The sequence below is a fragment of the Tursiops truncatus genome, chromosome 6, assembly GCF_011762595.2.
Source record: "Tursiops truncatus isolate mTurTru1 chromosome 6, mTurTru1.mat.Y, whole genome shotgun sequence".
Classification (NCBI taxonomy): Eukaryota; Metazoa; Chordata; class Mammalia; order Artiodactyla; family Delphinidae; genus Tursiops; species Tursiops truncatus.
Genome location: NC_047039.1, coordinates 73,906,095 through 73,978,183, shown reverse-complemented (window position 1 = coordinate 73,978,183; position 72,089 = coordinate 73,906,095).

Below are 72,089 nucleotides of genomic sequence, written 5' to 3'. Positions count from 1 at the left end.
TGAAGAGGTCAAGAACATTTTTATAAGCATACTAAAATGTTATTTGCCTTGTTCATAATGTTGACATTTGCACAGATGGTACAAAAGTGGCTGGCATTTCAGCATAAATCAAGGCTTGTACTCAGTCAAAAGGCGGGCAGGGAGGTAGGGGGAGTACATAGGTTCACTTAAGAATCCTTGATGAAGCAGTAAAAAATTATTTTTATTAAATCTCAACTCTTGAGTACACATCTTTAATAGTCTATGTGACAAAATGGGAAGTATACAAGTACTTCTGCTGCATGCCCAAGTGTGATGGTTAGCTCAAAGAAGAGCACATGTGCACAATATTTTTACTTAAAAATTTTTTTAAAATCACTAGCCAATGATAACATTTGAACTTTCAGATGAAAAATAGAATTTTGGAGAATATGTATATACCACCATGAGCTTATTAACAGCTTCCCAATACTTAAAGACTTCTGATCAAATCAGTGATGATATTAATGAATGTGACTTTTTTCCTTTCTGTATGATGAACTGTGTCAACATTTGGAAGGTCTGTATAACTCAGTAAACCAAACGAACAATGCATAATGTTCCAAAATCATGCACAGGGAAAAGTTTCATTCAAAGTGAAAGACAGACTAATGGATTTTAATGTAACCGAATAATAAAATTTCATTAATACGATTTCAGTCAGATTCCACACAATTAACTTTAAAGAAACTACCATTTTTCAAGTTTCGATATAGCGTCCAAAATTAATATCCATAGTTTCCTGAAAATGCTTTAAAATATCTCCCCCTTTTCCAACTACATATCTGTGTGAGGCCTCCTTTTTTTCATATATTTCAACAAAAACAACATAGAGCCACACATTCAATGCAGAAGCAGATATGAGAATCCAGCCATCTTCTATTAAGCCAGACATGAAAGACATTTCCAAAGGTGTAAAATGATGCCATTCTTCTTTATTTTTATTTTGGAAGATATATTTATACTGCATGAAGTATATGTTATATTAAAATGTGATGAGTAAATTATTGTTTTTTTAATGAACTAAAATTTCTTTTCAGTTTCTCAGTTTTAATTTCTAATATGGTTAATATCACAGTGAGGAAATCTTGACATATACAGGTTATTAATTCAGCAAATACTGAGTACCTACGTTTTAGAACCTCTGGGGATACAAAACAAATATAACATGGTTTTTACCATTAAATGACTTGCCCAAGCTCGTGTGCCAATTTTTATATACAGATATGCAATCAGAGAGAGGGACATATAAATGCCTGGGACATACCTCAGAACTGAGAGGCTAGATAAAATTAGATAAAGAACATTTAACTTGAGACTAAAAATCTGTTTTCAAGATATAATTCAGTTTTTATATTTCAGAGCCTCAGTTTCTCCAGTCCATAAAATGGGGCTAGTACCTACTTCCTAGAGTTGATGTGAAGATCAAATGTAGCATTTTTGAAACTTTAAAGTGAGACACAACTATAACTGTTATTATCTATGTTATTACCATCATTCTTTTTAAGAATTTCAGCAAATTGATGTGACTGAGAGAGGGGAGCAGAAATATTACACTGTTTGTTGTGCTACCATTATAAAATACAAAAACTATAAATTCTCAAACAAAGCTGCCTCCAAGGCTTTCAGAGATTGCGAACCATTTATCTTAGTTCAAATCATAATGAGACCTAGAGCAGACCCGAACACTTTTCCCCCCAAATTGGTACTGAACCATGGACCAGCCTGCACAGCCAGCTTAGAATCTACCTAACTATAGGGTCTACAGGGATCTCATGAGTGACTGCTGGACATTCCCATCATCTAGAAGCTTCCTAACCTCTATTAAAAGAAGCATTCTTTCATTAGCTTGAAACGACCAGTTCTCTAGGACCCCAAATTGGCTCACAGTAATAATCAGTTTCTCTAAGTAATCACAGATCATCTATATAAAATGTGTTTTTATCATCTGAGAAATATCTCCACAAAACTCAGCAGCCCATGCTTATCTAATTTGAAAAATCAACAGTATTTAATATATTCCATTGATAAATGTGTATTAAGCACATCAGTGTGTGGCACTTTGCTAGGCAAGGTAAAATGAACGTGGTTCTTATGCTCTCAGGTCTGACAGTCTGGCAGGGAAAATAGAAAAGGAAAAAAAATTTTCCTTGCAACAGCAAGGAAATATTATAAAGTGTAACAATATATGCTTATACGGACAAGCTCCATGCTCTAGAAGTACATTTTAAAAGCATTCAGTGGATACCATAGAAAGATGAAGTGTAGAGAGTCATCATGGAGGACTTCCTGGAAGAAGACTGTTAGCCAAGACCTGAAGGATGAGTGGGGATCAGCCAGATGAAGAGAAAGGGGAACAGTCTTTTAGGCGAAGGGCACAGCTATTAACATCTTCTCTCCCTCCCGCTGTGACCTAAAGATTTCATCCCCCTCTGAAAAAAAAATCCAAGAGACATTTTTTAGTCTCTATTTTTCTTGCCCACTAGTGCATATTTGGCAAACCCTCTTTCTTGACACCCTGGTGTCCCTTAGCTTCTGTGACATCACAATACACTACTTGTCCCCTTACTACTCTGACTTTTAGCGCTTTTTGTCATTTCACTCTCTCCTTCTCCATTAAATCTTGACTTTCCTTAAGGCTTGGCCCTGTGCCCTCTCTTCTTCGCACTCCATGTTCTCTCCCAAAGTAACTGCATCAAAGTTCACGGCTTCACGTATTAATTGTGCACGCTGTCCTCCAAGCGTTCGTCTCTAGCCTTGACCTCCCCCTCTGAGCTCCAGAACACTGACCCTTACTGCCCTCTGACCTCGTTTGACCTCTCCACTTGCCCAGCTCGGAGACGCCTCAGACACTGTCCACCAAACTCGTGAACCAATCTGGCCTTCTTCTACCTCCTCCTCTACCGGACTGTCTCCACTGCCATTCAGTGACCCAGTCTGATACCCGGGAGTGTTCTGTGACAGGCCCTTCTTTCTCACACCTCCTGTTTCATCCACCCCGGAGTCCTACCAACTTTGCCTCTGAAATCTCAAAACAGCCCCCTACTCCCCACGTCACCCGCAGCCACCCTAATCCACACCAGGGTATCGGCTGCCTGAATCACTCCAACTGCCCGCCCCCTGCACATGCATTCCCCACATCCTGTCAGCCTCCCTCTCCCAATTCACTCTGCAGACAAAAGCATCCTGTCCAGATGTTTTATCCTGCTGCCCCTGCTTGAAATGCTTCAGTGGCTCTCAACTACCTTTAGCACAAAGACAAATACTCCTTTTCGAAGTCTACAAAGCTGAGCACAATCTGACCCAGCCCTGCCCTTTCCAGCCACGCTGACTTCCTGTCTGTTCATCATCACTACGGGATCCCTTGCTGAACAGGGCTTTGTAAATCCTGTTCCTTCCTATGCTGGGGATCGCTTCCTTCCTCTTCTTCCCCTGTTTAATGCCTATTCACCCTCATCGCTTTACCAGGGAAGCCTTCGACCTGGCTGACACCATCTCTCTCCTTAACCCTGTCATAATGTTATAGTTTGATTATTTAATAGTTATTTGAGTAATTACCATCGTCCCTCATAAAGACCACAACTCTTTCTGTTTTTATTCTCCTTTATATCCCCCAGCACCTAACACAGGGCCAGGCTCAGCAAATATATTTTTGAATAAGTTAATATAACACATGCAAAGACTCAGAGAAAATTACACATACTTGAGAAGCTGGGGAGTAAGGCTGGAACCTCCAGAGGAGGGAGGGGATGGCAGAGGATGGTGAGGATGGAGAGAGTCAACCCTGGAAAGACTGATGAGGGGCAGGGCAAACAGCCACAAGAAATGGTGAAATGAGAGTCCCAGCAGCAGTCTTGACAAAGGAGTGACAGGATCAAATCTGTATCACTCTGGTGTCCCTGCAAAGACTACACAGGAAAAGCAACCATCTCTAGAGACAGAGAGAGGGCTTCAGCTCTTCAGTGATCTGGGAGGTGAACGGCCGACTGGGAAACAGAGACTAACAGTAGCGACAGGCAGACTGGAGAAAATTGCGCTGATCTGCAAAATGAGGAGGACTCAACAAGACTACGGCCCCTTGTCTTCCATATGATGCCACAATCACTTACTAATTGCATAATCCTGGACTTTGTCTGCTCTGGCCCCAGAGACCTGAACTGATTGAAAGCAGCCAGACCCTCTCTTACAATCTTTTTTTTTTTTTTTTTTTTGCGGTACGCGGGCCTCTCCCTGTTGTGGCCTCTCCCGCCGCCGAGCTCAGGCTCCGGACGCGCAGGCTCAGCGGCCATGGCTCACGGGCCCAGCCGCTCCGCGGCATGTGGGGTCTTCCCGGACCGGGGCGCCACCAGGGAAGCCTCATCTCTCTTGTAATCTTGTATATCGTCTTGACTCTGTGGGTCTTTGTAGACCATGCTCCCTGATACAGTACACAGAAGCAAGGTTCTGGTCGTTCTGCCAGCTCCCCGCCATGGGCTAACATTATGCCATTGGTCCTAATCAATGTGTTCATCATAGCTTTTCTAAGTCCTGATTTTTTTTTTTAATTTAAGTATAGTTGATTTACAATGTTGTCTTAGTTTCTGGCATACACCAAAGTGATTCAGTTATATGTATATATATTCTTTTTCATATTCTTTTCCCTTTTGGTTTCTCACAGGGTATTGAATATAGTTCCCTATGCTATACAATAGAATCTCGTTGTTTATCCATTCTATATATAATAGTTTGCATCTGCCAGTCCCAAATTCTCAATCTATCCCTCCCCCAACCCCCTGGCAACCACAAGTCTGTTCTCTATGTCTGTGAGTCTGTTTCTGTTTCATAGATAAGTTCATTTGTGTTATGTTTTAGATCCCACAGATAAGTGATATCATATGGTATCTTTCTCTTTCTTACTTTGCTTAGTATGATAATCTCTAGGTCCACCCATGTTGCTGCAAAGGGCATTATTTCATTCTTTTTTATGGCTGAGTAATATTCCATTATATCTATCTATCTATATATAGATAGAGAGATAGAGCACATATTTTTTGTCCATTCCTTGGTCAATGGTAAGCCCTATTTTTTTTTAACTGTCTATAGCATTCTTCAAATGTCTGGACTTTTTTTTCTTACATTACAGTAAGAAATATTACTGAAGGCATGAACTCATTCTAATAGTATTCTTAAGAGTTCATACCATTACATGTATACATTTTACTGCAAATATCAACCCTTTGAAATTCACCCTGATTAAATAACCCTGATTAAATTTCACCTTTCATCTGTTGACATGACTTCCTCACACCAGAGCTCAGAAAGCATCCTTCCTTCAGTCTTGAACCACTGATTTAGCATCTGTTTTGTGCTGGACATTTTCTAGTCACTGCAGATAAAATGACCAATACTATATGGTTCCTAAACTCAGTGAGACATAGCCTAGTGAAAAAAGTAGAAATATAAAAAGGCACATTCAAATGATGTCCAATACTATACTAATGATATATAAACACACACTTCAGAAGCCCCAAGACTCTCCTGTGGGTTGGTGGGGACTGTTTTGTGTACAAGGGGAGTTTTCATCTGAATCATAAAGGATGAGTGAAGTTTGACATACAAAGAACATGTCAAAGGCACAGAAGAAGTAAGAGAACATCCCACGTAACTTCATGAGCTATTACAATAATGTTACGCGATCAGATTTGCGTTTTGGAAAATAACTCAAGCAGTCATATTGGTTTCCTTAGCCACTTCTCACTTTTCTTCCTCCTCGGTACCATTTAGGATTACACTGTGAATTTCATTTAGAATCTCTCTCTCTGGAGTAGCTTTCCCTTTTAGAGAAGAACTAGTAGAAACAACAGAGTAAAATGTATCCCATGCTTGTTTCACTACCTCAGTCTGTAGGCTTCCCCAGATGTCTCTGAACTGAGCTGGTCTGTGTAGGTGCTGGGTTGAGTCAGTAAATCTGGCACCAGGTCTTCGACAAGACAACTCTTCATTTCTGAAGAAAGACTGCTCTTTACTCACCAGTTCCTAAAATCACTTCAGGAGAAACTACAGCAGCTCTAAAGAAGCAAATGTTCTAAGAGGAATCACACATCCCCAGGTGTCATATATACCATTAGAAAAAAAAAAGTGATCTTTGGTTTTCACTACTCTTTAATTGCAGGCAAAGTCCTCCATGTTTCTCCTTACTCTTCCCCTTTCTAAAAAAAAAAAAAAAAAAAAAAAAACCCATTTATCGTTAAGCCCTAATCTAAGAAGTAACTATGACTTCCTGGCTTGAGCAGGAATCCAGGCCTTCCGACTTCAGCTAACTGAGTGCCTGTGCTTTGTGTCTGAGCAGCCGTGAATTTCTACAGCCCCCAGTCTGTGTACTCGTCAGCATTTCTCCTCCACAACCCCAAACTTCCGCTGTGGAGAAATACCCCACGCAGCAGTACTTGTTCTCCCTTCATACGCTGGGTGAGCTCTTAGCTCTCGCATCTCTAAGAAACACAGACTCGCGCCCCTGCCCCCCACCCAGCATCGGAAACCAAGGATTTCTTAAAGAACACGGGAGAAAACCCTCCTTAAGGCCAACAGCTCCTCAGCAACCGTCTCCAGGGAAACTCACAAATACGCACCTACCCCATCATCATTCTCATTAGCCACAACGGCAAAAAGAAGAACTAAGATGGAAGGGTCAACAGCACTTTTCAGCCTCTGCCAGGAAAAGACAGGTTCTTTAAAGCTTCCAAAGGTCCCTTTTGAAACTGTCATTCCCAGATTACAGCTGGCAGGACCCGGAGCAGCACAGGATCGACAGGAAATCACCAAGCCTGCTCCCACCCGGCTCCCTGGGAATGGCAGGCCGCCTGGCAGCACGCATCTCTGCCCACGGAGCAAAGCGGCTGGGCGGCTGCAGCTCACACACCTCCTGGCAGCCCCCTCTCCAGAGGCTCAGTATTATTACAGCCTGCCCTTCTGCTGGCGTGGAATTAACTTGTTCTGACACCGTGACAGTTCTGACGACTACACAGTTTGCGGCAAGAAGCCTGGTCACACACTGCTACATGCGTGGGCTGTCACTAACTGTGCCGCGAAAACCAGACAAAACCTTGTCAGGGGAAATCAACTCCTCTGCAGACAGAGGTAAGTGACTCGACTCGTGGCCCGCTTGTGAGGGGGTTGTTCAGTTCAAGAACAGGATCAGGGGACAAAGGGACCTGATGTTTTGGAAAGACACTGTCAACGCCAGCACGGGGACGGAGGCAGAGAGGCAGAAAGAGGGAAACACACGGGGACAAATGTGAGAGTGCTGAAGGAGCCGGGCTGCTAGGAGGTGACCGAAGAAGAGAGTGTCCTCACTTTTGAAAATCAATGATGTGAACTCCCAAATCACACCTACTTCACAGCCATAAACCTCCAGCAAGAAACGAAGGCAATCAACCTTGGTTTTACTAAGTACAGTATCTACTGCGTGCCTGACAGCATCCCAGGTATTATAAAGGCTACAAAAACACAGCACGATAGCACATGATCCCGAACTTTGGCACCCTTACCATTTAGCTGTTGAGATAAAAACCCGCTTCCATAAAACACATAGAATGCGCTAAACATAATCCTCTTTCCCTAGGTCTCTATGCTCTACGAGAATTTGAAGATCTAAATCAAGCACAGAGAGAGACAGGCTAAAAAAGAGGGAGGCCCAGCAGGGAGAAATCACAGAGAAGTCACTGCAAAGCCCCTCATCCCCTTGCTGGGCTGCCAAGGGTCAGGACTCCCACTGTTCTTTCCTCTGTTTCTGGCTGCGCCTGAGGGAAGGCCCCCCGGGCTCCAGGCTAAGGGTCAGCTGACTTGCTTCTCACACCATCACAGCGCTGTGCTGCTTCACGCACTCTCTCCTGGAAGTGCTCAGACCCCGGGATCCTGGTAACTCTACTAAGCCCCCAAGTGTATCCTTCTGTCTCCTCCCACCCCTACCCAATCCAAACTCATGCGTGTTAAGTGATAGGAATAATCTGAGTATCCATCCCATGGCTGCCCAAACTAAAGAGATGGCCTTTGGGGGTGTAAGTATTTATTAACTGTGTGAACTTAGTCAATTTAATCTGAGTTTCCATTTTACTTACTTGCAAGGATTGATGCTAAATAGAGAGATATTACATGGAAGTGCCTAGCACTATGTCTGGTGGTTGGTAGGTAATTAATAAAAGCTGGTTGGTTTTAATCCTCCAATAATGGCACTGAATACCTAATTAAGTGTAAATTTGTCTTTACAGTCTCTAAGTCCTTAATTAATACAGAAAATTTTCATTATTCACGGATTCCACATTACGAATTCACCTACTCACTAAAATTTACTTGTAACCCCAAAATAAATACTCATGGCACTTTTGTGGTCATTCACAGACATACATAGTGTGGAGGAAAATTTGAGTTTCCCAGCTGAGGCTGAACAAGGCAAGGCTTTGCCTTCTTTCAGCTCTCATGCTGTGAACAGCTATCCTTTTCACAGTGTCACAGTATTTAGTGTCACATCTTTTGCATTTTTGTGAACTTTTTTTTTTTGGTGATTTCACTGCTTAAAATGCCCCCCAAGCATGTTGCTGAAGTGCTTTCTAGTGTTCCTAAGGGCAGGAAGGCTGTGATATGCTTTACAGAGATATACATTTTTTAGAGAGGCTCCATTCAAGCATGAGTTATGGTACAATTGGTCATGAGTTCAATGTTAATGAACCAACACTATGTATTAAATAAGGTGTCTTTAAACAGAAACCCACACAAAACAAATGAATTGATTGGTTGACAAAAATGTGAACCAGGGGCTCACAGGAACCTAACTCTGTATTTCCTTTAGGAGCAGTAGTTCAGGATTTGCTAATTCAGTGTTTGAAGTCACTTTATAGAAAATAACTGCTAAGAACAATGAGAATCAATATATATCCTTTCCTGATTTAATTTCCACACCCATCCTTTGAGGCAAAGGGGTAATTACAAGGGCCACTAAATGCATTAAAGAAAAGGCACAACCTTGATCTGAGTATTGAAGGGGCTTAGAGTGCAAAGGATCTTGGGAGAGAAGGGAGGTAGACAGGCAGTGGGAATAGACAGGATCTGTTCATTGCAAAGGAAGGGGCTTCACTTGATGAGTACTGGGTCTTTGTGGGACATTTATACTACCAGCAGGGGGTCAGTATTTTTCATACATCATTTGGGATGACTGGATAGATTATATGCATTCTTCTTTCCCTCAAATCTCTTCTAGTGAGCTTAAGCATTTGTACGGCATTTGTCTACAATTAGCAAGATAGCAGGTGATGTACTAAATCTGGAATGAATTTCCAAAACCAGAATCTGATGATATATCAAAAACATCAGGGTTTTTTCCGTTAGTCAACCTCTCAGCTAAGTCAGGCAAGGAGGATGAAAAGATTCAGTGTGTCTCTATCTGGACATCATCTCTTCTTTGCTGTCATCTCCTACCCTGAACACATTCTCTCTTGGACAGCACAGGGATTTAAACAACTCTAAATAAAGGTCTTCTTTCAGGGAAGTTCAGAATCACTGTTCAGGGCCAGGAAAGGATCATGATAGCCATCTGTTTCAACTCCCTTTATTTCAAACGAGAACTCTGAAGCTCTGGGAGTTAATGTGACAGATTGGGAACCATAACCTATTTCTTCCAATGCCCAGTTAAGTGGACTTTCCATATCTATAGTTTTCATATCAAAGTTTCAGGAGAACTTTGATTTTGAAGATGTTTGGTCCCATCATTGCTCTAAGAGTACTTATACTTGTTAGTCTCTGGGCCCTAAATTTTGGGTCAGACAATATGGTCACCACAATTATTAAACCACACTTTTTCTAACTAACAGCTAGACTTTTCTTGGTTCTCATCCTCCCGTGGTTACTCATCCAAGCCTGTGGCTTCTATTGTCACATCTGCATGGATGACCCCCAAATCAAGTAAGAAACTCATAGAATTTTAGAACAAGAAGTAGCGTGTGGGTCATTTAGTCAATTACTTCATTTTACTGATAATGGTGAAACTGAGTCTCCAAGAGGCCAAATCAAGACCAAAATCACACAGTTAGCAAGAGATGAAGTCAGAACGTAACACACGCCTCCAACAAACGTTACAGAAGTATAAAGAGGGCTCCCCTGGTGGCGCAGTGGTTGAGAGTCCGCCTGCCGATGCAGGGGACACGGATTCGTGCCCCGGTCCGGGAAGATCCCACATGCCGTGGAGCGGCTGGGCCCGTGAGCCATGGCCGCTGAGCCTGCGCGTCCGGAGCCTGTGCTCCGCAACGGGAGAGGCCACAACAGTGAGAGGCCCACGTACCACAAAAAAAAAAAAAAAAAAAAAGGCACACTGGGTTACAAATTAGGAGGTGTCAGGCAATGGAAGAACATGGATACTATCACCCCTCCCTCCACAAAGGATGTGCTGATAACTGGGCTTTTTATCTGTTTATACAGAATGAGCTGAGTCACTGCAGCCACCTCTTCCTTGGGTTCCCTGACTCACAATTCTTGCCCTTCTAGTCCATCCTATATTCTTTGGCCAGACATTTCCGCGTGAAACATCATGTTACTCATTCCAGCCCCTGCTCAAAATCCTCGGTGACTCAGAGGAAAGCCAGAGTTAGGAAGTGTCATCTGGGACAGGACCCTATTCCTTCACTGATGGCCTAGAGTGATGGTCCAGGATCTGGGGTCACAGGAAGACAAAAACCAACTTGGAAGACATTACTATCCTAGTGCAGCCCCAAAGCCACCTGGGTTACGGGTAGGTTGACCTTATGGTTCGGCTTGCCTGGTACATCCCAGTTTGTGCCTGTTACCCCAGCTAATAGCATCCCCACCAGCTCTAACACAGGTACTAGTTTAGCTATGTTTAGAAATGTCACAATAACCCTAGGTGTGAGCATTACGATGCCACATGCCCTCCACCAACGTAAATATTTTTTTTACCAAAAGTTACAGACGTCACAAGGAACCCGTCAGTACAGCGCATCACAGTCCTCTGATCTCATCCTCCACCCAGCACCACATCATAAGCGTCAGAGTGTGGAGGAGAAGCGAGGATGGGCAGGATCAATCAGCCACGTGTTGCCAGCTTCACCCTCTATCCTGAGGCTGCATCCCCTCTTTTCCCTTTGTGCCCTCTGCACCTTGTGATTCTCCATCCAAAAACATCAAAGGATTCAGGCTTTACTAGACATCCTGATGCCACCACCTCTTGCCTATTCACATCACTAGGTTGGCAACAAATAACCAGAATTACACCAGCACCCTGTATCAGCCAGCGGACATGTTCAAGCTTTCCAAGCATAGGGAAAGGAAGTCGTCACCAGGAGACCCTGATTGATAGATAGTTTTTAAATTGTAGGTCGTAAGGTATAACCTTGCTGAATCCTGGAATATTTAAACTCCAAATCCTGATGTTTAATGAAGGACCCAGAATATTGCCCCATGTATTCCTATTGAAGTTCCTCTAACAAAACAAGAATTTTAACAGAGTCAAATTCTCTGTTTTGAAAATAGTTTGGAAATAAATATTCATAAGCCTATCATCATACAGCTATTAACATTTTGTGTTTTCCCTTCCAGTCTTTGTCGGGTGTATAACATTTTCACAGTCTGCATTATACTATACATAAAATTTTGTATCATGTTTTGATCAAAACCACTTTTCCAGGACTTCCCTGGTGGCACAGTGGTTAAGAATCCACCTGCCAATGCAAGGGTCGTTCAGGGAAGATCCCACATTCCACAGAGCAACTAAGCCCATGTGCCACAACTATTGAGCCTGCACTCTAGAGCCCGCGAGCCACAACTACTGAAGCCCGTGCTCCTAGAGCCCGTGCTCTGCGACAAGAGAAGCCATGGCAATGAGGAGCCCACGTACCGCAACGAAGAGTAGCCCCTGCTTGACGCAACTAGAGAAAGTCCATGATCAGCTACGAAGACCCAACGCAGCCAAAAATAAATTAATTAATATAAATTTAAAAAAAAACACTTTTCCAAGTTGTTACACAGAGTTATCAATTGTAATTGCAGGTGCTTCGCAATGTTTTTTTGAAATGATATAGTATTAATATAATTTAATATTTCCCTGGTTTTAATATTTTGCTAAGCCCTGGGAATAGTAAAAATAAAAAAATATAAACAAATGCTTTTACTAAGTAAAATATTTGGACACTTTTTTTTTTTTTTTTTTTGCGGTATGCAGGCCTCTCACTGTTGCGGCCTCTCCCGCTGCGGAGCACAGGCTCCGGACGCGCAGGCTCAGCGGCCATGGCTCACAGGCCCAGTCGCTCCGCGGCATGTGGGATCTTCCCGGACTGGGGCATGAACCCATGTCCTCTGCATTGGCAGGCGAACTCTCAACCACTGCGCCACCAGGGAAGCCTCCTGGACTCTTTTTGAAGACCAAATGTGAACTGCTGAAATATATTCAAATAGCTCTGGTACCTTTTTCATGTATTAGTCATAAAGTTGAAGAAAATAAAGAAAATGGGAAAAGAGAGAGAAAAGATGAGACAAGGAAGCAGAGAAGGAGGGGAAGGGAGAGGGAAAAGACAGAGCAGGGAGAAAGGGGAGGGAAGGACTTATAATTACAAGGATAAATTGAGAGTCTTACTTCTGTTCTGACATTTGCGTCACGTAAATGATGAAAATACCATACCAATTCATTTGAATACATGTCAATTCTCTCCATGAATTATAATAAATGTCAGCATCATTCTAATATTTAAAAACAAAAGCTATCTCTAATTCAGACACGACCCTTTCCCTATTGTCTACTCCATCATATAAAATCCATCGCCCAGCCTTTAAGGCCTTATAGACTCCAGCCCACATAGACAAACCGATTTTTCTCCACACAAAACTCATCTCTAATCAGAGAGCCTTACTGGGAGACAAATACAGAAGGCTGCAGTTTCAGTCATGGAGCAGTAGCCTGTATCAGAATCAGTCTCCAACAGCTAAGAATTAAAATCTCTGGACAAATTATTAAAAATAGAAAACGATCTGAAGGCCCTGGAGCATAACTACAAGTATACATAAACTGGAGGGTAGTAAACCTTTGAAAGGGAGGACGTGAACTAGGTGAGAGCATCACTTTTACAGCTTTTCTCTTAAATGAGCTCCTCGGCCCAAGGGATGCTGACAGGTACAACTCAAGCAGAACTGCAGTCTTATTGGCTTGAAGTGTCTGAGAACAGAGTCCAGGGCCTCCATAGTAGCTGGAGATTAAGAAAGGAAATCCAGAAAATGAAAGCGTCCAAGGAAGGACCCACCAAATCTGATATATACACTCCCCTCAAATCGTTGGCTGATTTTTCTACATTTGTACGGGGAGATTTCCGAACACAGCAACAGCTGGAAGGCTGAGAGAGACGAGCAGAAATATTTGATGCTGCCCACTGTAGAGCAGGAAGAGTTTGAAGTTTGAGAGTTTCCAAGTTAGAGAGTTTTGGTAAACACCCTGGGCTTTCCATTGAAACCCAAGAAGGACACATCTTAGGATTAAAGTATATATCTCTGCATTAAAGGATTCACCCTATCAATACTAAGAGCAAAATTAAACACACCCACCTTAATAAAACCAAGCCTCTCTAAGTTCAAGGGGATCAGCCAGTAACTTAACTGCCTGGAAGAACATTAACTTACTCTTCCAGGACTTCATGGACTTCCAAGCAGAATTTTTAAAAAAAATTTTAAACCACATCTGGAAACATTACAGTTAAGCAGTTGAAAACGAAAGGTAAAAAGATCATAACAGCATTCAGAAGGGAAAAGAAGACACGTTACATACAGGAAAACAATAATAAAAATGAATATTGAGTTCTCAGTGGTAACAGTGGAGGCCAGAAAACAATAGAATTTTTTTTAGCTACTGAATAAGGACAGGAGAGGGAAATCTATCAACCTAGAATTTGATATCAAGTGAAAATATTCTGTATGATATTTCATGATACTTCATGACACTGAAAACATGATAAAGACATTCATCACCAGAAATAATAAATTCTAAGAAATGGTTTTAAAGAATTATTTGGAGAGAAATGAAAGCAAATGGAAACTCAGATCTACAGGAATGAATAAAGAGTACCAAGAGTGATAAATATGGGAATAATTATGAATGGTTTTTATCTTCTCTTCATTTCCTAGTAGAGGTGTTTAACTGTGCAACCACTTAACAAGATGTTGACAGTCTCTCAAAGTTAAATGCACATCTCACCTATAAATGTGCACATCCAGCACTTCCCTGAAAACAATGAAAATGTCCACAAAAACACTTGAAAACAATGTTTATTATTCATAACTCATAATAGTTAAAAACTAAAAGTGATCCAAACATCCATCAACAGAAAAAAAAATCGTGATATATTCCAACAATGGAATACTGTTCAACAGTAAAAAAAAAAAAAAAAAGAATGAATTACTGACAAACAACACGGATAAATCTCAAAAACATTGATGAGTAAAGAAGCTAGATTCAAAAGAATACATAGTGTATGATCCCACTTATATTATTTCTAGAACAAGAAAAACTGGCTTATGGAAATGGAAATCAGAAAACTGAGTGCTATGGGAGGGCAAATGACTGGAACTGAGCAAGAGGGAAACTTTCTGAGACACGGAAATATTTTTTTCTCTCTGTAATGATGGTAGTCAGGCAAGTACATACATTTATCAAAACATCCAACTGGGGGACTTCCCTGGCGGCGCAGTGGTTGAGAGTCTGCCTGCTGATGCAGGGGATGCGGGTTCGTGCCCTGGTCCGGGAGGATCCCACATGCCGCGGAGCGGCTGGGCCCGTGAGCCGTGGCCGCTGGGCCTGCGCGTCCAGAGCCTGTGCTCCGCAACGGGAGAGGCCACAACAGTGAGAGGCCCGCATACCAAAAAAAAAAAAAAAAAATCCAACTGTACTCTTTAAGACCCGTGCAGTTCACTGTATGTAAATTTTATCAGCACTAAGAGACTCTAATCAACATGGTCCATCTTCCAGAAATATCCCTCTCTATATCTCCTTCTGGATTAGTCCATCCAGACCCTCCAGATGCTTCCCCTTCTCCAGAAAGCATTTCTTGACAGTGCAGGCTTTCATGGAGTTCTCTCCTCTCTCCAGTGGTAAATGTGTTTTAGCTTTATCTCCCCTAACAGATGGCAAGTTTCTTGAGGGCAGTGATTGTATTTTATGCACAAATGACAGTGCTAAGGGCACACAGGGAATGTGTTTTAGTTCATCCCCTGGGCAAGGCACCCTGCTGAGTGTTCTCGGGTGAGTGAGAAATTCTCAGGCAAGTGAGGCACAGATTCAGTCCTGAAAGCACACACCCTCCAGTGAACGACGCAGGCACACAAGCCATCACAATCCAAGGAAAACTGGGAAAACAAGCAAAGTGTCCCGTGAGAAGTGGGGATGAAAAATCAATTCCAACTTAGGAGATCTGGAAGTTCCCACTGAAGAGGTTTGAATTCAATTAAGTTATTAAAGGAGAAATAATAATATTTCCCACTTATTTAATGCTTATTACATGTCAGACATGGTTCTAAGTACTTATGTACTGCATGTCATTCGATCCTGCTAAAAATCCTGAGAGGTCCGTCCTGTTGTTTTCCTATATTATTAATGATGAACTTAGTCTTAAGAGGTCATGCAACAAGCCCACATGGCTCGTAAGTATCCAGTAAGTGGATTCAGACCCAAAGATGCCAAACTCTGGGACTTGAGCTCTTAGCCACTACACTACTCTATATTAACAGGGAGAATGAGAAGACAACTGAGGTATTTCACACAAAAAGACAAGCAAGTCATAGAAGAGAGTGCATGAAGTGGTACCATGGGATTAGAAAGTTGGAGACGGAGGACCTTGAGGACCAAGCTCAAATTTGGGGACTTCTTCCTCCATGCCATAAGTACACTCTGTCTGAAAGCTCTTCTGTGGTAGGTTTTGTAAGTATTAAGTCAAGGGATCATTTTCTAAGAAATACTTAATAACTACAGTTAGGAAACTTAAAACAATACAGTTGTTCTGTTGTCTGTTAGAGAGCTGACTCTTTTTCATCACATTATGACTTGTCGCGTCTTTACAAAAATGGCCTGAAGAGAGGCCTCTGCTTGCCTGAATTCATTGTGGTTGGTCTATGTCACTGAATTCTGTGGTCAAAAAAGTTAGCATTCATATCATCTATATACTATCAAAATAAGTTTAGATAAGTGAGAGAAACTCATCATTTGGAAAGCAAGAAACTCATCCACACTTCAGAGGCGTATCCTCAAGGCTAATTGGCTGTCAGTCCCTCTGAATTCAACCCTAACCAACCTCCACCCCACTACAAAGAGTGCAGAAAGCTTTCCCAAAATGAACTACCCATTACACTGGAGATAATGCCACAGGAGTCAAACATTACCAGAGTTTTATTTTCCCCTTTGAAGGTTTACAATTCAGTTCAACTAGGAGAGAGACGATAAGTTATTCTCAAGTTCAGTCAAAAAGAAAATGTTAGTTCATTAATTAAAACTGTAACAATTGATGAACTAATGCTCCGTATTAGTCGTCTGTACATCATACACAATACTAAAGTTAAAGGGTGTGCCTTACTGCATGCTTCAGACCCATCGTATCCCCCTCTCTCTTTAGACATCAGTTTGCAAAAATAATTATACTTATTTTGAATTCAAAGCTTTGGGTACTATTGTTGACTGAAGCCCTTGAAATGTGCGCTGATTGCAGTGCCAATGTAATGCACATTAGCAGAGAGCTCAAGTATTGTACAATACCCTTAAATCAGAGAGAGTTACAAGAGGCTAATAATGAAGATGAAGTAATGCTGAGAGTACTAGCCTTTTATTCTGAACTCAAGAAATGCATTACAAAATATGTTTTAAGAACAGGTCATAGAGAACATAAATGGAAAGTAGAAGAAAGGGGGAAAGCACTCTACTGGACTGGGAAAGGAGAGCTGGAGAGAAGGAGAGAGGCTGTACCTTAAAAGGATACGCAAAATTTAGAGAAAAGAGAGTGAAGAGACTCCAGGACGCAAGTACCCTCCATTTAGACAGAGTGGCAACGGTTTCCACAATACCCAGGAGGATCCTTGCTGCGGTCTCGAAGATGCAGCATTTGAATTTGAGGGCACATTTATATGAAAATCTTCAATATTGCATCCCCATACCATGCTCTAAGACTAACCCATCCTTTCCACCAACAGTTTCATTTCCGACAGCACCAAGTAACCTATCTGAAGCTATGACTCAACATTTTTTCAGTACAGCAGTGTGGAAAATACGTAAGTAATGAAATCATTTACAAGAGAAATAAGCAAAACATAAGATAAGGCACGGGGAAATATTAATCGACAAAATGTATGTCTTGTGATCTCAGTGAAATGCTGAAGGGGGACTGTAAATCTGGTACTGGCTTTACATTTTTACCAATCTCGTTAATGTCTCTTTACATTTCCAATCTTGTTAATGTCTGGCTTAATAGAAGACAGCTGGATTCTCATATGTGTTTCTACATCCAATCTGTTGTGATACCCTATGTGTGCAGCCTCTGGAAAGCTCCACCATACACTCATGAGAGAGTGGGAGTTCAAAAGTCAAATGGCATCTCTGTATTATGAAGAACATAGTTTTCACCTCCGGGACTCCTTGAATAGATCTCAGGGACCGCCACGGATCCCTGAAAGACATTTTGAGAATCACAAAGTTATATGAAAAACAGGTCCTCTTAAGACAAAAGCAAAATTGTTCAAGAGTTTTGTGGTCTTTCAAAGAGTGAGTTCTGAGAGAAAAACGTTTCCTTGAATGTTAAAGGGAGCGACATGTAACATGGTATATGACAGCTCAGCACCAACCCCTTACATGCAGTAGTGAGTGATATATGATTAGCCGTTCAGAAGGGAAAGATGCATACATTCCCTATTTCCCATAATTTATAGCTTCTGGACAAGATGTGAGTTAATGAAATCGATACTACCTGTAATTGATGTCAAGTGCATTCTGTAATTATGTTTTGTGGTCTGTGACTTTTATGAGCTTACTCCATAAAACAATTAACTCCATAAAAATAATACTTTGACATTTTTTTTCAATTAAAGCCTTCTGCTATATCCACACTGTCAAAAAAAAAGACACAATACCACTAAACTTTACGATCTTCACTCTAAATAAGAACATTATTTCTCCTACCTTCAAACTATTCTAACGTGCTTTTTATTTATAAATTCTTAATAGAAAACTTGCTTAGAAGAGAATAACTTTGGAGAAAGGCACGCCTGCATTAGAATCCCAACTCAACCCTTTATTCATTTTGTGACCTTGGACACTTTCTCTGACCTCTTGAAGCATCAATGTCCCCATATGTAAAATGACAGTAATGATAGCAGCCATCTCATTAGGTCAAGAGTAAAGGCCATACAGATAAAAATATCAGTACAGTGCTTGGCACTTAAAAAGCAGTGAAAATGTTAATTATCATTAACTACAGTTATTATAGAACCTCACCTCTCAGGATCACTCTTTTGGTTCCATGGTCAAAAGCACATTATGGACCCAAAAGGAAGGTGGGAAGTGATAGAATAATGGAGAACAAGAGAAGGGAAGGCCAGAGAAGGTACAGAGGTAAAGCAAGGAACTCGGGACTGGGGCCAGAGATGGGGGACATTCAAGCAGACCCTGAGGATTTCCATGTCTGAACACTTTCAATCCTTCCACAGGACACACAATGAATGCCAGCTACCACTGAGTCTCTGTGCCTGTGTTTCTATTTATAGTCTCTATATGATGGATGAATTGTATTGATGGACTGCTTGTGCCTTGCACATTACCACTAGATTCCCCTACTGGTCATAAGGGTTGACTCCCAACAACCCAGGGTGATTAGTTTAAGCACGATTGGTAATATTCATTCCCCTCTTCAGCAATTAGTTTAGAAAGTAGAGGGACCTCCCTGGTGGCGCAGTGGTTAAGAATCCACCTGCCAATGCAGGGGATGTGGGTTAGAGCCCTGGTCCAGGAAGATCCCACATGCCATGGAGCTACTAAGCCCATGTGCCACAACTGTTGAGCCTGCTCTCCAGAGCCCGCGAGCCACAACAACTGAGCCCGCATAGCACAACTACTGAAGCCCACGTGCCTAGAGCCTGTGCTCCGCAACAAGAGAAGCCACCTCGATGAGAAGCCCGCACACTGCAATGAAGAGTAGTCCCCGCTCGCTGCAACTAGAGAAAGCTCACACGCAGCAACGAAGACCCCATGCAGCCAAAACTAAAATGTAAATAAATAAATAAATTTATAAAGAAAGTTGAAGTCCTGGCTTAGTCCCATGAGACAAAATCAGCTTTGGGAGGAGGGAGTACAATAACATAGATTACTGCTCAGTTAATAATCACTACCCAACTCTTCCCACTGTGAGTGGAGTGTACGTCTCCATCCCATTTGTGTGGGCCTTGCCTATGGAACTTGCTTTGGCCAGTGGGATTTAGTAGACGGTGAGCCACAGGACTTAAACGTGCATACAGAGTGCAACTTGGCGCTTGCTCTCAAGATCATCCACCATCAGAAGAGATGTGTCTTTAGTAGTAGCTGTCCTTCAGTCCATGCCCCAAAACAAACACCTGTGAAGCAGACCTGAAGCCAACCCAGAGCCTAGAGCTATTCCCAGAAGGCCCTGCAGATTAAAGCAGATCTGCCCAGCCTACAAGAGCCAAACCACAGTTGCACTATGTATGAATATATATGCTTTTTCTTTACTACAAATGTTGGGATACTTTGTTACTCATTATTATTGTGGCAATAGCTGACTTACACAAATAGTTAGGCAAAGTATCTGGGAAAGAGTTTTCTAACTCCTAAAAAGAGGGATACCAGAAGAGAATGTTGGATGTGACACCTGGACCTGCTGCAGCCATCTTGCAACCATGAGGAAGCCAGCCTGACAGTAAGGAGGCCCTGTCCTCAGGATTACTGATACCAATGAGCCCACTGATGATGGAAGGCCTGTTGCGTGCCCTCCCTGTTACAAAAACTTTTTTTAATGTTCTCAATGTTTAGGCCAGTCTAAGACAGTTTTCTATTTACTGCAGGAATCTTCTGATATTTTTGGTTTGTTTAAAAAGAAAAAACAGTTACACAATGCAAAGAAAGTAAAAATATACACTGCTGGCAAGAACAGGATACAGCCATTACCTAATATCTTAGAATTCTATCCTCTAAGAGAGCTGTCTTGGGGCCTATTGATGTCAGTCAGTCTGATTCCTAATATTTTTTCCCTGTGAAGCAATTGTTATATTTTTGAAGAAGATTCTGGATTGTGTGTTCATGAGCATCTGGGAGACCAAGCTACTTTATGTAGTAAGGTTTTTCACAGGGCAGTTGTCCCTTAGAACTAAGGCATCTGATGAACGTGTGGGGTGACAGAAGGGATGGGCCTGGGCTCGTCACTGAACCTCTGTATTCTACTTTCCTCATCTATTAAATGAGGTTCCTTTTTACTAGGGTTCCTATCAGCTCTAAAACCACTATAACTGAGTCTCTCGTGGGTTTCTTGCCCTGATGTGCCCTTAAGGCCTCAGCGTAACACTCAGCAACCTCCCATAAATTCAGGCCTCCATGGGCCTCTTAGGCCCCAAGACCTCAGTACAGTTGGGCTTGCATCAAGCCACTTTGCCTGAATTTCCATGCAATCCCCACAGGTTTTTGGCTTCCTTACTCATCCTCCCATTACTGGCTTCTCTGTGTTCCCTCTTCACACTCAGCACTGCTCTCCCACTGCCACTCCCTGCAGTACAGAATGGTCTTCTCGAATCGCTGCACCATGTGATCATGACCAGGGCTGTCTGCACTTTTTCCACTCCACCCTCCTTCTGGAAATCCTCTGTCCACAGCACTCTGAAGGCACCTGGCCTCTGCCACTCCCCCTGAAGGCCTACACAAAAAAATCTGGTCTGGAGGGACAGATGTTCTTGCTGGTGTTCCCGCAAGTCTTAGAATCTGAGATAGAATGGCAGGGGAGGGGGGAGATACACTTACTGAAGGAAATACGTTGCATGACAATTTTGTTTTCAAAAGCCCCACTACCCTATTTGTGAAAGCAAACTTCAGTTCTCCACCTTACAATGACATAAGAGATGCACTCATTCAGACAAGAAAATTTGGGAAATACAGTAAAATTATAACATCCTTTGTCCCTGGGAAGCTCTTACCACTGGGAAAACAAATTGGTTTTGCCACGAGGTTTGGCCTGGAGAAGGAAAAGAAAGACTCCTGGACTGCCCCTCCCTGACTGTTCACGCCTCCTGCCAGAGCACACTCAATGTTTTCATTCCATAACTCAGTGGCCAAGGCATTCGTGGTGCCTGTCTCACTTATATTCTCTGATCTTGACGGCCATTTTCACAGCCTGAAAGACTGAAGACTGAGAAGGTAATCGGGAGATGCCACACCACCAGACAAGGACAGTACGCTGGCAGGGCGAACCCCCATCAAGCCACATAATCCCTCCCTTGTTCAGGCAGCAATTACTGCTCATGGTTTCCCAAATCCGGGTTGCTCCCTTTGTGGGGAGAGGCCAGCATGCCTGATGTTTTCTGTCCAGGTCTTCTGAGTACCGGAAACTTTTCTATCATTAACGCACACACACGTTTTCAGTGTATCAAAGGGGGCCATAATTATCTGACCAGGATCTGTCCCATTTGGGGACTCTACCAGCCCTTTCTGAAGGCTCTGAACCTGTTTCTAAGTCTTCTTTGCCTTTCCATAAACTTCTGTTCTTGGTTAAACATCCAGATTTCACCCATCTAGCCAATGTGCACTGAACTCCTACTGTGTATAAGTCATATGCCAGTTATCATATATTCTTCACTGGACCATGCAATTAGCGACAGCCGCACTAGCACGGCTGCCCGCTCCACCCTGCCACGGTCAACAACAAAGGCTTAAATACATAAAGAACATTTCTGAAACTCTGTCCTGAAGCTTAGTTTTTAATTTTCTGCAAGCACTACAGAGAAAATTGAATTGAGCTGTTAAATCACGTTTCTGTATCCAGCCATTCACTTCCTAGAACCTCCTTTTTCTCCCAGAGACACAACTGACAATCAGAAATGAAAACACCATTTCTGCCCCCAAGCTGGTCCGTTTTCTTCCTTGAACTTCAGCAACAAGAGGTCCATTTGCATCCAGAATGGGAGTATCTTTCATTCTCCCATTAATCGGGACTGAGCCATTCCAAAGGCTGCTTAAACCTTGGCAGATTTCCCACACAGCAGCCCTAGGGATCTGTGTAAAGTGTAAGTTACAAGATCATGTCACTGGTCCCTCTCTCTTTCTTAAAAGAAATCCGTATTTCTTACTTGGAATGATAAGGCCTTTACCCTCTCGAAAACTACCTCTCCTGTTTAGTCTCTTCCACATCTCCATCACATAGTTTTCTACCACTATCACTATCTGAAATGATTTTATTAATTTGTGTAATTGGCTCCCCTTAGGATGGGCAAGCTCCTTGAGGGCAGTGAGCACGTCTGCCTCATTGTCATTTGTTTAGTGCCTAGCAGAGCGCCAGGCTCATAGTAGGCACTCGGTAAGTACTGTTTATGAGTTACTTTATTAAAGAACAGATGCCTGGCTCTCCTTCATGTTTTATCAACACACTTGGGGCAGGGAGACAGCATCCTCCATTTCAGGGATTCCTGTTCTTTCCACTGGCAAGGCCCCAATAACCACTTTCCTGGTCACCCTCCTGGAACCGGTCATGGCCATCATTATCCCTGTATGCCTTTTTAGAAACCAACGCGCCCATCGAACTCGTGTGCATCATAGAGCTTTGTGACTCACCACGAAAGTGTGGCCAGGTTCGACCCAAGTTATGGCTGCTGCAATATATCTGGTTTACTGTGTGGGGTTGTTTTTCCTTTCAAGACACAAGATCCTCCATCTAAATACAAGCCAAGAAAACACCTTCACCTTCCTTTTCTCCAATAACCACAAAATACAGAACTGAACTTTTATGGATTTTTTTTTTAATGTTACCAGATCTGAGGTCTTTCCCAGTTCTTACCTAACAGCTCAATGTGTGACCAATAACTAAGAATTCTTTAATGCATTCTTTTCATCTATGAGTTCCTTAAGGATTAACTTGTAACTATGGTTAATTAACTTTAAAGTCAAAAGAACTTATTTTCTGGGGAAAGAGCAGAGTTAAATTTCCCAGATAGGCTTGCCTGAAAGATGGGGTCAAAAAGGCAACATAAAGAATGAACTAGGGGCTTCCCTGGTGGCGCAGTGGTTGAGAGTCCGCCTGCCGATGCAGGGGACACGGGTTCGTGCCCCAGTCCGGGAAGATCCCACGTGCCGCGGAGCAGCTGGGCCCGTGAGCCATGGCCGCTGAGCCTGCGCGTCCGGAGCCTGTGCTCCGCAACGGGAGAGGCCACAACAGTGAGAGGCCCGCTTACCGCAAAAAAAAAAGAATGAACTAGAGTGAGGGGTGGTAGCAGCTGTCATTACAGTCCGAGTTGCTCCTCTAAGTGTGGGGCAGCTCGGCATCCCGTTCTTCCAATCAAGAGTGACAAACAGATGGGGACAAACAGATGGGGGGCAAATGTACAAGCCCTAAGGCATCAGCTTGTCCACACCTCCACTATGAACTGGCCTGAACATTTTTGGCCAGGGAGGAAAATGCCCTTGGAAGGGGAAGTAACCGCAAAAAGACAGATTTCTCTTGTCACTGCCCCCGTCACAGCTGGACCTGGCAGTCTGCTTCATTACACGGAATTGCAGAGGATTCACAGACTCTCAAAGACGTGTTTGCTCTTGTTCCTTTCACTAAAAGTCATGGTGAGGTCTCAATCCAGCAAATAAACAGAAGTACAAAATCCAGTTTGTCACGGGGGATGGGAGGGCATGAGAGTGAGATAAAAGCTCTGGAATCTGTCACTGAGACAGGGAAGAAAAAAACAAAGGCAGCTGTAGAACACATGTGCCGATCCAGATCCGTGTTTTCTTCTTACTGATACCCCAGGATGTGCAATTCATTACCACTGTGAACTAAAGGGCAAGGCGAACTGGCTGAGAACACCGGTACATCTTGTGCCCGGGAGAAGACACAGGCAGTGCGATTTCAGCGCCTTTTCAGAGGCATGGATGGAATATTTCAGAAGGCTGTGTTGCCTTTGTTATTAAGAAGCTGTAGACCATCAAAGGAGGCAGTGAAAGGCTGTGTTCCCGCAGGGTCTCACCCTCCTTTCTATGCAATGCCTCAACAGGCTCGTTTATTCCCATCTTCTTCATTTCCCTCTAGCTGATACCAAGGACCCCAAGATGATCAGCTCCCAAGTTAATGCACATTTACAGCCAGGGAGTATCTTCCTTGCACTGAATTGGGAATGAGGAGTGGGGAGGGAGGAAGGTGATTTAAGTTGCTCTTTTGCTGGGAGGGAGGGAGGGAGGGGAGTAATTCCTGCTTCTGTCAGCAGCTTGCTGAGTCCCACCATCATTCCTACCCCCCTTTATTTTATTTATTTCTTTACGGCCTATCTGATAATGCTATAACCATTTCCTGTTGTATCCTGGCTGAGGACGCTTTCTCCAGGCCCAAGAGCAAATCAATAAAAGTAAACCATAGCGATTCATAAAAATAAAATTGTCATCATTATTGTTCAATTATTGCTGTGTCTGTGGAAAGAATCTCAAGACCTGAAGGTTTCTCGGCTAATATTTATAATCTGCGTTGAATGGTGCTAATGAATGAGTGGGTGTGCATTAGGCTGAAATGCAATGGTGTTTGATTTATACCGAGTCCAGGTCTGATTGCTAATGTTAAATCCATTAAAGTGTCTCCTAGATCTACCTTAATGTACTCCCCTGCATATAATAGAGCTTAAACATACCCGTTTACTTAGCTTTTCATTATTGGTTGAATATTTGTCTTTATTACATTATCCCCATGATAAATTTGACTTACGATAGTTTAAAAAACAGCACTTCGGGAAAGCTGGGCTTTTAAGAAGCTACAGAAGTAACTCCAGATTCCCCAGCCTTCCCACAGATAAAAAAAGCAGACTATCCCAAATAATTATTTTTAAACGTTCAAACTGTGAAATCCGAGCATGTCCCAGATCACAAAATCCAGACACTCGGGGGGGAAAAAGAAATATTTTATCCTGGAAAGAAAATAACAAACAGAGGCATGAAAGCTATCTGCCTAAGCTGCCACCTTTGGAGGGCCTCCGGGGTGGAAAGCTTTTTGTATTTCTTTAAAACGCTTCTCCCCGAAGGAATCCATAAAGCATGCGTGTAAATAGGAACAACAGGTTAAAAACACTTCGGCATAATCATCAAGAGTCCTCTCTGAGGTCAACCATTTCACAAGGATTCTGTAAAGGACGGTGAGGATGAAATACATCTGCTGCCTACACCCCCCTGCTTTCATCTACAAGAGTTTTCCATTCGCAGCAGAGGCAGTCCCAGGCGGCAAGCGCCAAGTCAATTTGGGGTGTATTTCTGATGCCTCCCCCCTTCGGTGGTTTACTGGCTTTATTTGAAAGCTTGGCTTCCTGCTGAGTCTGTGTTTGGTGATGTGTGTCTGGATTAGGATGAGGCACAGACTTCCTGTTTATTTCTGACGACACTGCCGCTACGTCCACCCTCAGTACTCCAATCCACCCTCTTACAGCAGACCCAAGACAGAGGTGGGCACACGGCATGGAGAACAAACCCCGAGGCTCTGGATTAGATGAGGCGAATAGATAGGTGAAATAAATAAATCCCACCAATAAAGCAGCTAAACACGAACTGCAAAGTAACAGGAAGATGATTCCCTAAACACCTCCATGGTTACTTAGTTCCCACCCAGGGTGTGGACAAGATGCGCCAAACAACAGGTACTGCGTACACTCATGCTGGGCAGAATGGGAAATATAGACAATAGGCCATATAGCTCCTTCCCTCAGACAGTTTATAGTTCTGTTTCACTTTGTTGAAGAAAATGAGAAACATATTTACTAACTTGAATAACCAGGAAAAACTAAGCAATATAAAATCTCAACTACTGCCATCCTTGTGCAATTGACTCGGTATACAACAGGCTGGTCCTTGCAGGGGTTTTTAGAGAGCAAGATGGACACAAGATGGACTGTGAGGGAGAGGCTGTGTGGGAGATGAAGTGAGTGAGCTATAGCAGTAGAGAGACATGTGCACGGGAGCAGCAGAGCATAACATATTTCCACTTAAATTAGGCAGAATCATATTTTAAAACTGAAACACAAATAGATGCATGGACAAATGAAATTACTAAAATCCAAGTATTTATCACACATTTTCATTGAACCTGTACCTTTAGTACCACTAACTCTAAATACTGACATATTTGGGGTTTACATAAACAGACCTAATCCTGGCTTGGATCTCCAGTCATCTCTATTTTTGATGGCTTCAGATTTCAGGATGAAATTTTTATACTACTTACTCTAAGACAAATGCTAAAATTAAGCTTTATTAAAATGCAAAGGTAGGATTTAGATAGATATGTAGATATAAATTTAAGGTCCCTAGATTCATTTGTTTAGCATTGTTTCATGAGGTACTAGGTAAGAATGGAAAAAGAGTAACTGACGCTTACAATATGTGTTGCCAAGGAGTTGCCACGTTATCTATCTGGCAGCTGAAACTCAAGAAAGAAACACTTTCCCCATCATAAAACTTAGCTATAGAACAGAAAGGTCCTTCTTAGAAGGATGTATAGCCAAAAGGATTGTTTTAAAAACTCTGCACTGTCATTTGAAATAATGCTACAGACCCTCTTTCCATAGAAGATCCATGGGGAGGGTTCTCCTCTGTAACAGGAATAAATTCATTTTGATCCTTCCACCACCTTTCATTCCATTTTTCTTGTGTCTAATGGTGGCACAGATTTGGAAGTCGATTGACTGGATTAATGATGCAATGAATGTCCAAACAAATACAGGACAAAGTATACACAAAACAAGTACACATCTTGAATTAGAAATGCACACAGGCAGAAAAGGAAGGGAGCAACAATGGTCTGACTTACAGTCAAAACTTTTACCAATGAAACAGATCCCTGAGCTTAAAGGACTATTGGACATAATGACCCCAGCATTCCCTCCAATCTCTGACGTCCTGTGATTCTCTGACTACTGGGAGAAGGAAGGACAGGGATTCTTGGCAAGGTCAGGAAAACTGAGGGAATCGTAGACAGGGACTAATATTCGTTAAGCACCTACTATTTATCACAGAAGATGGTAAGCATTTACACACAATAACTAATTGCATCTTTCCAACATTCCTATTATGCCCATTTTACCGATGAGTAAAACAAGGCTCAGAGAGGTTACTTAACAAACATGTGGTTACACAGCTACTAGGTGGCCAAGAAAGGATTTAGCCTAGGTCAATATAACCAGTGTTGATATGCACAATATTTACCAGCCAGTATGGCATGGATATGGGTGAATCAGAGCAGATGCAGCAACCAGTCAGAAGAGATGCCATTTATGAACAACCAGCACAGGACCTGCAGGAATCAACACAGGTTTAACTCCGCACCCAGGTTCTTCCTCTTAAAGTCAAACTTGAATTCAGTCCTGAAACTGTTGCTTTGCCTCTAAATGAGTATTCTCATTTATTTATTCAGGTATGTTTTTGGTAATTTAAACACTTTAGGTAGACATCCATCAATCCACTTAAGTACCTCTTATTTTAAGAGAAGGTGGTTTTAATATAGTAAAACAAGAAAAAAAAAGTCCCTATAACATTTTATCTGCACTGGAGTACACAGGATATGTTTCAGTTATCACTAGCAAATAGTCAAATCATCATTCATTTTCTCCCAGCGCTAATACAAAGTTAATCTGAAAAACATCAAAATAAATCATTTGTTTTAAAATGTAGGGTATGTATATGCCTTGCAAAAGTGAAACCTGCATTTTTTTCTAAATTATAAGGTAATATCAAATCAAGACAAATCTACTAAGTTAGTTTAAACTTATCTCAATGGAATGTGATCCTGAAAATCTTACTTATCACTCAAAAATATAGCAACATGGAGAGAACCTACAGAGACTGACTGGCCTTTTCAGAGTCAGCATTCACCTATAACGTCAAAGATATTAATAGACACATGACAGATAGACAGAAAAACATTTTTATTTATCATGTGAAGACATCATTTCTATCATCAGACCTTTCCAAAAACTATACAGTGAACTTGCATTCACTATGTAACTCAAGTTAATCCTTGACATTGAAATTTACCACCTCGGAATGGCTGTTGGCATGGAATGTAGCTGTGGAAAAATAAATAAATAAAAGTTTTCTTTTCAGAAGATGCATGCCTTAGGACATAAATGCCTTGTAGGGAGGAAATGAAAAACTGGCAGACAAAACCTTTTTTTTTTTTTTAATTATAGCAATTGCAATAACCCCTGTGTTCTCCAGCAAAATCTGAAAAAGAGATTCTTCTTAATCAAGAGTTCTGGACTTCTTATGTAATCTACATCATTTTCCAAAGATAAATGGATTCTTGACTGAATAGGCCATAAACAAAACCTCTAGAGAAGTGTTAAATATTCCAGAAGTTTCTTCAAAGGGCATTATAACAAATATCCTGTCCTTCATGCCAGTGGGCTTCAGTGGCCATATGAGTTTGGTCAAGACACTTCTCCTGTGTGTCTCAATTTTCATCTAAAACAGGAGTATTATCTCCTGCTACCAGTATCTAGTGCTCACTGTAAGGATAAAAGGAACACATGTGTTTGCCTATCTCCAGCTGTGATACTCAAAATATTTAGCATCTGGTGTGACTTGGGCACTGAATACCAACACTACTTATCCTCTACCTCACTCAAGGCAATTGACAAAAGAAACACAATGCTCTCCCCGCAAAAAGTCATTTGTGAGTTAAAGAATTTAGGGCAAAGAAAACGTAAAGGTCAACCCTAAAATGAAGAGCACCAAATCTGGGGAGACGCTGCACACAACAGCCCTAACAAGGGGGCCTCTGAGAGACAGTAAGTTGACCCTCGACACAGCAGATTCTCGATTTCTCAGTTATGCAATCTGTCAGCCTCTACTACCGTGATATTTGGGGTTTTCTCCAAGTATTCTGTGAGAAGGAAGAAAAGTAAAGAAACATTTCTTTTATGTCTACTGTTCCCAGTATAACCGTCATCCCTATATAAACGTTATCTCATATAATCCTCCCCTCAATGCCAATGTAGATGAATCATTATCCACATTTTACGGACCACCAGAAACAGAGGTTCCACGGGGATAACTCTTAGAGCAACCCAAGTTGAAGCCTCAAATGTTTATCTGGTTTACTGCCATAGCCACGAATTCAGATGAATGAAGTGAGAACAAATACCCTTAAATAATGATTTAACAAAGAAGCCTGGACCCTGCTACAGAAATACGTCAGTGTCCCCAGCAGACACAGATGCGGGGGGCCATCTTTATGGTGATAATACAGTAAGCCATCAAAGAAAGCTGGATATGGACACAAGAGATATTTCTACTATAAAAGCTGTATTATTGACCCCAGAGAAATAGTTTCAATTAAAAAAGTTGTCAGATATTTTAATTCATTTAAAATTCATGTTATACCTTGCACCATACAATAGTTCATTCACCACATGGTTAGGGAACGCTGATTTTGCATTGAACATCATGAGAGATATTGAGAAACATAAAGGCAAACAAAATGTAGTCTCTACCCTGAAGGACCCTGCATCATTTTAATAATTATATATCTAAGTCTAACAGATAATATGTTAATCGTTATATTTTTAGTTTGCACTTGGGCCATGATTTGTCATTAAAAATAGGCTTTTGATTAGTCTAATAAAGACTGTAGAATCAGGTCTCTGAAAAACATGAGAAATAGATATTTGCTGAAAACTATTACATTCCTAGCCCTGGGTTAGGCATTATGGAGCTTGTAAACCACTGAACAAATGCAGAATATAAGCCTCCCACCATCTCCCCTTATAATTAGGCTGAGTCAGCTACTAGGACAGTTGAGTTCGCAAGACTAAACTACTTGGCACCGACACTCAAATCGGAACACCATGGGTGGTTATATTTTGACATCACAGCTAACTCTATCTAACCAACAAAGCCACTCCCCCACTACAGACAAAAGCTCTCAGTCTAACTCCCACGGAGCTTCCTTCCTCAACTCTCCCTCTGTCCATCGCTAAGCCTCAGCACCCTCCCAACTATCCTGTTACCTCCAACTTGACTCAACAACCTCTCCTTTTTGAAAATTCATGGCATCCACCCATTCTACCATCCCCTTCCTTTTTTACAGTTAGTTGCTGCCTGGCCATCCTTCCTTCCCCACTTCAGCATCTGGATCACAGTTTGTGTCTCAGTCCGTCTCCTGCCATCATCATGATCAAATTCATCATCCAAGTTCAAGCTACTTTGTCACTCCATAGTAGCCACACCTACCCTTGACCATCCTGCCTTTCTGCTTCTTCTCTCCGTAATCTCCTCCTAGGAACTCATTCATTTCCATGGCTTCAATTATTTTATTACAACTAAAGATACCCAAATCTCTATCTTTACCCTCAGATAGTCCCCAGAGCCCTAGATACACATTTCCATCTGTTGGACAGGTATGTTGGTAGATGACTTGCTATGTGCAAGTTAGTTCATCATCCTTCCTCAACAAACACCCCAGCACAGTTCTTTCCCTTCTTCTATCTCTCATAGCCCCAGTATTCTCTCCTTCTCAGGGGTTCAGATGACTGGCTTCACTTCAGCTCCTTGTGCCCACATCCAGTATGCCCACATCCGGTATGTTTCCAGGTCCTACAGACTCACCCCCAAGAAATGCTTGTCTTTACTTCCTTGCTGCTGTCATTCATTGATGTCTTCTTAACAGCAATGATAACATCATGTCATCTTTGTGTTTGTCTCAAGACATAAAACACTGCGGATGATGAACATCCATCGCTTAAATTCGATTCTACAATACGCTTTTTCACTTACCGTCAGGTATGGACCCAAGTTCAGGGTCCATGCTTACAAAATTGAAGGAAAATTCTTTTAATATTATGGGTACAAATTTAGATACAGCAGGACCTTGGAAGGAGCCTATACAATGAAGGGTCCTGAACATTAAGATTCATTGGCTTCCCTGTAATGCATACTTTACTTCATAAATACAGATACAACTTCTAATGGAGGCATATTGTAATTTTTAACTAACATTTTCTATTAAAGTGATATATTGTGTAATCAATGGCATCTTAGAATCAAAATTTCTATCTCTTGCTGGGCTTCTGTAATAGTCTTCTAAAGCTTTAATCTCATACTGCTCCAAACTTAACTTCATACAACATTGGGGCTTACCTTCCTAGTGCAGAGCTTCTAGCATGTCACGCTCCATTCAAACACTTCCCGCAACCTATGGATCTGACTACAAATCTCACCATCTGGCCTTCAAAGCCCATTATTATTAAAAACCGGAAGGATGGTAGTTTTGAGATGTTAGCTTTGAGATGTTTCCTCTGTCCCTCCCTCCAGTGAGTCAAGTCAATGTTTATTACTTTAGGAGAAGATGTGGCAGATATAAAGCAGAAAGAGCCCAACAATACACTCCTGGCCATACCTTCCAAAAGCTTGAGTTCTCAGACAAATGCGGAGGGTTCTGGGTGTAGTAAAAATATTGGGAAGAAATAGAATTTGAAAAGAGAAGTCTTTCCCCAGCTTTGAGGAAAATAGAGGAGAAAGAGATTTGGGTGCCAGAGAGAAATATTCTGAGTTCTGTTTTCCATACAGAGAGATCTCCACATCTCCAAAAACGTTTGAGAGGCCCAAGAACAGAGAGGATCTGCACTCTATCTCAGAACCCTAAGGAAAGAGGAAAATCGCAAAAACGTCCTGCTAAACTGAGACATGCAGCAGCCTTGTTGAGATCCCCATAGCACGCGGAAGTACAGAAGTAGCAAGTGGACCACGGGCTCTAAAGCAACAGCCTGTATGAATGGCTGATGGAAGACCAAGATGGGCCCTGCAAAGTCTTGACCACAACCAACCTCTGGGGCTTTGCCACAATTCTGGGCAAAAGTGGTGGGGGGCTGGGAGGACACTGGGAATCGACTGAGATAAGTTTTTTGCCATGCCAGAGTAATACCAATTATACTGAACTTCAGAAAAATGAAGAACTGTATGTTTCTTACACACTTGAGTATGCACTGAGATTCATAGCCATTCAAGTACTGATCCAGCCCTAAGATTCTAGCTACTCCTTTGCTGGAATTAAGGCCTTAATTCCAGCAAGTCATTTCAGAGCTGGCCTCCCTAGATGCCTCCATGTTCAACCTGCACAGGCACCCAGTTGCTTTCCTTTCAAAATACCTACATCTGAAAACACGGTCTGGTTAGCCTCTCTTTACTGGGAAGATGTACATCAGAGCAGTCTAGCACCTTGCCAAGAGGGCTCTTCTTTGCAAAATTCAGAGATCTGTGGGTCCCCCTAAACCACAAATCTGAAAAGCAGGAAAGGCTGACCAGCAAATAATTCTGCTAAGAAAACAGCAGCCCATTCTAGGTCAGATTTGGGTGACAGATGTGCTTACTTTCATTGCATAACCACCAATAAATAATCCTTGTGGTAATGCCCAGAAATGACTACCTTGTATAAATGTCACCCTCCTAGATTTGTACGGCACAAAAGGGGAGATTCATTAATAAGGGCAAATTAGACACAGAGGACAACCCAACAGGGAGAGATAAATGAGAAAGCAATGCCAGGCGATCTACCGCACATGAGTTACGAAGAAGAACAGGCACTTGGTTTTGAAAATATAATTTCCCTACTTATTTTTTCTCTGTTTCGCAAAATGTACCAAAGCACACTTCAGCCATAGTCCCATGTCACTAACAGAAGAAGGAAGAGTGTACGAAAGTGATGGTAATCAGGCCGGACTTTGCTTTTATCTTCATGCCTTTCATCCAAGGATCTTTCTGCCCTTAAATAATAATTGATTAAATTTCACAACATCCCTACCGAAGGTATCTTCTGATGGGCCCAGATAGAAGCAGAGAGAAGTGGAGTGGATCGGATCACCCAGGGTCAGGCCACAGGGCTCTAACAGAGTCAGAAAAAAACCAAGAGAATCACCTCCCCCATCACCACTTATCATCACCGGGAAATAGCCTGTCTCCTCATGATTGTTGGCCAGCTGACCCCCATTTTTGGAGTTAGCTATGTTTTTCATTTAATTATCCTCAGGACATCCGCCTTTGACAGCTGTTCTTCTGAGGTGGTGACTAGAGAATTGTCAAAACGCTTGCCCATAGCCTCCAAAGAGTGTCACCTCCCAGGATCACTGCGGAGAGCCTCCAGGTAGAACATATCAAGTACAGTTCAGTAAATAGGGGGCTGCTGCCGAAGTACCTTCATGCTGACTAATTAATCTCTAATAATTAGCATTCAGATGTAACAAGTGTAACATTTAAGGGCCATAACAAGAGAAAGAAAATCTGCTCTTTAGAAATGTGCTCAAGAGTTTGATTGCCTTTTTGAAGATAAATAATGGCACACATCCATCCAGGCACAAAAACTGGAGTAAGTAATTTACTTCCCAGGCCCATGCTAAGTATTGTGCAAACGTCCCTCAAATAACACCAGTAGGTCTAACTTCTTTAAAACCACTGCAAAGTCATAGAATCCTAAACTTATTAGAACTGGAGGCTCACTCCCTCTTGCGAGAGCACCGGAGTCACAACTAACTGCTGAACAATCATCTACAGAAAGACACTGGAACTCACCAAAAAAGATACCCACATCCAAAGACAAAGGAGAAGCCACAATGAGACGGGAGGGGTGCAATCACAATAAAATCAAATCTCATAACTGCTGGGTGGGTGACTCACAAACTGGAGAACACTTATACCACAGAAGTCCACCCACTGGAGTGAAGGTTCTGAGCCCTACATCAGGCTTCCCAACCTGGGGGGCCGGCAACGGGAGGAGGAATTCCTAGATCATCAGACTTGGAAGGCTAGCGGGATTTGACTGCAGGACTTCGACAGGACTGGGGGAAACAGAGACTCCACTCTTGGAGGGCACACACAAAGTAGTGTGCGCATCGGGACCCAGGGGAAGGAGCAGTGACCCCCATAGGAGACTGAACCAGACCTACCTGCTAGTGCTGGAGGGTCACCTGCAGAGGCAGGAAGGAGGTGGCTCTGTCTCACCATGAGGACAAGGACACTGGCAGCAGAAGTTCTAGGAAGTACTCCTTGGCCTGAGCCCTCCCAGAGTCCACCATTAGCCACACCAAAGAGCCTGTAGCCTCCAGGGTTGGGTCACCTCAGGCCAAACAATCAACAGGGAGGGAATCCAGCCCCACCCACCAGCAGACAAGTGGATTAAAGATTTACTGAGCTCTGCCCACCAGAACAACACCCAGCTCTACCCACCACCAGTCCCTCCCATCAGGAAACTTGCACAAGCCTCTTAGATAGCCTCATCCACCAGAAGGCAGGCAGCAGAAGCAAGAAGAACTACAAGCCTGCAGCCTGTGGAACAAAAACCACATTCAGAGCAGAATGTGCAAAACAACAGATTACACTTTCTTCTCAAGTGCACATGGAACATTCTCCAGGATAGATCACATCTTGAGTCACAAATCAAGCCTCAGTAAATTTAAGAAAACTGAAACCATATCAAGCATCTTTTCTGACCACAATGCTATGAGATAAGAAATCAATTACAGGGAAAAAAACGTAAAAAACACAAACACATGGAGGCTAAGCAATACATTACTAAATAACCAAGATATCACTGAGGAAATCAAAAAATACCTAGAGACAAATTACAACGAAAACACGATGATTCAAAACCTACGGGATGCAGCAAAAGCAGTTCTAAGAGGGAAGTTTATAGCTATACAAGCCTACCTCAAGAAACAAGAAAAATCTCAAAGAAACAATCTAACGTTACACCTAAAGGAACTAGACAAAGAAGAACAAACAAAACCCAAAGTTAGCAGAAGGAAAGAAATCATAAAGATCAGAGCAAAATAAATGAAATAGAAACAAAGAAAACAATAGCATAGATCAATAAAACTAAAAGCTGGTTCTTGGAGAAGAGAAACAAAATTGATAAACCATTAGCCAGACTCATCAAGAAAAAGAGGGAGGTGACTCAAATCAATAAAGTTAGAAATGAAAAAGGAGAAGTTACAACAGACACCTCAGAAATACACAGCATCCTTAGAGACTACTACAAGCAACTCTATGCCAATAAAATGGACAACCTGGAAGAAATGGACAAATTCTTACGAAGGTATAACCTTGCAAGGCTGAACCAGGAAGAAATAGAAAATAGGAACAGACCAATCACAAGCACTGCAACTGAAACTGTGATTAAACATCTTCCAAGAAACAAAAGTCCAGGACCAGATGGCTTCACAGGCGAATTCTATCAAACATTTAGAGAAGAGCTAACACCCATCCTTCTCAAACTTTTCTTAAAAATTGCAGCAGAAGGAACACTCCCAAACTCATTCTATGAGGCCACCATCACCCTGATACCGAAACCAGACAGAGATACTACAAAAAAAGAAAATTATAGAGCAATGTCACTGATGAAAATAGATGCAAAAACCCTCAACAAAATACTAGCAAACAGAATCCAACAACACATTAAAAGGATCATACACCATGATCAAGTGAGGTTTATCCCAGGGATGCAAGGATTCTTCAATATACACAAATCAATCAATGTGATACACCATATTAACAAATTGTAGAACAAAAACCATATGATCATCTTAATAGTTGCAGCAAAAGCTTTCAACAAAATTCAAAACCCATTTATGATAAAAACTCTCCAGAAAGTGGGCATAGAGGGAACCTACCTCAACATAATAAAGGCCATATATGACAAACTCACAGCAAACATCATTCTCAGTGTGAAAAACTGAAAGCATTTCCTCTAAGATCAGGAACAAGACAAGGATGTCCATTCTGACAACTATTATTCAACATAGTTTTGGAAGTCCTTGCCACGGCAATCAGAGAAGAAAAAGAAATAAAAGAATACAAACTGGAAAAGAAGAAGTAAAACGGCCACTGTTTGCAGATGACATGATACTATACATAAAGAATCCTAAAGATGGCACCAGAAAACTATTAGAGCTAATCAATGAATTTGGTAAAGTAGCAGGATACAAAATTAATGCACAGAAATCTCTTCCATTCCTTTACACTAATGATGAAAAATCTGAAGAGAAATTAAGGAAACACTCTCATTTACCACTGCAACAAAAAGAATAAAATATCTAGGAATAAATCTACCTAAGGAGACAAAAGACTTGTATGCAGAAAACTATAAGACACTGATGAAAGAAATTAAAGATGATACCAACAGATGGAGAGACATACCATGTTCTTGGATTGGAAGAATCAATATTGTGAAAATGACTATACTTCCCAAAGCAATCTACAGATTCAGTGCAATCCCTATCAAATTACCAATGGCATTTTTTACAGAACTAGAACAAAAAATCTTAAAATTTGTATGGAGACACAAAAGCCCCCGAATAGCCAAAGCAGTCTTGAGGGAAAAAAATGGAGCTGGAGGAATCAGGCTCCCAAACTTCAGACTATACTACAAAGCTACAGTATTCAAGACAATATGGTACTGGCACAAAAACAGAAATACAGGTCAATGGAACAGGATAGAAAGCCCAGAGATATACCCACACACATATGGTCACCTTAGTTTTGATAAAGGAGGCAAGAATATACAATGGAGAAAAGACAGCCTCTTCAATAAGTGGTGCTGGGAAAACCGGACAGCTACATGTTAAAGAATGAAATTAGAACACTCCCTAACACCATACACAAAAATAAACTCAAAATAGATTAGAGACCTAAATGTAAGACTGGACACTCTAAAACTCTTAGAGGAAAACTCAGGAAGAATGGTCTTTGACATGAATCACAGCAAGATCTTTCTGATCCACCTCCTAGAGTAATGGAAATAAAAACAAAAACAAACAAATGGGACCTAATGAAACTTAAAAGCTTTTGCACAGCAAAGGAAACCACCAAGATGAAAAGACAACCCTCAGAATGGGAAAAAATATTTTCAAATGAATTAATGGACAAAGGATTAATCTCCAAAATATATAAACAGCTCATGCAGCTCAATATCAAAAAATCAAACAACCCAATCCAAAAATGGGCAGAAGACCTAAATAGACATTTCTCCAAAGAAGATATACAGACTGCCAACAAACACATGAAAGAATGCTCAACATCATTAATCATTAGAGAAATGCAAATCAAAACTACAATGGGGCATCACCTCACACCAGTTAGAATGGGCGTCATCAGAAAATCTACAAACAGCAAATGCTGGAGAGGGTGTGGAGAAAAGGGAACCCTCTTGCACTGTTGGTGGGAATGTAAATTGATACAGCCACTATGGAGAACAGTATGAAGGTTCCTTAAAAAACTAAAAATAGAATTACCATATGACCCAGCAATCCCACTACTGGGCAGAGAAAACCATAATTCAAAAAGACACATGGACCCCAATGTTCACTGCAGCACTATTTACAATAGCCAGGTCATGGAAGCAACCTACATGCCCATCGACAGACAAATGGATTAAGAAGATGTGGTAGGCTTCCCTGGTGGCGCAGTGGTTGGGAGTCCGCCTGCCGATGCAGGGGACACGGGTTCGTGCCACAGTCTGGGAGGATCCTGCATGCCGCGGAGCGGCTGGGCCTGTGGGCCATGGCCGCTGGGCCTGCACGTCCGGAGCCTGTGCTCCGCAACGGGAGAGGCCACAGCAGTGAGAGGCCCACGTACCGCAAAAAAGAAAAAAAAAAGATGTGGTACATATATACAATGGAATATTACTCAGTCATAAAAAAGAATCTAATTGGGTCATTTGCAGAGACGTGGATGGACCTAGAGACTGTCATATAGAGTGAAGTAAGTCAGAAAAACAAATATCGTATATTAACACATATATGTGGAACCTAGAAAAATGGTACAGATGAACCAGTTTGCAGGGCAGAAATAGAGACACAGATGTAGAGAACAAATGTATGGACACCAAGGGGAGAAAGTGGTGGTGGGGGGGGATGAATTGGGAGATTGGGATTGACACGTATACACTAATATGTATAAAATTGATAACATAAGAACCTGCTGTATAAAAAATAAATAAAATAAAATTCAAGAAAAATAAAAGAATAATGCATAATCTCTCATCAGTCAAAAAAAGAACTGGAAAGAACTTTAGAAATCATCTAGCCCAACTTTTTCTTCCTGCAGATAAGGAAATTGAGGCCCAGAGAGGTGAAGTGACCTGCCCAGGACCCTGCAGCTAGTTGGGAAAAAGCTGGGACTAGAAAGTGGGTTCATCACTGAGCCTCGTGTTTCACCATGTCCCCTGTTTTCTTACATGAACAGGTTTGGACCCTGCCTATCACTGGGCATCCTCAAGAACAGCCTGTGAAAAGTAGCCCCAGCAGTAGACTCGGGGGCCGGATGCCACGAGACAGGGATGCAGTCTCTCTTTGGTGCCTCCTTCATCTCCCTCACCTTGAACCACTATCTTTGCCTTGCTGTGCTTCCACTCTCACCATCAAGCTCTTACCTATGTCTCATTCCTGGAGAACCCACTCCTAGATTGAAGGGTTATGTGATCCCCGCAATTAAAAGGCACACCCAGCTCAGGGCTATGTGTTTTCTTCTATATAACCCTGAGTCCAGAGGTTTTTATCTGCCAAAGGGACAGAGCTATGTTACACATACGTGCACACGCAGAGAGAGAGAGAAGGAGAGAGTGCACTTTCTCTGAATATCCGTACAACCATGCTAGACGGAGACAAAGATCTCTCTCCTATTAACCTTGGGAAATGATGGCGCCCATGGTGAATCATCTCCATTCATGCCTGCAACTCCCTCTCCCTTTGCTCCTTTGTCCATGCCTCTGCGTCCTTTTCCCCTCCCTGGCTCCAGATCTGATTCTCTTCCATCTCCTTATCGGAGCCAAATGATAAACCAAAGGCAGGCATTAGTCAATGAAGTTTCTCTGAAAGGGAGAACACTGGAGGCCCTGGTGTCTTCTTGCCATGGAAAGCCTTGCCCTACCCAGTATCTGAGAATGAGGAAAGGGAGTAGGCAGGATCTTGACCTCTCACAGCCTCACCTCTGAGTGGTGCTGTGCTAACTGTCCATCAGCTAGGGAAATTCAACGCCTCCTGGGCTGGCGACAGGCAAGAAGGCTTACCACCAGTACATTGTTGTCCTTTATTTCTTTGTTTTGCTTTAGCTTTTCCTTTCTGTGAGTAGAAGGGGTGAAGGCAAATAATAAACCCTTCCAGAGCTTTCCCCTCCTGTTCTCATGTCTTGCAGCCAGCTCTGCAGAAGCCAGCCCCAGCCCTGGAGACGACAGCGTGCACTGGCTGAAGCCCTGGATGGGTCCAAAAGGAGTACACCACTTCAACAACTCTTAATTCTTCTTGCCTCAGACTCCATCTGCATAATACAGGGCTTAGATTAGATGTTCTCAAAGGTTTCTTTCTGCTCTAAAATTATAGTCTTGCATTTTTTTCAGCTAGTATTCATTGAGCACCTACTTATGAAAATCGCTGTCCAAAATGCTGGAGATACAGAGGTCGGTTAAGCCTCAGTCCCTGCCCTCAAGGATCTCGTATCAAGTGGTCACATGATTTGAAAAACACGATGATAGACCATATCCAAGTGCTCTGGGCAATGGCAGTGAGGTTGTGGGTGAGGATGGGGGAGAGAACTTGGAAGCCTTCATGGAAGAGGGGACGATGGTATTGGTCATGAAAGATGAGTTGGAGTTTCCAGGTGAACAAGGCCTGAGCGGGGCGGGGGATGGAGGACGTTCCAGGTAAAAGAAACTTCATACACAAAGGCCAAGGTTAGGGAACGTCAGATAGCGTGGCACAGCTAGGGAGAGAATAATGGCATATGTGAACGCTACATCATACTAAAGAGTTTTAGACTTTGTATGTGACATGAGTTTATAAAATTGCTAACGTGTCAGCAACACCTATGAGAATAAGTCTGGTTTTTCTCATCACCAAAGTGCTGCATGGGAGTGTAAGAGGAAACTCATAAAATCTTAACATCTGCCCTTACTTCAACATATTTCTTCCTTTCTTGTGGGAAACAGGAAGCTAATAGACTAGGCCCATGGTTTTTAAGCAAGTTCCAACAAGATCCCCAAGATCCTTTCCCAAAAAGTAAGCTGCCTGTGGAAATAATGATGGGGAACAAGTAATGACTGCAAACTTTCTGGGTAAAATTCCTCCTCATCTAAAGACCACGCTTCTCTGCTTTCTGTTTCTATTATAGAAGAAAGAAATGAGCTCCCAGCATCCTGAGAGTGGTGAGAGGTAGGCTCACGATTCCTGCCGCAGGTACCACCTGCCCTTTTTTCAAATCTTTTCTTTTTTGGGGGGGCGTGGGGGAGAGGTGGGTGCAGCACCAAGTGGCTTGCGGGGATCTTAGTTCCCTGACCGGGGATTGAACCTGGGCCCTCAGTAGTGAACTTGCGGAGTCCTAACCACTGGACCGCTGGGGAATTCCCTGACCACCTGCCCCTTAACAATCTCCCTGAAAAACTCACAGAGGTTGGCTGTGGCTTGAGGGCTCCCCACTCCTTGGTCTGCCTCTCTGTTCTTTAAATCACACCAGCTTAGCAGTCCACGACTACTTGAACACATAAAGAAACACCACCTTTGGCCAAGGACTGAAAGCAGTGCAGCTAGGCATTGAGTTTATAAAAAAAAAAAAAAATGAAAGAACAACAATCCCTTGCGATTGGGCAAGAACTTTTGATGTCCTGGAAACTACTGCCCCATCACAGCAGGAAGATTTAAGCTGGAAGTAGCCCAGAGAGAGAGATAGCATCCCCCAAACCCAGGCAGATTCTGAAAATGTCTATCACGTTGTCTCGTAAAAACCTAAAGACTAAAAGAATAAAAAGCACCCCTTCAACCCTCGTCACTGGCCCCAATCCCCACCCAGCAGTTCTTGTCCACAGCGTGTAGTGTCTCCTTCAAGACCATGTTCCCCATCCCCACAAGAACTCAACTCTCCTAAGCGAAGCAAATCTTAGACTGGCTTAATAAACGTAAAACTGCAGGTCCGGTTCCAGGGCAGGGAACCAGCGCATCTCTCTGAAAGGGCCTGATAGTATATATTTTTGGCTTTATGGGCCATACAGTCCGTCGGAACCACTGACTCTGCTACTGCAGCATGAAGGTAGCTTTGGACAATCCATAAACAAGGGAACATGGCTGTGGTTCCAGCAGAGCTTTATTTACCAAAACGGGCCACAGCAGGATCTGGCCCACAGATTGCTCATCCGTGACCCAAACCACGAACCCCGTGGGCACTTACATTTTGTTTTAAAGTAGAAGAGAGGTTCTTGTGCTTGTAAAGATCCAGACGTGAGCGGAGTTTAGTTATCTGAAATAATCACAGACAACACAAGACAACACAGGTATGACCTTGGGCACAGGGATTTCAATACCCATTCAAGTTCAGACACTGGAACCTCACTGTGTTGGGGCTGGTGAAGGAGACGGACCTCGATCCTTCCGGGGACACATTTCCAGTCCTCTTAACTAAGGCCATTCACAAATGGCTTGGAAAATGTTTAGGGACTGAAGCAGTTTGGGAAACCTATGAAATGACACATCAGCTATTAGCGTCTGCCCCCCACCCCCCAAGCGAACACACCGGAAAAGAGGAGCGCGCACAAGCGTATTTTCAACGATTAATCTCACTGTTTCCCTTTGAAACCTAAAAGGGGGAGAGAAACAGAAGCATTCCCATTTCCCATTGAAAGTAATCACAGCTTTATATCCCTCGGTGTTTACATAAAGAGAGCTGTTTATTTAGAATCCTTGCTGATAAGAACACCACACGCTCATAACTTATTATATATTCCCTTTCCATTTTTTCTCTTTTTTGGAGGGGGGGCGAATTATGTATATTTTATGATAACCCAAAATGACTTATACATAAAAAACACAGACTTTAAAGATAAAAAGGATTAGTCGCAGGTAATGCATTTTCCATGAGTGGCTATAGGGCTGGCTCTCGGTTCCAAGAGGTACCGGCTGCATACAAATGAATTGATAAAAGTCTAACGCCGTGGATGGGTAGCAAGGCTCGTGCTTTGCTGGAGATGATTCTTAAAGTTACAATAAATCAGACAGACAGTGTCGGCCTTTGAGGATAAACCTGTGATGGCTTGTTGTGCCTCTCTGAATCGCCTCAGAGGCCGAGGGACTCAAAAGTGCCTAGATGTCACATTAAATCTACCGGGACGATGGAGCACTTCAAAGACGAACGCAATCAGATCTGATGGAAAATACATTTTCTGAAAGCTACTGACAAAGAAGTAATCTTTGATGTGGATGTTGAATAACAATTGATATTGTCTTCCCTGACATTTTTCATTATTGCCGTCTTATACAGCCTACTTCATGTATTAAAGCAATATTAACTGTTTGACAGGGACAAATCCTCCAACTATCACATAAGCAATTGTTTCTGAATTGTCCTAGCCCACTGCCTGTAAAACCTGTCCTGGTAACTGCTTTTAAATACGACGGTAGACTCTTTCTCCTGACTAGCTAGACAGTGTCTGAGCTCCAGCGTAGCTCAGTGGAGTCTGGGGAATATTAAAAATGGTTAGGTGGTTATGAGGTGTCATTTGATTGTAAGGGAGGCGTGGGAGTGTGTTTTGAAGGTGAGTTTTAATGAGAGAGGTTTATAAAAGTTAGTCCTTATTACTCCCCATCTTTGGTACACGTTTATACCGAGCAGACGTCCGCAAGTCTCAGATCTGCTGCAATTCTTGCCATTCAAAGGGGGAAATAAAGGAACGTACAGAAGAACTTTGTTATTTATGCAGTGAAATAAAGCCATCTCTGGCTGTGGAAGAACCTATAAAATATACTGGAATTAAGTCCCTCAATAGGCTTCTGGAAAGAAATCCAAGCAGATCTGAGAGGGAGACATGTCACTTTCAAAACCCAGGCTACCTCCTGAGGTTTGATCTCTTAACCTTCAATTGTAAATACATGTGCTTTCACTGTAGGTATTTGTAAAGCTTAAAATCTCTAATTTTCTGATGACCTTGAGCTTCTTGAGAAATGGCCAGGAGAAGTTCTACAAAAGAGCTAGAATTTTTTTTCATGAAATAGGGTTAATTGCACCCCAGAGTAAAAGACAGAAAACTAAAACCCCACAATTCAAAATCACAAAACCACAACCACCTGTGCTGTAAACTCTCAAAAGTTATCATTTGTGGCTAAGATACCTAGGGGATGTGATGTATATTCTTCACTTACATTATTATTATTTCCTCACCTTCCCTGGAGTTTCCAGCTTTCACACGCCTTGACAATATTGTAGCTCACCTGCCTTTTTATGGTGCAGAAGTTCTTCTCAAAGTCTACTTGTCACTGGGATTGGGGGTACAGGGGGCTCAGTCTCCTTTACAATATTGGAAATAAGGCAGGTGATGGTGGGAAAAATGAACAAACCATTCCCCAAAAGTGGAGAACTATAAGATAAAGCATTGCCACTTGGGAATTTTTTGTGACCTTAAGCAAGTCATTCACCCCTCTTTGCTCTCCATCAGGGGTCAGTAAGCTCTCTCTTAAAGGACCAGCTAGAAAATAATTGACACTTCGAGGGCCACACTGTCTCCATTAACAAATACTCAATTCTGCTCTTATAGCACAAAAGCAGCCACTGCCACTACATAAATGAGTGGCATGGCTGTGTCCAGATAAAACTTTTAAAAACAGGCTGGTGAGCCATATTTGGCCCACAGACCAGCTCTGGCCAGCCCCTGCTCTGGACCCCCCTTCTACAAGATGGGTACTAACAGAAAAACAGATCTAACGCTTTTTACTGCTGAACAGATTAAACTAGTTCACAAATAAAACAGTGTTTCTACCTCTGAGAGGAAAAGACAACACGAGGGCTTCCCAGGTGGTGCAGTGGTTAAGAATCCGCCTGCCAATGCAGGGGACACAGGTTCGAGCCCTGGTCCGGGAAGATCCCACATGCCGCGGAGCAACTAAGCCCGTGAGCCACAACTACTGAGCCTGCGCTCTAGAGTCCGCGAGCCACAACTACTGAGCCCACGCACCACAACTACTGAAACCCGCGTGCCTAGAGCCCATGCTCCACAACAAGAGAAGCCACCACAATGAGAATCCCGTGCACCACAACAAAGAGTAGCCCCACTTGCCACAACTAGAGAAAGCCCGTGCACAGCAACAAAGACCCAACGCACCCAAAAATAAAAATAAATAAATTTTTTTAAAAAAGGGCAACACGAAAAGTCCACAACACAATAATTATCATCCCACAGTCATTTGATGAATATATTTATCCTCATAAAATGAAAAGGCTGTATCATTGCCTATTAACCCATTTGGTCAATTTTTTATGACTGTATACTTTAAGATTTAGCACAGCTGTGTTCTCTTGAAGTCCTTTACAAACTTGCAAAATACATTATGTAGTTTCTCACGTGGTCACAAGGAATGGGAGGCTGGTAAAGTGTATCGAAATTGTTTAAAAAGAGAAGCTTCCAGGTAGACACAGAAAGTTGCCCTCAGCCAGGCCTTTTCTGAATGCTTAAGTAGCCTTTCCTAATAACACAAATGTAAGATAAGTAAGTATGTATTGTTTATTAAGGTGCAGCAAGAACTGGAAAGGCCAGTGCCTCCCATACAATGACATAAGGACCAAATCAATCAGGACCAGTAAGGCTATGCTGCAATAACAAGTAACGAGAATTTCTCCAAGGCTTAAAAAGCAAACAAAGATTATTTTTGTTCAGTGCTGCATTTCTATCTTGGGTCAGCAAGATGGCTTTGCTCATTTTAGGCACTCAGGGGCCCAGCCTTACCGACAATCTGAGCCAGGCTTCCATGACCAAGAAGGTAAAGGAAAAGTAAGTGTGCAGAACTTCACCCGAGCTCTTCAAAGTGGTGCACATTGAACTTCCACTCATATTTCATTGGCCAAAGCAAGTCACAAGGCCAAGCCTAACCTCAAAATGGTAAGGAAGTAAAGTCCTTCACTTGTATACAACAGTGGTGTCCACCGTAGGGACCGTGGTGTTTTCTTCGTGGAGAGAATGAAGGCCCTGACTTAACCTGCTTCTGATGCGTAACTTCATTGGAAACTCTCTGCTGAACTGGGAAGACACTGAGCTGGGAAGAGCACAGAAGGCCTCAAAGAGAGGGAGAAGGGAAAGGCAGACATTGCTTGGTGGGGCTCCATTCCAGGACTGAGAGGTTCACGGTAAAGTGCTGGCTCTGACACAACGCGGGGCTAGAAGGTCCTCTAGGCTCAGCCCCACGTGTATGTATCGGCTCAAGAAAGCAGCAACCTGATGGCCCTGAGGCCTCAACAGGAATCGGCACTGTGCCACCTTGGTGGACAAACAGAGCCGTCCGGGTGGGCCCAATTCAAGAGTAACATTCCATAGAAGGGATAGGACATCAGAGATAAGACCCTGGGTCTGCTGGCAGCGCCATCAGATTCTCAACCCCACTGTCTCTCTGTCTAGAGTGTGGAAGCATGACCCACTCATCTGGCCTGAGTCAACTCCCAGAACTTGGGGCTAGTGGTCCAGTGGTTAAGACTCCGCGCTTCCATTGCAGGGGTTCAATCCCTGGTCAGGGAACTAAGATCCCACATGCCGCAGCCAAAATATATATATAAATAAAAAATTTTAAATAGTGTAAACTGTGAAAATCCAAACATTAAAACAACGTGTTTCTAAAAAAAAAAAAAGTGAGATTGGCTCGGGGAGCATGACCTCACTACGTAGTCTGAGGCTGGGGAAAGGAGGAAGGTCTATTCTCTTTTTTCTTTTGTTTGCTCATCAGTGTCATGGCGTGAGCCAGCCTGAAGAAGTTCCTCCCTTCTGCTGAATCTGTGCTATCAGGCTTTCACCCACCCCTAAGTGAGGATTTAATGAACTGTTATGCAGCTGGCTGGGAGATGAGTTTTGCTGCTTAAGTACTAACGTATAGAACAAAGGCTTTGGGAAACAATAAGGGAACAGAGAGACCTCAGAAGCTTCCCAACAAGGTAACAGGCTGTGACTCCTTGTGCAGCTGGAGGCCCTCCTTCTCTGGCCCGTGAGAGCCACACTTACACCCTCGTATTTCACCAGGGAGCCACCTGCAGCTGACCCCAGCTCACTTAACAGATTCAAATCAGACTGAAGCACACACGCAGTGCCAAGGCTGGGGGCACACCTTTCTTCCCAGCAATGCTGCTTTGCTCACTCTGACAGCTCATCTGCCCTCCCAGGGTGAGCCATCACCACCAACCATGGGGCGCGCTTCCCCCAGAGCGATGAGACTTACACTTAAGAGTCTCTAAGGTCTGAATACAACTTCTATGCTACAAGCTGTGTGGCTTTCAGAAAATTGCTCAATCTTTCTGTGCCTCAGTATTCACAGAGATAGGAGATAATAATAATCCTTACCTCACAGGGCATTCAGGGGAGTGTCTAACACCTAGTAACTGCTATAGCATTAGCCATCACTATCATTTGCATCTAAACACTCCTTCACATTCGCAATTTTCATGCCACTCCTCTCTCTAGCCTGCCTGAGACGAGGAAGATGATGGAATTACTATTTATTGAGCAACTATTATATACCAATAAATTAGTATATTTAATCTCACATATTCATTAATTTCATTTCATTTCATGTTCACAAGAGCCTACACACGTTTGTGCTCATCTTACAGATGACGAAACTGAGGCTTGGGTTATGAAATGTATCCAAATCCACAACTAGAAAGGAGATTTTGAAACAACTCTGAAATGCCTGTGAAGTGCTCCTTCTTCCCTTCGCTCCCTGAGCCAAACAGAGTGAGAGGAGGGGTGTGGGCGGGAGAGAAGGGACCTCACTGACTGATGAGTCCTTCTACAGAAGTAAAACAGCAAGGAGGAGGGCACCGCAAAACAGACTGTGGGGCAGCAGTGCCATCTCAAGCCCTCGGAAAGGTGGCTGCCTCATCTCTTAACTCCCCCAGGATCTGTAGCTGTATTATTTCACAGCCAGGAAAGGACAAGCATAACACCGTGAACATCTGTCTCAAGTCCATCTCTGCCCTCTCCACACTCCAGCCACCGGGTACACATTCCCAGAGACCCTCAAAGAACCTTCCGCCCCTTCCGACCTTCCTCCCCCCAGAGACACACACCCCATCTGGATTTAACGGACATCCTTGAGTTTCAAACTAAAGCAACTCGACCAACTGGAACCTTTGTGGAATGTCCCCGGGGAGGTGTGTGCTGCCAGGCTCCACCGAGTCTCCAGCAGGAGGAGGTCTGGATTCCGGTCCTAACTGTCACAGGCTCACTGGGGCAAGAATCCCCCCACCTCCAGCTTGAGGAGTCCCCTCCTCACTGCGCTCAGACGCCCTGTCAGGAGAAGAGGAGATGACCTAACGGTTCCTCCAACTCTAAATCGCAAGCCCCACATCTAACCCCTTCCCTGATGAGCTGTCCCAAACATACCTCTTTAACTTCTGGAAAATTCCCAAATGGAATCCAGCACTGTCACTATCAGTGGCCTCACTTTTTCCATGTCAGTTACATGGACCAAATTTGACAGAGTAAAAATGACCGACCTTAACAGGGGAGAGGAATGGTTTGTCAGTTGATCGCGAATATTCAAATCATTAAAACTGAACAAATGTCGCTGAGATACGGAACGATACCAGCCAAATGCTTCACTATATACAACAATACAAAGCAAAAGCTCTTGTCCTGAGAGTACAATAAGCAGTAAGCCAATAGAAGGGAGATTCTGTGCCAAATAGGAAGTGAGATGTTTGTGAAAATGCTTGAAACCACCAAGTGTATACAAACGATCAGCTAATGCGCGGTGATAATGGGAACAGCTGTAGTGCTGGCAATACTTGTCCGCAGGCTGTGATGATCATTTTTCTTAAGTTATGTAGGAGAGGTGTTAACCCAAATATTCTCTCTCTCAGAAGGGGAAAGAGAAGAGAGGAGATCTCTGTGGGGCCCCTACTCCACACCAGGCCCTGTGACGGGCGCTTACATACTTTCCCTCTCTCCCACCCTACGGGCAAAGTACCTCTGCTATAGAGTTAATGTTTGCCTCCCCCAAAATTCATATGTTGAAATCCTAATCCCCAAGGTGATGGTATCAGGAGGTGGGGCATTTGGGAGGTGATAAGGTCATGAGGGTAGAGCCCTCACGAACAAAATTCGTGCCCTCATAAAAGAGACCCCGCAGAGGTCCCTCGACCTTTCTGCCATGGGAGGTTACAGAGAAAACACGCCAACTGTGACCCAGGAAGACGATACTCACCAGACACTGAATCTGCTGGCACCCTGATCTTAAGACTTCCAACCTCCAGAACTATGAGAAATAAATTTCTGTTGTTCATAAGCTACCCAGACTCTGGTATTTCGTTATAGCAGCCCAAATGGATTAAGATAACCTCTGTCCTTAGTTTTCAGACCTAGAAACTCAACGTTGTAGAGGTTACGAGGACCCTAAAGCCACTCAACCAGGCAGAGGCAGATTTGAAATTGAAGTCTCCAATTCCACACGAAAGTCTAACAGACCTTGTCTCCAGACATGATGTCATGAACAAGAGCTAATGCAGCAGAACAAAGAGTTTACACGCAGCAAAACAATTAGCAAACAGAGTAAGAATATAGTAGACCGACTGTTTTTGTCACCCAATAGCCATTCACCACTCTTCCAGTTGAACAGAAGCCAGGCCCCGTGGGCACATTCAGCCCTGCTGTTTTCACTTCCCAGATTTGAGGGGTAGAAAATTATCATCCCTCCTGGCCATCAGCACCCTGACCTCCACCACCCACCGGGCCAGCTTCAAGAACAGCTGGATCCACCTGTTCAAATGAAACAGGTCTGCTCTCCGTGGTGTTGGCTTCTAATTCAAGCAGCTGTCCGCACATGATAGCAACGCTGGCTCCCAGCGGTTGCAAGCATGAATCCTACCAGCCTAGCAATCCCAACAGATACCTTTAAAGTATTTTTTTCCCCAAAGCTCTAGTTAAAAGTCCTAGGCTGATTCCAATTTGACCTGCTCTGGACGAACGTTCTCTTTAGAACCAAAAAGGCTGCCAGACAAAATACAGGATGCCTGCCTCGTTAAAGCTGAACTTCAGAGAAACAATAATTTTTTTAGTAGAAGTATGTTGCATGCAATACTGAAGACACCCTAAAAAGCAGTGGTTTTCATCTGAGGTTCAGCTTTTTTTTTTAAACATCTTTATTGGAGTATAATTGCTTTACAATGGTGTGTTAGTTTCTGCTGTATAACAAAGTGAATCAGCTATACCTATACATATATCCCCATATCTCCTCCCTCTTGCATCTCTCTCCCACCCTCCCTATCCCACCCTCTAGGTGGTCACAAAGCACCGAGCTGATCTCCCTGTGCTATGCGGCTGCTTCCCACTAGCCATCTATTTTATATTTGAGGTTCAGCTTTAACTGGGCGCCCCGTGTGGGCTTTGCCGGCTGTGGTCGCTCTGTTGACTCTGGCAACCTAACAGCCAGTCGTGGGCGCCGAGCGCGGTCGGGGGTCGCGGGGGGGGACGGGGGGGGGGGGACTGTGACCCGAGCCGGGTTGCACACCCAGCCCACAGCATGCAAGCAGAGAGGGGTAGCCTCGTCTCCTCTGCAGGAGCTGAGACGGGGAGAAGGGGACCGCCCCAAAAGGAAACAAGCTGCCCCTCCCAGGAGAGAGGAGATGGCTGTTCAGCAGCCAGAAACAGCAGAGGAGCCCGAACACCGAAGCGCCGGCCTCTGAGGACGCGGCGCACACGTTTCTGGTGGGCGAGGGGCCCGCGGACCGGTCCGTGGGAAAAAGAGGAGCCCGCGCCGGCCCCTCCGCCTCCCGAGCCCGTGCGTTTCCCTAAAAAAGCAGCAGCTGTGCAAACTGACGGTTCACAGTTGTGATAAAGCTCCTTAGGAAAGCACTTCGATTAAAGTCACATCTAACTAGAACGCAAGAAGTCATCCCTGAACAAATCAATTGCGACTGGAATTTGCGGAGCCTTCGAGGGGCAGCTCTGGGCGCACACCCACCCCGCTTCTGTTTTGCTTTCCCCGCAGGACGAGGGCCGCTCACTGGGTCACGGGGACAGCGCGCTGTCTCAGCTGGGGACGAGGCGCTTCCTCAGGACACAGGCGAAACCCAAAGTGTGAAATGAGGCCTTTTTCCATTCCTTTGGGGGATTTCTTAATGATGTAAAGCCCAACTTGGTTTCAGATCTGCCTGTCATTTCCATGCCAGAACCTTCCTGGGGGGTTCACCAGCAGCGGGGTGGCCAGGCGCCACAGGGCTGTGCTCTCCTTCCCAAGCCAGTTCATCTCCATCCGTAACATTTTCAGAGAAACTCCCAGATAGGTTTTCTCCAACAGATTCTTTTTCCTTCAGTTTAGAAAGTCATTCGCCTGCACAAAATGAACGGCCTGAAGACATCACTGAGGCTCTTTTTCTCCCAGGGTCAGGGCCAGCACGGCCCCCAGACCACAGGGGCCCAGGGCCTCACAATGGGCTTCAGGCCTTCCCCTCCCCTCCCGCCCCTCCCAACCCCTCCTCCCACAGAAATCACATCCCTTTCTCCAGACTCCCCACTTCAGCTTGACTTCCAGCAGATCTTTACCCTGCCAGTTAGTAATTCAGGACTAATTAGGTGATTGCTTTCATTTATGGTAGCAGTTGTGAGGCGGGGGATGAAATGGCTTTGCCCCTATTCTTGTTGGAAAAATAAATTACACCCATTGTCACTTGAGATCTTATTTTTCCCCCCAATCAAGCAAATTAGCAGCGTGGTTCATTTTCCCAGCATTCACTCCTGAACAGACGGCAGTGCCCTGGAATGTGGCTTAGAGCTGTGTGGTCAGTGCAATTGTTTGGGGCTGTTTGTGCCGACAATGAGAGGAGACGCCTGTCTCCCGAAAGAAGAGTGGCCCTTGTCTTGCTTACGCCAACAAGCTGTCGTGAGCTCTGGCCGCCTGACTTCTGAGGAAGATGTACACCGCCATCTAGTGGAGATGGGGGCTCACTGCAGTGTGCACGTTCTGCCGCTTTTCCTTCTGGCCGGAAAGGACAAGCAATAATGTTTCTTGTAAGTTCCTAAAAATAGGGGGGTCTCTTTATATCACCAGGAGTGAAATGTTGGCCTCAATGTCTGTAATGAGAGTGCAACCCCATGCTTGCACAACGTCTGTCTTGTCAGTAGCCCTCTTTCATCCCGATGTTTGGGTCCAAGACAGGATTGTCATTGTCTGAGCAATGGGTACCTCTGTGAAGCTGGGTAGTTCTCCCCTGTCCCAAGTAGTATGGGAGGAGAGAGTCAGCACCTTCACAGGCACCTTCATCTCTGCAGCCTCGCCCTCACTCCTCATCTCGCCCACTGCAAGCCCGATTCCAAAGTGCACAGGGTAGAGGCGTTCGAAAGTTGGCTTGTTCAACCAGGGGCATTGCCGCTTCCCAGCGGGAGCCAGAAACACACCCAGATTCTAAGAGTCTTTTCAGTCTTGGCGTTGAGGGGGTTCCCACTGTCTCCTGCCCACACACAAGTCAGTGTCTTTTTCCTTTCCGCTCATTCTACCTACATGAGGAGCACCTTGATCTCCCCAGTTTTAACACAGGAACCATGATTTTCTTGGGTTTTGTGTACGGGGGTTGGGGGGAGAGAATGGGAGAGCAAGTATATCCCAATAAGGAAGGGTGTGGGGCCGTGGTTCTCAACCAGGGGCCATTTTACACCCAGGAGACATTTAAAAGTGTCTTGGGACACTTTGGATTGTCACAACTTAAGGGGAGGCTAAAAATCCTTCCATGCACAGGACAGGCCCTCACAACAAAGAAGCATCCAGCCCCATACAGCAGTCGTGCTGAGGTTGAGAAAGCCTGGTTTAGGCTCGCAGATATCGCCCTCCAGCAGGCCGGTGAGAACACTGATTGTCCTCAAATGGGCCACACTGCAGAGGCTGTGGATAGATAATGCATCCTCTCCCAAGTCAGTACTGACCACCGTTTTTCTTCTTTTTAGACTCTTTCATTTGAAACATAATTTAGCTGTCTCTTTTTTTCCCCCTCTGCTCTGCTGGGAAGAGAAAGGATTGGAAAAGGGGAGGGGAAGGCGACAGAAAAGGAGGATTAGAGGCCTGACCTGTTTCTCCTGGAGAAGCTGGGCACATTCCTCTCTCAGATGTGCTTTGTGACCGAGCAGGGTACAATTAAAAGCACAATAATTTGCTTGTTATTCAAGTCAGGCATTAGTCCGGGTAATGGCGTGCTTGGTGGAGAGATGGATTTCCTTGTTAGGAGCTAAGCACAGGATTAGCTGAATTCTCCATGGAGAAATCTTGATTTGTTCAAGGTCTTTCATGTTTTCTACAGAGAAGGGATTATGTCTTCTTAAAGAGGGGCCTTGCTTAAAAAGCTACAAAGTATAAGAAAAGGATTTAGGGCAGAGGGGCCTGTGGTTAAGTAGCCCAGGGGTACAGGGAATTTCAGAGCAAAGGATTATTTAAAGCCATAAAGTTCAAAAAATAATTGGTTTAGCACTACTGGGTCAGTGCCGGCGAGTACGCTGTAAAGGCAATTAAGCATGAGCTAATATTCATTTTACTTTGGCTAATTATTGCATGGATCCAGGAGAGGGAGGGGAAAGAAAACATGCCCCCACCCTGGCAATCAGGGAGGACGTTGGTTTGGGTTTCTTTGCCTTACAGGCATGCTTATTAGTTGGGGTGCCCAGAGTCCAGCCATCACAAGGGCCTTACTAGTTGAAACACAGGAAGATTGTTCTCTCAAGGCAGAAGAACAGTGAATGCTCTGCTATCCCAGGGACCAAGCAGAAACCACTATTAGTTTTAACTCCATAGACTGTTAGACCAGAGAGGACATGACATACACAGTCCTGACTTCACCCATGTGCCTGCTGAGCCTGGGTCAAGGGCTCTCAACTGAGAATAACTCTGAACCCCTCCCCACCAGCTCCCCGCCCCCGGGACGGCTGACAATTTCTGCTTGTCACAGCTGGGGAAGTACTACTGGCGTCTACTGGGTAGAGGCCAGGGACACTATAGGAATATCCTACAATGCCCAGGACAGCGAAGAATTATCGGACACAAAATGTCACCAGTGGCAAAGGTAAGAGGTCCTGGTCTAGACAGATGCAATTTCCTCTCCTTGAGTAGGTGAAGGTCTTCAGAATCTCCGCTTCCTCAAATACATAATGGACAAGTCATCAGATGACCATATTTCATGCTAACTAACACGCTTTTCTTCCCTCCTTTTCTACACTGGGTATTCATTCTCCCAATTCAGGAAATCGAATGACGCTAAGAAAAAGCTTGCCCTGGAAGAATGGTCCGCGGGGGCGAACCGAGACCGAAATCGGTGCCCGCCCTCTCCTTCCCCGATTCACACACAGCACCCAAGAGAGAAGACAGCGAGCTTCTCTGCAATCCCCTGGTTCGGAGTTTTGAGAAGTTTTATTCCCTTTTCTGAGATTACCCACTCCTCCCTGCATGAAGCATGTTCAGCGAAGTCATTTGTCCTGCAGCTTTACAGGAGTTAAGAGCCCACAGCTGCAAGATATCCATTTCCTCCCTGGAGAATGAGGACTCCCCCTGAGGGAGGTTAATGCTCAGGACAGGAGCATCCCTGGAGCTGGTGACAGCCAAGGGGCTGTGACTCAGGACTGTCCCAGGCAGGCCATCAACTCTCTGGGAGAGCCTCAAGGATGCACTTAGCCTCCGTTTACAGGAGGTGAGGAGGGCAGAGTGCTGCAGACGGGGAGCGGGGCGCCACTCCCAGACTAGACCCTAGCCGGCACCCTGCAAGGGACAGAAAACCTCTCCCCTCAGGTCCCACCAGCCCTGCTCTCCCCTTCCGCGCACCCTCTCCGAATTTCTGCTTTGCCCCCTCCCATTCAATCTGTTCTAGGTACAGAGGTCACGGTGATCCTGGTAAGTCCCTAGTCAGATCGTGTCACTCGGAGCTCAAAACCCTTCGGAGGCTCCCACCTGGATTCAAATAAAAGCAGTCTTCTCCCCCTCTCCCCTCCCCATCCCTCTCTCTGTCTGTCTCTCTCTCTGTCTCTCTCTCTCTCTCTCTCTCTCTCTCTCTCACACACACACACACACACACACACACACAGTCCCTCCCCTTCCCTCAAGCCCTTCCAGACACACTGGCGCACTGTCCCTGGCTGTCCCTGGCAGCTCCCTCCCCATAGCCTCCTGCACTTACTATTCTCTCTGCCTAGAATGTTCTTTCTCTCCATATCTACAGGGGCTGCTCCCTCCAGTCTGTCCACGTGTCCCCTTCTAATTAGGGTAGCCCTCTTTCCCTTTGATGCTTTATTGTTCCCGTAACCTTCATCATCTGGTGACATGCTAAAAACTTCCATGCTTTTATTTGGGGGTCCTTCCCTACCCGCACCTCTCACTCCCAGACTACAAGGATCTTTGTATAATTTTTTCACAGCTATCTATCTCGAGGACCAAGTACAGTGCCTGGCTCCAGCAAGCACTCAGATATTCGTTTAAGAAATTAGGAAATGCACCAGGCTACTTAGCTTCAGAAGCTCTTTCATGGAAGTTCCCATCCCCTCCGTACCAGCTCTCAGCTAGTTGACTGAAGACTAGCACCCTGACAATGAGGCAGCTCTGAACTGTGAACGACAAAAATATTTACTGTGTCTCCGAGGGGCACTTGTGTTGTGTTTGGTTTTTTAATAATTTTTTTAATTAATTTTTAAATTTATTTATGTATTTATTTTTGGCTGCACTGGGTCTTCGCTGCTGCGAGTGAGCTTTCTCTATAGTTGCGGCGAGCAGGGACTACTCCTCGTTGCAGTGCGTGGGCTTCTCATTGCGGTGGCTTCTCTTGTTGCGGAGCACGGGCTCTAGGTGCATGGACTTCAGTAGTTGTGGCACACGGGCTTAGTTGCTCCGCGACATGTGGGATCTTCCCAGACCAGGGATCGAATCAGTGTCCCCTGCATTGGCAGGTGGATTCTTAACCACTGCGCCACCAGGGAAGCCCATGTTTGGGTTTTAATTGTAGTGAAATGCACATAACATAAAATTTTATCACCATATCATTTATGAGTGTAGAGTTTAGCAATGTTAAGGACATTCATGTTGTTGGACAACCAATCTCCAGAACTCTTTTCTTCTGGAAAAACTGGAACTCTATGTCCTTTCAGCAACCCCCTACCCCCAGCCCCTGGCGCCCACCATTCTACTTTCTGTCTGTATGAACTTGACCACTCTAGGTGCCTCATACAAGTGGAATTGACAGCGCTTGTCTTTTTGTGACTGGTAGGTTAGCATCATGTCCTCAAGGTTCATCCATGTTGTAGCCTGTGTCAGAACTTCCTCTTTAATGCTGAATAATATTCTGTTGTGTATACACCCCGTTTTGCTTATTCATCTGTCAATGGGCAGCTGGGTTGCTTCCACATTGTAGTTATGGTGAACAATGCTGCTGTGAACATAGGTATACAAAATACCTTGGAAAACCTGCTTTCAATTATTTTGGGTATATACCCAGAAGTGGAATTGGATCGTACGGTAATTCTACTTTTAATTTTGAGGAGCCACCATGATATTTTGCACAATGGCTGTACCATTTTACATTCTCACCAGTAGTGCACAGGGTTCCAATTTCCTACATCCTCATCAATCCGTGTTATTTTTGTTTTCATAGCAGCCACCCTAATGTGTGTAAGGTGGTGTCTCACTGTAGTCTTGACTTGCATTTCCCTAATGATCAGTGATGTTGAGCATCTTTTGAGGTGTTTATGGGCCATCTATGTATCTTCTTCGCAGAAATGTCTAATCAAGTCCTTTGCCCATTTTTTAGCCAGGTTGTTTGCTTTGTGGTTGAGTTTTACGAGTTCTCTGTACACTTCAGATATTAATCCCTTATCAGATATATGATTTCCAAACATCTTCTCTCATTCTGTGATTACCCTTTTCCTCTGTTTATAGTGTCCTGATGCACAAATTTTTTTAAATTTTCATGAAGTCCAATTTCTCTATTTTCCTTTTGTTGCCTGTGCCTTCAGTGTCATATTCAAGAAATCATTGCTGGGCTTCCCTGGTGGTGCAGTGGTTAAGAACTCATCTGCCAATGCAGGGGACACAGGTTCGAGCCCTGGTCCAGGAAGATCCCACATGTCGCGGAGCAACTAAGCCCGTGCGCCACAACTGCTGAGCCTGCACTCTAGAGCCCACAAGCCACAACTACTGAGCCCGTGTGCCACAACTACTGAGCCCATGCACCTAGAGCCTGTGCTCCACAACAAGAGAAGCCACAATGAGAAGCCTGCGCACTGCAATGAAGAGTAGCCCCTGCTCGCCGCAACTAGAGAAAGCCCGCACACAGCACAAGACCCAATGCAACCAAAAATAATTAATTATTTAATTAAGTTTTTTAAAAAAAGAAATCATTGCCAAAATCTAATGCCATTAAACTTTGGGGCACTTGTGTTTTTTTAATGACAAGTTCCCCAGTTTGTGGAGTTCAGAGCCCTGAAACCTAACTATAAGTGTTCCCAATGCAGAAAGTACGTAAGAACTAGAGTGCTTAATCAACATTTCTGTTGGCAAGCGAGGTCCCAAGGAGCATGTGGAAGCACAGCGGAAGTAACACGGAGGACGTTTAGGAATGCTCTCTGCCACCTTTGTTTCCTCCTTCTTTCTCCATATATCCCTCCCATTTTCCCTTCCTTGCTTCCTTTCAGATAACATGTCTGGGGCAGGATATGGTGAGGAAAATGCTTTTACCTCACTCCCCTATAACAACACTGACTGCCCCATGATCCTTGAATAAACAATTTCCTAATTTGGAGAGAAAAACTCCAGTCAAGCCCTGCTGGGATGCAAGTTCAAATCTGCGTGACCACAAAACCCACATTCATGGACCCACTTGCCTCTATTGCTTTTTTAAGCTATAGGAATGCTGGATGAGGAATGTTGTCTGTTATTAACTAGAACAAGACGATCCCCCTTTGAGCCTTCATGTCATTATCTATAAGATGAAAATGGACAAGCACAGCACGTTTCCAGTGTTGGTTTTGAAATTTTCAGTGCGATCTTACATGAAAATAACATGAAGACACAGAAGCAAACCTGCCTTGACTTCTTGGCCTGCAGAGAGGTCTCCAAGACCCTCCTTGGACGATCCAGGATTCAGCCCAGCACTGAGCTAGATGACCACGGGCTCCCTTCCAGCCCAGTGAGTCTTTGCATGACTGTTTTGGGGTTTTTTTCCTAGACTCCCATCTCTTAAAACTTTGAGATTAGAGCCAATCACAGATCTCCATTTCACCCGAGGGCTGGCATGCCACCAGGTCACCAATATTTGTTTTATGTACTGCTAAGAGGTTAAGTGGCAGTATAATTGAAGAGAAGAGTTAGATTCCCTGAAAGTCAGGAACCCCAGCATCCTGCCCTTTAACACTCGAATGACCTTGAGCAATGAAAGGTCTCCAGACCTTCATTTCTCATCTTCAAATGAGAAGACCAATTGGACTACATCACTGTTTCCTAAAGTGTGCTGTGCACACCACTATGAAAATTAAGCAATAGGTAGAAAAAGTTAGGTGCTTTTATCTTATGTCTATAACTACCAAGCATGGAAATAAATACTTTAATATCTCTCAGCTCTACAGTATCTTAGCTATTATTGCTTCAGCAAGGCTAAAGTCAGTGACACACACACAAGCAAGACCCAATACTAGTACATGCGGTGAAGGTATCGCACCTTCAGGAATTGTCCTTTCCACCCCAACTGTCCAGAAGTATTGACACCGATGAAACGGATTGCTAGTGTGGATCCTCATGTACCAAATTCCCATGAGCTTTGCTGAGAAGACCTCAGCAGTGCATCAAAGCATCCCTTTGATGCAATGGGAATAAGGTTTAAAAAAGTGATTAATTTGGTAACTAACTGCAGTTTGGGAAATCCCACACTTGATTTCTTGGTTTCTCCCACGTCTAGCTGTCTTTGACGTGTGATGTGCTTAGACGAAAGTCAGTGTGCGCTCTTCAGGTCAGTCTTAATCTATAACCTGTGTTATACGTGTGCCTCATTAAGGACAAACTTTCTAGTTCCAGACGGGGAATTTGGAGCAGGCTCTTTTCTCTCTAAATGAATGGGGCTCTACTCCAAGAACACAGTCTTCACGTACATGGGTATAAACACATACATACACCAAAGTGGAGTCACTTCCTATCCCTCTATTCTCAGTTTAGGCCCTGAAGGTATTGTTTACAGCCCGACACTTGGCCTGCAGGGAAGATTCTCATCCACCTGAGACCTTAGGCACAATGCCCTCAATCACCTCCTCTCTTTCTGTTAAATTCTGCAAAGGCAGGAAGTACCAGAGTGATGCAGAGGTTGGCTGGAAAATTGAGAAGAGACCCCAAAGATGTAAGCCTTAGGATGACCCTAAAGAACAGATGGGGTTTGGACAGTCGCCATGGAAGCTAGAGAAAATTCCAACTGGGCAAGGAAGGAGTGGGCACTATAAATGGGGGGCAGGGAAAAGACTGGAACATAGGGTTTGGACTGGGAAGCAGAGAAAGAAGAATGCTATAAGGCAGGTTCGAGGCGTGGGTTAGAGAGAGCACGATGGCGCGCTAAATTTTTAAGCTCCACTCTGTGCCACTCACGTGTTACAAAAGGATTTATTTCAGTGTGAGGTAAGATGTAAGTGCTGCTTTAAGAATTTAACTGAACCAGAATGACCTGGGGACCAGGATGCTAGTCTACTATTACAGGTACTGTTCTACTGGGGGAAAAAAACAACATAAAATGGTGCATTAGTCTGCTTGGGCTGCCATAATAGAACACGAGAGACTGGAGGCTTAAACAACAGAAATTTCCTTTCTCGCAGTTCTGGAATTCTGCAGTCTAAAATCAAGGTGCCAGCAGAGTTGCTTTCTTCTGAGGCCTCTCTTCCTGGCTTGCAGACAGCTGCCTTCTCACTGCATCCTCACATGGTCTTACCTGTGTGTGTGCATGGACAGAGAGAGGCCGCTGATGGCTCTATCTTCTTATAAGGACGCTAGTCCAGTCTGATTAGGGCCTCACCATTATGACCTTATTTAACCTTAACTACCTCCTTAAAGACCCTATTTCCTAATACAGTCACATTAGAGGTGAGGGCTCTAACACAGGAATTGGTGGGGGCAGGGGAGATACAATTCAGTTCCCAATAAACGGTGTGAACTTGGACCAAAGCACGTGATCACAATGGAAATGCAAGGACAGGACAACAGGGACTTTGGAAGGACGAACAGAAGATCTTGTGAAGGATAGAGAGGAATCAAGACAGCACTAATGTTACCAACCCAAGCACACGGGGGCTGGAGACGCCTTCCGGAAGAGCCCCTCGCAGGGCTTTATACGCCATTACCCTCCTCCCCATCACTCTCTCCTGCAGGGTGACTCATGCATTTTCCAATGTAAGAGCAGCCTGTCTTGTATCAAATGAGAATCGTTAGGACCAAGTATAAAGAGCTTTTAGGATGGTACAATAGACTATAACTAAGGAAAATGGGATGGTATTAAATGAAGGGGATTTAGACTTCAGCCAAAAAAAGACCATAATATTGAGCTCTATTAGACAGGATAATATTCAGTTTCCCAAAGGAAGAGTTGATACATCCATTCAGCGATCCAAAGCCAGTTTCAAAATTGCACTCAAGTGTGTTCGGCAAACCACCGTCAGAAGCTGTGAAGCCTCTTCCCTTTTTCATCTACCTCCCAACGTACCTGAGATCCAATGTCACCGGCCAGACCATCGTAACGGCCCATCTGACTAGCAGGCATGCTAGCCCTTAATCATTTACATTAAACGTTTGTGCCGTCAGAAACCTGAAGATCGTTCACAAGCTGGCTTTGATTGCATTCCCCAGAAACAGACCCTAAGACGAGGACTCGTGCATGTGCTCCCAGGGAGACTGGCAAGGGGAGGGGGGAAGCAGGACAGACGAGAGGAAGCCACGCAAAGACACACGCCCAGCAGGTCCTGCAGAGGGGAGTTACACCCGAGTCCCTCAGGGTACTCTGAAGTGCAAGTTGTACCTCAGAGCTGGGCTTTCCTACCCCTCATCTACCCGTCACTGGCTAAGGGCTACACCAGAGTGATTTCCAGGCACCACGGTCAACCTTCAGGCACTTCCGTTTCTCCAGGTGTTCGGACAAACTCCAGTAGCCCAAGTGCAGTTTTCCCAAAAAGAGTCCCAGGTACCTACTGCGGCAGTGAAAGCACATCAAAGCCAGTGGGAACATAAAAACTGTAAAAAGGAATTCAAGGGAATCTGGCCAAACACACACCCCCTAATTGCACAATTCTACTAAAATATAGGCAAAGGAAAAAGTCATGGATGGGCACAAAGATTTAACTGGGTATGTTTGTTGCAGTGCTGTTTTAAACGGATGTGTCAACTAGGATGCTTTTGGTTTCAAGTAACAGGAACCTCAACTCAAACTGGGCTCAGTAATACAGGGAGTCTGCCGGTTCACCCACTGAAAGGTTCAGTAGTAGTTCGAGTTTCCACCATGGTTCTACCTGGGTTTCTCTGCCACTTCTCCCAGCTCTGCCTTCCTCCAAGTGCACACTTTGTTCTCAACTTGGCTTCCATGTGCCTTTTTTTTTAATGGCTGCAGCTGTTAGAGGAGAGGCATTTTTTTCCCCTTTTCCTAGCCACAGAACACAGTACTGGGCTTCATTCCAGCGGAATTAACTGCGGTTCCCTGCTTGCTCCTGACCCAGTCCCTGTGGCAAGAGGGCATGGGGCCACCTTGGGTTAGTTTACACCAAGCAGGGCTGATTTGGGGCAGGGAGGGAGAAGGGAAATCCTACCCTGACCATGTAGCTGACAGGCAGTGGACAAGGGGAAGTTCTAAATAACCACTAGAGCCAGGTGAACTGAAGATAACCTAAAATATCTGTAAATCGGACACTGGTTTTACAATTCATCTTCATTCGGTGCAATACCACACATCCACTTAAAACACGTAATGAAATAAAAAGATGTTCAAAATGTACTTTATATAGAAAGAGTAGATTATAAAACTCTTGGAAAGACATATACCCATTCATTCATTAACAGCCATTATCTCTGTGGTGGCATTCTGTTTGGTTTTAAGATTTTCATGTTACATTTTTACTTACCCGTATTCATATTTTCCAAAATTTTATCATAAAATATTTTTCTTTGTAACAAGAAAAATATCCATTCCACCACCTTCATGCTTTTTAAGGGGCTGCATTCTTCTCATCTGCTTTTCCCATTAAACTTCTAAAGTAGGTAGTGTAGCATTTATTCTTTTTTTAATAAAAGAAATAGGTCCGGGCTTCCCTGGTGGCACAGTGGTTGAGAGTCCGCCTGCCGATGCAGGGGACACGGGTTCGTGCCCCAGTCCGGGAAGATCCCACATGCCGCGGAGTGGCTGGGCCCATGAGCCATGGCCGCTGAGCCTGCGCGTCTGGAGCCTGTGCTCCGCAACGGGAGAGGCCACAATGATGAGAGGCCCGCGTACCGCAAAAAAAAAAAAAAGAAAAAGAAATACGTCCAACAAAATTACGTGACATCCCCAAGTTCTCACAGCAAGTTATTATAGGAGTTGATGTTAAAAATCAAGGAATCTCAGTTTCTATAGCAATTCTGTTCCAGTTCTCCATGTTCAGTGATTCCTTTCCCTGAGCTGATAAGGAATATTCACACTCTTGACACCTTTGCTCCAAACAAAATCAGCGCTGACAAAGGGACTTCTCCGCTCGGCACCAAAAAGGTTCAACATTTCCAAGAAATGCCAGTTCCTTTCGTGTCACCCCAAAAGCAGTCTAGTGGACCCAGCCCTGATGAACAGGATTATTAGTGACACACAGTGAGTGGGGTTCTCCGGCCAGCCCCCATTAGTGGCGCATGGCTAACTGCTGACTGCTGGGGCCAGTCCTGTCGGAATGGGAAACCTGACTCTACGTCCGTGGCTTATTTTGTACTTTGTTAACTTTCAGTGCTGGTGTGACAGAGGACTGATCCAACCATCGGGGCGCAGGGACTTCTCCCTGTTCACAGGCCCAAAGATGCACTGGGCTGTCTTTCCAACCTCTCCATCAAGAGCAGTGCCAAGCCCTCCCTTGGGAAAATAACGCTAAGGGAAAGATCAAAATACCAGATCTGGGGCTTCCCTGGTGGCGCAGTGGTTGAGAGTCCGCCTGCCGATGCAGGGGACACGGGTTTGTGCCCCGGTCTGGGAGGATCCCACATGCCGCGGAGCGGCTGGGCCCGTGAGCCATGGCTGCTGAGCCTGTGTGTCCGGAGCCTGTGCTCCGCAACGGGAGAGGCCACAGCAGTGAGAGGCCCGCGTACCGCAAAAACAAACAAACAAACAAAAAAATACCAGATCTATGTCCTTAGTGAACCACACCACGTGGGATATAGATAAATAATCGTCACACCCGCACCCTCATTACCAGCACCAGATTTCTCAGAACTACTACAAATCATCTCATTTTATCCTTCATGTATTTTCTATGAAACATCCTTATTCTAAATTTGGGCCTTATTTTAGACTACCCAGGCCATACGGAACCCTCAATTATGAGGACTAATGAAAAACATAAGGTCTCTTTAAGGCCTAATGTAAAACTTCAAACTTCTGTGGCTCCCACATCAGCCAACTTCCCGGAGGACATTCACCTAGCATACGGCTGCATTGTGTACTGCGACATTTTCTTTATCTATGGAGACATCGAGTGTGGGGCTCATCCCCTTCTGGGCACAGGGAAAGATTACATCTTTACTTTTTTTTACCTTTGGGTCCTGTGACTACTTCTGGCCAATTGGTTCTAAGGGGCAGTGATATGTGTCATTTCTGGGCCAAAGCACTTGACAGACAGTGAGACCCTCCACTCACCTCCACCTACATCATCAATCACGGAAGTATGTGTCGAGATGGAGGGGCCACGAGATTGAAGCAGCCTTTACCATTGAGCCAACCCTTGGAAGAGTCTCCCAGACCCACAGCCAATATTATGTGAATGAAAAATAAATGTGTGTGTTTTAAAGACACTTAAATCCTGTGTTGATTGTTACAATAACACAACTAGCCTACCTTGGCTAATACACATGCTTACTATGGGGTCAGTCACAGTGCTGGGCACTTCACAGGCATTATTTCACTTACTCTTCAAAAGTAAGATTGATTCTATTAGGATTCCACTTCACTGATGGAGAAACAGAAAGGTTAAGTAACTTATCCAAGATCACACAGCAACTAAGTGATGCAACTGGATTAGACTCCTAAACGTACATTCATAACCACCACATTGCTAAAGGAGCCAAAGGTGAGCTCATAATAATGAGCTGAGTCAAAAGAAGGAGAGAAGCAGGGAGCAAGAGAGCCTTAACGGCTAGGATTGAGAAAAATTTGAGGATTAGGAGAAAAGTAGGCACCTTAGAAAAAGGCCTAAGGCATCAACTCCCAAAATAATGTTTGGCAATTTAACTACATCAGAATTATTACAGGTTAAAAACTACAAATATATAAATAAACTAACAGTTAACTGAACTACATTTGTGTAAATGGAACATGTCACAATCAAGATGAGTATAGAAAAGTTTCACCTATCTTAAATGCTGAGAACAATTGCCTGTTTTCCTATCAGGTGGAACACTGAGCCATTTTTCCTCACAAAATACTTTACTTCCAATTACTACTCAGATGCCAGTCTTCATATAAACCCAACAAAAATTTTAGGAGAATAAATTCTATTGACCATTCATTTGTTTAGAATATAAGCAGACTTGGCATTCCACTGGACAGTAAATCAAAGAGCCCAAAGCAATAACATTGAACCAGAGTCACTGTGGCGTGCCTTGGATGCAGACACATATATTGCCACTTTCAAGGAAATTTTCAAGACGTGATTACAAATAGACATCTCCAGAAGTTAGTAAAAAAAATCTAAATTCAAAATTTCAAGCAATAAGCATGAAAGATGATTCTTCAGTAAATTAAAATTCATTTTCTAACAATGTTGGAAAACATCTACTTATATATATACACATTTATGCATACAACATTTTATTACGCTTTAAGAAAAGTCAATTAGAAGAATCAATATAAATGTATCATGTCTTAATATTCCCGAAGTTTAACTCCACCTAAATACTGACAATGAAAATATCAATGTTAATTTAACCCATAACTATAGGTTTGCTTTAGAATCTACGGAACTGTTTTAATTTCTTAACTTGTCAGAATCCACCTGCCCTGCACTCCTGCATTTAGTTCCTGGTTTCAATTTCCATCCTTTTCTGCCCTGTGTTCATGTTTTTTCAGTTAGACTCTGGACTAAGAGATACAGGAAAGAACGACTACCCATCACCCTGCTGTCCCACCTCTCCCACACACACGACTGCCCCTCCAGTTGGACTTCTCAGGGATCCCAGCACACAGCACGCCAGCACTTATTCTCACCCTTTGGCAAATGCCCCTCCCAGATTCTTTTTCCTACCAGAACCTGCATATCCATCCCTCAGAACCCAGTTCAAGTGCCACTCCACCATGAAGCCCCCATGAAAGTTCAGCCCACTGCGATCTTTTCTAAATTTCTATTGTTCCAATCTTCTTCTATCACACACTCAGGATGGGGTTGTTTTGGCCAACATTTCCATGTGATTAGTCTGCTTCCCCCACCTAGACAGTAGCCTTCACACATTTTTATTCCCCAGAGTATCTAGCATGACATTGATCATATAGCAGAGGCTGAGTTTCAATGTGTTGTTTAGATAACTACGTATAATAATGAAATATTGAAAATGGGATAACAAAAAGTCAGACTTGAGGATTACAATCCAGTTTCCTCAATATAAGTAAACATCAGTCTTAATTGTGGCAAACCCAACGCCAATGACCTAATTCATCATTTAAGGACCCATAAATAATTAATTTTTAAATATCCTTTGCTTCTAGGAGGGAACAAAAGGTTACAGCCTTGAGCTTTGACAATAACCCACTAACATATTCTGTAGAACAATGTGACCTGAGAAAGGCAGCTCAAAACTCATGCTGCGACTGAATTTCATTATGGCGTGACTAGATGGAAGGCAAGGGCTCCACAGTTGTAGTAATATTGATTTTTTGGAAAACTTGGTTTCAGTAGTACTAGCTTTTGTCCATTAAGCAGCAACCACTGCTGAGCATGTCAGACAAAACTTCTGAGAACCTAACATTAATGCTCTTTCATGTGAAATTTTGAAATTCAATTTAGTTATGTTATAGAACAGGAATCACTGAAAACAAGCTGACTCTCCAATAATAGGGGAACAGATGAGTTAAATGTAGGGTATGCTGCTGACGCCTCCCTTCCCGCCTTGTGTGGCAGCCAGGCTGCTTGGGCAGAACTTCCCCCACCCCCAATACAAGCCAGTGCGAATCATCTCATCCTCCCACACTTTGCTACAATGATTCTATCAGTTGTGGGCAAAAACCCAGCCTATCAGTTTGTGGCACTCCCTGGCTACAATGACTGGTTTTGTCTAGTCCAATCAAAGTGAAGACAGAGCTTCTGTTTGACAGCTGGGGGAAAAGATCTGTCTGGCAAGTCCAGTGCTATGGACTGAACTGCATCCCCCACCCCCAAATTCATATGAAGCCCTAACCTCCAATGGGATTACATTGGAAGATATGCCCTTAAGTTGGTAATTAGGTTTATAGGAGTTCATGAGGGTGGGGGTGCCCCTAATGGGATTAGTGCCCTTATAAGAACAGACACCAAAGAGCTTGCTTCCTCTCTCTCTCCACCCACAGGCAGCAAGAAAAGGCCATGTGAGAACAAAGAGAAGGCAGCAGTCTGCACCCAAGGAGAGAGCCCTCACCAGATATTGACTCTGCTGGCACCTTGATCTCGGGCTTGCAGTCTCTAGAATGGTGAGAAATAAATTCCTGTGGTTGTCGTATTTGGTTCTGGCAGCCAAAGCTGACCAGGACACACGGTATGTAGGTGTGAAGCCTGAAACAGGAGGGGCCTTTTCTATCCCCTGAAGAAAGCCAGCCTGAGGATGGAGCCTTCTGAAGAAGGGCAGACCTCTTGAGACAAAGAAATGCAAACAATGTCCTGATGACCTCACTCCTAATGTCACCTGAAGTTTGGGCTTCTTTCACTTGCTAATAAAAGCCTCCTAACATGCACAAATTATATAGGCACAAGAACAAGTTTAAAAGAGAATAAGGAAACATGAAAACATTGGATTTTCAGGGTAGGAAGGTTGGCAGTTGTTTCTTTTATTCCAAATCAGTTCACCTTCATTAAGAGCTTACAAAGGGTCCGATATATGCATTATGTCATTTAATCCCCATTTTACAAGGAGGTAACTGTAAGTGCAATATTAATGTTTGTTCCATAAATTAAAACTTGCACATTAATAACTGAGCTGTTAAAAGATTACTTTATGTGCTCCTAAAACCATTCTCCTATAGAATAACAACAGTATAGAGGTTCGTTGATACAGAAGAATGAATCACTTTACATAATACACGAAGGGCAGATGGACAATCTCTTACCCAAACAAGTTTACAAAGGAAAGATAGCGCCAGCTGAACCTCACATAAATATCATTTAATCCTGCCCTTTATTACAGTGATACCAATATGGTTCATAGATGAGATGACCGCAATACTAGGGACGTGGTAAGGAGTCAATAAATATTTGTTGAATTTTATAAACAACCATGTGGTTAACCCTCTGTCATGTATTTCATTCCTTTAATAGTGTTTATTCAAATGCTTCTGTTGAGATAGCATTTCCATACTAGTCTGTTCAAACTAAAACTAAGAATTACACTCACCCGAATCCACATCACACTGGCATCTCATTACCCTATCTGGAAGTCCCTGATATTTTAAAATGCTGTGCTCGATAGCTTCCATGTGCCTCTCCAGGCCCCCTCTCCACCCTTTCCACCTTGTGACCCATACGATCTATATTGACAAGCTTCCAATTGGGTTTGGCCAATGGAGCAAACAGACAGTAGACAGGAGAATGAGGCTGGAATACTTATCCCTCTGGCTTTCCTTCTGCAGGGCCACCGCAGGCTGGCAGTCTCCTGTCATTAGCCACTTCCATACAACCTGGCTCCACAAGTTGGTATTTCCATTGAGGGTAGTACTCACAGACCCCCACAAACAACCCACTGTTTCTAGCCCCAGCAGATGGCACAACTCCCTGGGATTCTGCTCCACACATAAATAATCCCTTTATCAATCCCTTTAGGGTATGACATTTGATTTCTCCAGGACCCTGACTGATATGTAGTGCAAGTTGTAATACAACTTGAAATCACAAAGGATACAGATGCTCTCTTAGCAAAATAAGACCTACAAGTTATGCAGATGTGGCAAATGTGTCTCATATGTTGACTTAGTGGCCAAGTTTTAAATATTACAGTAGAGATACCTAAATTTTTTTCAGATCTCCATAGAAACTAAAAGAGGGGGAAAAAAATTTTAAGCCACCACCTGGTGTCAAGGCCACCATGACTTCCTTTCCTTCCTCTACCATTCTCGGCATTCTAAGTTTCACCCCGACCCAAAAGTGAAAATAGGTAGGAGGAAGGTCACAGCTATGATTTATACCCAACTTTGTAGGTCAAAGTATGGAGGAATCTGGGGAAAGCCACAGCTTAGGAAGAGAAGGGAGGTAGGAACTTCAGGTGAAGGGAAAGCATTAAAAGGACCTAGCCCCAGGGCTTCCCTGGTGACGCAGTGGTTGAGAGTCCGCCTGCCAATGCAGGGGACGCGGGTTCGTGCCCCGGTCCGGGAAGATCCCACAAGCCGCGGAGCGGCTGGGCCCGTGAGCCATGGCCGCTGAGCCTGTGCGTCCGGAGCCTGTGCTCCGCAACGGGAGAGGTCACAGCAGTCAGAGGCCCGTGTACTGCAAAAAAAAAAAAAAAAAAAAGGACCTAGCCCCAAGGTTAGGGGCCATTGGGTATGGGAAAGAGGAAGTATGTCCATGATAGAACACCCAACACTGGCAGAAAGAACCTCTATGATATTAAACCAACATGGATGACTGTGCAGTTGTGTGGTTCCCACCACACAGCTCCAAGGAGCACTGTATACTGTGTTACTCAACGGAAAGGCCACATAAGCAGCAGTCCTGCTGAATCTCGCTCAGATCCCCAGTTCCCACACGGTCACTTGGAGGGATTAGCTAGACCACATGTCATGCCCTACTTTTTAACCTCAAGCTTCTATCATTTGGATTCCATCACAATAAACATGAAGAACAGACGGAACCTGTGGGGCATTCTGCGTGTGTGCAACCTCAGCTTACTTCTAATCATCCAAAAGCTCAAGGGGTTCTTTCACATGAGCAATAAACATGGAAAGGGGGCTACTCTAGTACTGGTCAGCAGGGTACCCTCAAAAGCACTTAAGGTATGTGTATATATATAATCTGAGTTGTCCGCCATCATGAAAACCTGGAACTCCAGTTGCTGTTGGAAAAATTCAAAAGATCTGGCAACGCTGGGTTCACCTTCCCAAAAAGCCACCATCACTGGGGCTGAATAACAGTCATGCCCTTAAACCAGGCCTTCTACCATCTGCCTTACTGACTTATGTTAAATCCTGGCTTCTGGAACCATCCAAGTGGGCCAAGCCTGAAAAATCAGACACGGAGTTCCTGACCTCCCCTTCTCCGGGGAGATAAAAGACACTCGTTGTCACCAGCAACCTGTACGGCTCACTCTAATGAGGAGTCGAAATGTTTGAACCCTTGTGACCGAGGAAGACAATCTCCTTCATCATAAGAAGTGGCATCAGCTCTACTGTCGTTGATCAGCAAAGAGTACCTACCCCAGATTATAGAAAGACTTCCAAGGACGACTGCACTTTCAGTTCCATAGTCTCTCTCCATCTAGAGACATTTAGGAGAACTCCTTAACTTTTCAAGCAGCATGCTGTTTTAGGTTCTACTCTGTACTGGGTCAGAGACTGGGTCTCTGGCTATGCCACCCACCCCAATCCCATCCTGGTGAGATGGTAAGAGCATGTGCCCTCGCCTGCAGTTCAGCCCCTTTGCTTTGGGAGGTGCAGGTTTGCCCCGACGTTTGCCTGTCTTTGGAGCTTTACATCACACTCCACCGGGCCTCTGATGAGAACAGAGGAGGAAAATACAAGAGCGTTTCATGAAACAAATGGGGAGCCACTCCTTTTTCATCTCTGTCAGTCGTACCACCGTGAACATGAGGAACAGAAACAAGTGCAGCCCTGAGGAAGCCTCGGCTAACTTAGCCCACAGCCTGTGGAAGCAGGGAGGAAGTCTTCTGCCCTGAACACTGCCAGCCCTCCCTACCTAACGCACCTAAAACAGTCGGCACTTATCCCACCGCGTCAGGCTGCTGCGGGCGTAGCCACAAGCCCTTTTAGAGCTGGGACGTCAGTGGTCTCCCAAGTCCAGAAAAGGTCTCTAAACATAGCACATGATTTTCAGGGTGGCTGCCACTTCCAAGGTTTCAAGGATTAAAGGGTGAGTGTTAACTTGGAAACCATAGGATTCCATAGCCCTGAAATGGCATAGGATGAATTAGCAAGGAAAACCCTCTGTGTGGATACGCAGGGCCTCATAACAAAACCTTTGTCCCTCAGCTGGACAATGAGGTGCCACGTGGTCTGCACAGCAGGGTCCTGGCAGGTACCTTGGTCTGGTGGGGATGCCACGGGCAGGGACCCAGAAAACAATGTAACTGAATTAGGTCTTCATTCATATGACAACTAGACTATTGCTTTTTATTCAAAAGATAAGTACGCTTTCTTTGTTGTTTGTTTACTTCTCTCCTATTAGAATCTTTGTGTACATGAGGTCTGGCGTTTATCATGGGCTTGTTCAGACCTATCTAGGATCTCCTGTGAATAGAAAAAAAAGCTAAGTGTGAGCCCTTGCAAATCAGAGTAATATGTTAACCAGATACCACTCTCAAAGGGCCATTCCAAAGATAAATGCATTTTTGTGCACAAGGTTCTTTGAGGTCCCAAGAGACATGCTGTGCATCTGGTCCTGTTGATAACTTCTCTGGTTTTCATTTGTGCTCGTACCTGCAGTAACACAAGCACCTATGTAGCCTGCTTCATTCATTCATGCATGTACTTTAAGTTTACGTACGAAAGTGAACACTGGACCCTCCCACTTTTTTCAAAGTCTACATTTAAATAGAAAGCGGGGTCCGGGGGGATAAATAAAACCTCTTTTCCATCCTTGTTTAAATCTAAGCCTGTAACTCCCTGTAATTAGTCTTTTTCCGGGGATCTAAGGTACAGCATGGTGACTATAGTTAATACTGTGTTATATACTTGAAATGTGTAAAAAGAGTAGATCTTATGTGTTCTCACCACAAAAAAAAAGGTAACTATGTGAGGTGACAGATGTTCATTAGCTTGACCGTGGTAGTCATTTCATAATGTATACATATAGCCAATTACCATGGTATACACCTTCAATATATACAATTGTCTTACGTCAGTTCTACCTCAATAAAGCTAGGGGAAGGGGGAAGGCAAATCTTCCAGCAGGAAGCTCGCTCTGTCCTAAAGGCACCATCCATCGCTGGTACTTGTCCCTCAAGCCCACTGCCCACGAAAAGAACTCTACAAAGTCCAGACCCAAGTTGTTAAATTACCCAGCCCTCTCAAGTCCTGAAAGATAGGAAAGGAAGAGTGAGGGAAGGTGAGAGACTATGGTGGTAAGAACAGGGCTAAAGCAGAGACACAGAGCAACAACTACGATGAAGTTCAGCGTCAAGGCCGCCACGGAGTCTTAAAGCAGGCCCGCTGTGTTTCGCTCCTGTGGAAGCGCATCTGGCCTTCCATCAGTGGGTCTCCGAGCAGTGGGCAACGTTATCACACCATCTGTGCTGAGCGCAACAACAGGACTGATTTATGTTAGCGAGCGCAAGGGTTCTTCTTTGTATTTCATCTCCTTGTTGTTTCAAGAGAAATGTAAGGACAGATTTTTTTCTGCCACTACGGAGAAGCTTCCTAGAGTCTGTTTGTTTAAAGTTGATAGTTTCCAGGAGAGTGAAGCAGATCTGTTTCCTACAAAAAGTTGGTGAAAGCTAGGATTTCCTTCTCTTCCACTTCCCCTGAAATGAAAGCAGATTTATCCTCATCCCCAACCCCCCTCAAAGCTCATTCTAGAATCATGGACAAAGAACTAAGTCAAAGAATATTGTAGAGAATCATCACTCCATGCTCTTAATGCTTATGTGTGGCCTCTCCTGTTTTTTTCTACTTCTTTCCACACCCCGAGGGGTAACTCTGACTAGCGGTGAATGACTTCAGAAGGTTAATCAGGGAAATCCCAAGGTTGTCAAATAACTAGACAGAAATTTTCGAGACAACAGGCCAGCTCTGCTCCCTTCATCTCCCTTGAAAAAATGGTGTAATCGAAGTGGGTGAGAAGGAAGATGAAAGCAGGGTTTCCAATACCGGCACACGGAGAGAGGGTATTATTGCTGTGGCATGGGCAAACAAGATGTCAGAGTTATCACCATATGCCCCATAGGATCCAGTCACCTCTGGTCCTTTGAGCTAGAAAACCATTTACCTTGGGTGTCTAATCCTCTCTCCCACTAGGCATCACCCCCATTTCTGAACCCAAACCAGACAGCACCCTAGAGTTATGTGACAGTCCCACAACAGCCTAAAACATCACCTCCCCTCCCAACGCAGGTCCCCCAAATCCTCTTTCATCAGATGTCCCATTTCCTCTAATCAACAGAGACCAAATAGGTGGAAAGCATTCTAAAACTTAAACTAATTGACCTGAGGTGTGAGTGGCTGATAGCCATCCTAGAGCTAGTCTAGCTAGAGCTCGTCTCTGCTTCCAGGTGTACTGTAGGTAATAGGAATGAATTTCTAG